Raw genomic sequence first — 72,089 nt, forward strand, 5'->3', positions numbered from 1 at the left:
GTTGCTGCTGTGGTTTTATTCTTTGTTCATTTGTTTGTTCCTCTTTTATGGACTGTATCATATGTCATATATTGTCTTCAGTAATTATCTTTTTCCAGAATGTAAGCTTTCCTCAAAAAGATGAGTGTACTTTCTTTTCCCTCTGACTCTTAGCAAGGCCTGGTGTTTAATAGGTATCATCTTCTGAAATGAACTGTCAGCATAGCCTAAGATGGTGCTAATGAGATGCAATGATGTAGGACTTAGTTAGTTCTACCAGAACTCTGCCTTAACTTTACACCATCCTTCCCTAAGTGGACTGAGTCCTTCCTTCAGAATAGAATCCCATTTTACTGATTCCATTTTAGTAGATTTCAGAATTTTGCAAATCCTAGCTTCAGTTTTCCTGATAACCCTACAAGTTCCTGTTTGAAAAATGCAGGATCCATGAGAATAAATATTTTGTATATTTTATGCACTACTTTACCCACTTTACTTAGGACAATGCCTGATATGCCACAGATTTTCAGAAGAAATTGTGTTGAAATAATTGTTTTTATAATTGTAACATTATAAGTTACTCTTTCATAGTCATACTCATTTACATTTTCTCCATTACATGTTTTATACACCTTATACATTAAGCCCAGTACACCGTTTTTTCTAGAGACAAAGAATAATAATTCACTTAGAATAAAATGTGCTGTACTATTCAAATTTAGAAATAATAGTGTATTAGAGAAGAGACTGGTGGTTGCCACAGGTCAGGGGTAGGTGGATGGGCAAAATGGGTGAAAGGAGTCAAAAGGTACAATCTTCCAGTTATAAGTCCTGGGAATGTCATGCACAGCATGGTGACTATAGGTAACAATACTGTATTGCATATTTGAAAGTTGCTAAGAGTGTAAATCCTAAAAGTTCTCATCACAAGAAACATATTTTTATAACTATGTAGCATGTTGGATGTTAACTAGACTCATTATGATGATCATTTTGCAATACATACAAATATCGAATCATCGTTGTGCACCTGAAACTAATATGATATTATATGTAAATTATACCTCAATTTAAAAAAGAAATGAAGGTGCATTAATTTGTAAGAACCTACATTAAAATAAAACAAGGACATTATTTCCTATGGAGTATGATATATAAAACTTTGTAGATGTTTCAAGCATTTAGGTTTTGATATTTTCATCCTTCTGTCTATATATTTATACAAACTTTTAAAGCACATAATGAAAAGAGACAAAATAGGTATTTCATGTATAATAGTGACCCCCATACAAGCACGAGGGGTTACACTCACTTTGCACTGCACCTTCAAAGAGATATAACCTGTCAAGTTCACACAGCCAGGGTGACACTGAATCAAAGATTTAAGCCTGAACTAAGGTCTGTGTGATTACAAAACCCAGGTCATGTCCCTTCTACCACACACCTCTCATGGTGTCACAACTCTACCCTTTGCCCTGGGATTTTGTACAAGTTCAGACACTAAAGAATATGCTTTAAGGCTGATTTGTCTCTTCTTAGATATTTTGAAAGCTTGAATAAATATACATAAGCTGAAGCGTAGGAGGCATCTCAAAATCTAAATAATTTCATCAGCAAATTACCCACATTTTTTTAAATAGCTACATAAAACATGAAAGCTCTGATTAATCCATTGTTTGCAATTCATTGTTAAAAGGCAGACACTATGTAATTTTCAAGGCTCGGTTTCACAGGAGAGATCATACCCAAAATTTACAATCTCACACTTTGAGCAGTTTTAAAAGAATAGGAAAATAGTTTGGTTGTTAAATTCTGAGAAAGCTCTCTCAATTCCATCTATATAAACATCTGAATTTTTTTTGAATTTTTGAATTTTATTTTTTTATACAGCAGGTTCTTATTAGTCATCCATTTTATACACATCAGTGTATACATGTCAACCCCAATCTCCCAATTCATCACACCACCACCACCACACCCCCGCGGCTTTCCTCCCTTGGTGTCCATATGTTTGTTTTCTAGATCTGTGTCTCAATTTCTGCCCTGCAAACCGGTTCATCTGTACCATTTTTCTAGGTTCCTCATATATGCGTTAATATAAGATATTTGTTTTTCTCTTTCTGACTTACTTCACTCTGTATGACAGTCTCTAGATTCATCCACGTCTCTACAAATGACCCAATTTTGTTCCTTTTTATGGCTGAGTAATATTCCATTGTATAGATGTATCACATCTTCTTTATCCATTCATCTGTCAATGGGCATTTAGGTTGCTTCCATGACCTGGCTATTGTAAATAGTGCTGCAATGAACATTGGGGTGCATGTGTCTTTTTGAATTATGGTTTTCTCAGGATATATGCCCAGTAGTGGGATTGCTGGGTCATATGGTATTTCTATTTTTAGTTTTTTAAGGAACCTCCATACAGTTCTCCATAGTGGCTGTATCAATTTACATTCCCACCAACAGTACAAGAGGGTTCCCTTTTCACACCCGCTCCAGCATTTGTTGTTTGTAGAGTTTCTGATGGTGCCCATTCTGACTGGTGTGAGGTGATACCTCATTGTAGTTTTGATTTGCATTTCTCTAATAATTAGTAAAAACATCTGAATATTTTAAAACAAATATCCCAAGGGGATTCAAATCAAACCTCACTTCCTCCTACTCTCAAATATGTCATCCATCTTTTGTACATTTTTGCCAAAACACAACACACAATTTCTGTTTGACAAGCAACACTTGGGTGCTCATTTTCCTCCACTTCCTTCCTGATTTAACCAGGATGTTAGCAGTCATTAGAGGCTCATTATGGTATTCCATGCTTTGCAATCATTCCCAGGATCCAGGAGGCTGCAGACACAGCCCTGTAATTTACCCAGGGCTCACAGCTCTGGACAAGAGAAACATAGCACAACTAAGACTTGAGAAAATTTATTAACATGCAAAATGTAGCCTCTGGCACCAGGGTGTATCTTTAACTGGATGGATATCATTACCTTCCCTCCAGTGTTGTTATTCAGTGTTGAAAAGAATGGTTCTATAACTAGCTTGGTTGAAGCATCTCAACATACTGAGGCGCATACACAAAAATATTTTAATTTGCTGGGAACTTGTACCAAGTCAGCTCTGTGGAAACTCACTCTCAGCAGGCTACTTTATGGGCATCTCAGAGGGATTCCATAATTTTTCAGCCACTTTTAATCATTAAGGCAGTGTCCTTTTAGTTACAAAAATGTCATCTTCTCCATTCTGAAATTGCAATCCATTTTTTGGAAACAGCCTAATCTCAAGTACCTTTCCTGGGGACCAGACTCCCTTGTGGGACTTACCTACAACTTCTGGCTCCTGTATTTCTTCACCTCAATTTGGCAGCAGGTAGCTTCCAATCACATCCATCCTCTGGAACTCCCCACCTCAGGGCCTTCATGCTCAGACAACTCTGTTGTCTCTTTCTCTTGAAAGAAGGAACTCAAAAGGGCGCTCTTTCTTTCAGCCTTGCTGTGCTACCATGCCCTCCCTCCCCAACATTTTTTTCTCAGTCTCTGGTAGTAGCAGGGCAAGACTACAAGCCTGGAAGCTCAGCAAGCATCCAATCAATGGGGGGAAATGTTTGTTCCTCCTCTCAGATAGAGCTTACAGATGATAACCTCTCAAGGTTCAGAAGAGGAATGAGTTGAAAAGAACACCTCACTTTCCCTTCCAAAAAGTCATCCTTCTTCTCACTCCCTATATTACTTTCCTATTGCTGCTGTAGTTTCCACAAACTTAGGGACTTAAATCAAAATATATTATCTTACATTTCTGGAGGTCAAAAGTCTGATTTTTTAGGGCTAAAATCAAGGTGTCAGCAGGGCTGCGTTTCCTCTAGAGGCCCTAGGAGTGATTCCAATCCTTGACTTTCCAGCTTCTAAAGGTTATCTGTATTCTTTGGCTCATGGTCCGGCATCACTTGAAGCTAAGCTTCTGTGGCTACATCTCCTCTGTCCCTCCTGTCTACCTTGTGTAAGGACCTTGGCGATTACACTGGGCCCACCTGGATAAACCAGGATACTCTTCCCATCTCAAGATTCTTAATCGCATCTACGAAGTCATTTTTGCTGTGCAAGTTAACATATCACGAGTTCTGAGGATTGGGGGCCATAATTCTGCTCATCACATGACCATTTTCTCTCTTATAGCAAAAGTCATTGGACCATTTTGGACTCTAGTGCAGAGCCTCAAGCAACTAGGAATCCTTTACCAATAATCACATGCCTCCAGCTCAGCCCTGGAGAATTGGGTAAGTCACTATGGTGGACAGTCTCCAAGGTGTCATCAGTCATCCTTATCTCTTGTTATTTATGCCTTTGTGTGAAGGCTTCTCCCACAGTAAAAAATTTTTTTTAATTAATTTTTATTGGAGTATAGTTGATTTACAATGTTGTGTTAGTTTCTGCTATATAGCAAAGTGAATCACTTATATGTATACATATATCCACTCTTTCTTAGATTCTATTTCCATATAGGTCATTACAGAGTATTGAGTAGAGTTCCCTGTGCTATACAGTAGATTCCTATTAGTTACCTGTTCTCTATATAGTAGTGTGTGTATGTCAATCCCAATCTCCCAATTTATCTCTCCCCCCCTCTCTTGGTAACCATAAGTTTGTTTTCTACATCTGTGACTCTATTTCTGTTTTGTAAATAGGGTCATTTGTACCATTTTTTTAGATTCCACATATAAGTGATATCATATGATATTTATTTTTCTCTGTCTGACTTATTTCACTCAGTATGATAATCTCTAGGTCCATCCATGTTGCTGCAAATGGCATTATTTCATTCTTTTTTATGGCTGAGTAATATTCCATTGCATGTATGTGCCACATCTTCTTTATCCATTCCACCTGGGAAAATTGGACAGCAACTTGTAAAACATGAAATTAGAACATACACAAAAATAAACTCAAAATGAGTTAAAGACCTAAATGTAAGACCAGATACTACAAAACTCTTAGAGGCTTCTCGCACATTGAATCAAGGTATTCTGTGTGACCACAGAATACAAAAATTTCCACTTCTCCTTTGGTCTCTTAGAATGCTAGGGGAAATCCAGAGGACACTCAGGGAGCCCTGTGGGAGGCCCATGTAGAAGGGAACAGAGGCCTCTCACCAACAGCAATGACTTGCCAGCCAAATGAGTGAAACATCTTTGATGTCGCTCCTTCAGTCCCAGTCAAGCCTTCAGATGACTGCTGCCTCACCTGATATCCGACTGCAAATTCATGAGGAACACTCAGTTAAAACCACGCGAGGGAGCCACTCCTGGATTCCTGACTCACAGAAACTGAGAGATACTAAATGTTTATAGTTTTAAGACACTAGTTTGGGGACAATTTGTTATGCAGCAATAGATAACTAATATAGTCATTCTCTCCACTGTAATCCTGTATCTTCAGAGTTAACTCCTCGGGGCAAGGAAAAAGCTCAGCCAGTACTTAACTTCATACCACTACAGTTGATGATGTCATAACTTTTTTTTTTTTTTTTTGGCTGCATTGGATCTTTGTTGCCGCGCACGGGCTTTCTCTAGTTGCAGTGAGTGAGGGCTACTCTTTGTTGTGGTGCACAGGCTTCTCACTGCGGTGGCTTCTCTTGTTGAGGAGCACAGGCTCTAGGCACGTGGCTTTGGTAGTTGTGGCATGTGGGCTCAGTAGCTGTGGCTCACGGGCTCTACAGCACAGGCTCAGTAGTTGTGGCGCACGGGCTTAGTTGCTCTGCAGCATATGGGATCTTCCCGGACCAGGGCTCGAACCCGTGTCCCTTGCACTGGCAGGCAGATTCTTAACCACTGCACCACCAGGGAAGTCCCCGCCATAACATTTTTTTAAACTTCTTATTTTAGATAAATTTTAGGTTTACGATAAAACTGAGAGGAAGGTACGGAGATTTCCCGTATGCTCCCTGCCCCCACACTTGCACAGCCTCCCTGTTATCCACAACACTCACTAGAATGGTATGTTTGTTACCAAGGATGAAACTTCACTGACGCATTATAATCACTCAAAGTCCACAGGTTACCTAAGGGTTCATGCTTGATGTTGTACATTCAGTGGGTTTAGATAAACATGTTATATAATGACATATCCATCATTATAATATCATACAGAGCATATGGAATGTTTTCACTGTCCTAAAACTCATCTGTATTCTGCCTATTTATCTCTCCCCTCCCTGAGCCCTGTTGGCAACCCCTGACCTTTTTACTATCTCTATAGTTTTGCCTTTTCCAGAATGCCATACAATTGGAACCATATAGTATGTAGCCTTCTCAGACTAGCTTCTTTTGCTTAGTAATATGGATTTCAGTTTCCTCCATAAGCATTTTGATCAACTTTTTATCCTGTCTGCTCAGCCACCTCCATCCTTCTAACCAAATAAAAAAGAGCTACTCTGATACATATTCTTTACTCACTCTTTGCTATACTCAGAGGTGAAGAAGCACTGGCCCTTGGAGCCAGTGAACTTGTCCCCTTGCCAGTATATAAAGGCAACTCTCTCAGATTTCAGAGGCCTGGAGGGCTTATTTGTTGGAGATTTGCAGGTCTTCACAGCCTGCAAGGTCAAGCAGCCTCCTTGGCATCACTTTAAAACCAGGGCAGCTCTCTGAGCTTTCTCTCTCTGAAAGGCTCATTCCTTCCAATGGGAGAAATGTTGTTCCTTCATTCACACTCCTATCCCAGCCACAAATTACCTAAGACTCTTCTGTCAAGATCCTTCACAGGCCCCCCATTGTTTCCAAATAAGTATCTGAAGTATCTAACAGCAAGGAAACACCCTTATATTATTTACATACATATCTACCTCTTCATTAGGTAATAATATTTTAAAAGAATGAGCATCATGCCTTTTTCATTTCGTATCTCCCACAATGCCCAGTAATTAGTAGATACACAGTTGTCTACCTGATTATGTTTGTTAACTGTTTTAAATTTGAAGTGATTAGCCACTTAGGGTATTAAGATCGATCCCTCTCATAATTCGTTGAAATGTTACAACCATTTTTCACTCCCTTTGTCGCCGAGCACAGTGGTAAGGCCCCATAAGAATTACGGGATTGGAAATGGACAAAACAGCCAATGTCCAATTCACAAATCACTGGTTTATTGCTCATCATCAGCACACAGTGCTGGTTAGTTTGAATAGGGAACATAGGAAAAGGGGTGATGAACCACTCCAAGAAAAGTCCGGGATGGAGGCATCTCAGCAGGAGCAGTGGTCTCTGGGCTGGCAAATGGGTCTCCCAACAGGTGTGAGTAGGAAGTTGCCTTCTGCTCCTACAGAGCCTGGGCCCATCATCGGGAAGGGCTCTCAGCAGCACAGAGTCGGTCCTCCAGCGAAGAGCCCTGAAGTAGCTTGGAACATTGGTCTCATCTTAAGGCGACCGCCAGTAGGGTGTACCGGTGGTTATCCCCCAGGAGGTCTTGCCTCCTTTTGTTCCAATGAAGTCTTTTGCAGATGTTGGCAGATTCCTTATTTAAAGGAACACTCTTAGTTTATCACTCTAAGACACCTGCTGTCTATACCCCAGGTTTCAAAACAACTAATATGGGAGTTCACACTGGCTACTCTGACTCCTTTTTGAACTGCTTAACAGAGCTTAAATCCAATGAGTTTCACACAGATGAAACAGTGGGAATCACAACACAAAAGAAATCACATCATAACACATTCCCAGCAATAGTACTGAGGAAGTAGAAGAGACATTAATAACAAATTATCTACAAAGACCATTCATGGTCTGCTCATAAATGGAGATGCAATTTCTTTTCTGTCTGTGTAGTCCAAGCCTGGCCAGCTGTGTACAAAAATAGATAAAAACAGGGACTCTGAAATCAGAGACGCCTAAGTGGAAGTCTCAGATTCAAAATGACTAGCTGCTTCTTCAAATATACCATCCTCCATTTTCTAATCTATAAATGGGAGAAATGACTACATACATTTCAGGGTTACTGTGAGGATAACAGAAAAACAAAACAAAACATGTATAAAGTACCCAGCACTTAGTAGGGATCTAATAATTCATAGTTATTAGTATTCATTCAACAAACATCTAATTGAAAATCTATATGGCTGGAGTTGATATGCAGACGATTAATAAGGAAATGATTCTCTTCTCAGTATTTATATTTGATTCAAAGACATAACAGCTGTATAAAAAATGAGAAGTTAAATTTCTTTCACATGAGAAATTTGATTTCTTTAAACCAAATTTATTTCATAAAAACCATTTGAATGATGAAATAATTGTGGGAAGAGTTAATTCTGTCATTTTTGTTTGTATCCACACAGTGATAAATCAAACACTTGCTCTCTTTTGCACCGTATGTGTTTGCTTAGTTCAAATTTATATCAGCTTCTTACTGAGGAAGCATTGCCCTTGAGGCTTCCAGAAAACAATTTGCGCAGGACCAAAGCTCTGCAAGTTTTAAGACAGCCTCTGAAATAACCCTGGGCTATGTTATTCATTAAATTCATTTTGATCTTGATAGCTTCTGACCTGCACAGGTAGGTAATGACCATGAAGATAGATGTCTAGGGCATGGAGTTACTAAATGCATTCATATTTTAAAAGTAGATAAAAATGAAGTAAAATTTTTCTACCAATTCTTAGTTAACTAAAAAAATTTAGGGCAGAGGAAAATAGTTGATCCCAATTTTTCTAACCCTATACACTTGGGCTAAAAAAGTGAGTACTCTTAGGACTCGGCTCTTCAAAAAATAAAGAGGCCTCTTCAGCCAGAATGATCATTCCAGTAGCAATGATCATCCCTGGCACCTAAGTTGTGGTTTTCAAATATAATTTCTCATTAGAAGAAGGTTTCTTGGAGACCTGGGTATTTTATATGCAGGGCAGGAAATGTACTCAATAAGCCTGGAACATCTTATCATTCCACATAGCAAAAGAAACTACCAAAGAAAACTAGAATCCTATCCAAAGGACTCAGGAACCAAGTTTAAGAGGTCCTCCCTGGCCAAAAATAGGTTACTGTGAGCTCCAACAAGAATAACACAGTAGGCTAAAACCTGTAACATGTTTAAGTCCCAAAATTCACAATGAGATTCTAAGAAAAAATAATAATTGGTGAGTTTCAAAGGGCACCAGGGAATCCACAATTTGTTTTGAAAACTAGAAAATAAAAGGAAAGAATCAAGTATTATTATGCATTTCTTACAGGAACCATACCACTAAATAGCCTATAGTAGGCTCTCTTTATGAAAGTATCGCAGTAAATAAAAGAAAAAGAATTGCAGCTTCGAAAGAACTCATGGATCTAGGCTATGTATACACATATCCATATGCAATGGCTGCTGACTTCTCCAAAAGAGAGACAACCAGATGGTGTGTGTTACCTGGTGAGAGTACATGAAGCCACCTACAGTCTTGCCACAGAGATCAAACATGAGTCTGATCAAGCCTTTGTATCCAGGTGCCAATTTCAGGAATTATCGAGGACACAAAAATAAACGGAGCCTCACCAAAAGTAGAAAATCAGAAAAATCCAGACTGTGTAAAACTCTACATGTCACATGACCTGAATTCTTCAACAGAGAAGTTACCAGCAAATGCAAAGGATAGAAGAGGAGTCTATAGATTAAAAGGCATTTAAGCGATATATCTATGTTTTTCTTAATCATCAAAGCTAAAATATAATGCCTAGGTATACATCTTGGGATAACACAATTACTTTTTAAAACAGAAGTGATTACCTAAAAGTGATGACCTGCTTTTAAGGGTGGGAGCAAGTCGTGATGAGGCTGGGATACGTGGAAGTGTTTTCTGGCATAACTAGAAAAATTCTGCTTCTTGACAGGGTTGCTTGGTTTATAATAATTAATCTACATATTTGATTTGTGTGACTTTCTGAATCTAGGTTTTAAAATATTTTTTTAATATAAAGAGGCCTTTTGAACGGATATGAATGATAAAGAAGAAAGTAGTCTCCCAGGCTTAGTCTTTGTGTCAAATACAAAGCTTCCAGAAGGATTTTGCAGACTACATATTGATGGTTCAAACGAGAGATTTGGACTCAACCCAACACCTTGGCTGAAGATGAAGATGAACTTTTCGAACTATCAAGCTGTAAAGATAATCCCTAAGAGTGGCTTGGTGACCAAACACATTCAATCTGAAAGATGGCCATCTTTCATTCACTCATTTAGTTATGTGTTTATTAACTCAACTCGTAAAAATAAATTTTAGAATGCCTAAGTTGTTCTATCCACTGGAGATATAGGGATAAAAACTCAACGAATTTGAAGAGATGGACAACAAAATCATGAATTACAACACTATAATTAATGCTAAAATATATAAATTCATAAGGGTGTATATAAGCATAGCAAAGTTGTAATTAATCTCAAATGAGGAGTCGGGTCACAGAAGACAGCTTAGAGAAAGCAGTGCTTGAGTTAAACTTTGAGAAATGAGTTCAAGGTAGTCCAGTGGCTGAGGAAGGAAAGGAATTCCAGACAGAAGCAAAACTAACAGGATATGAGAGTCATAGAACTTTTTTTTTTTTTTCTCGCGGTACGCGGGCCTCTCACTGTTGTGGCCTCTCCCGTTGCGGAGCGCAGGCTCCGGACGCGCAGGCTTAGCGGCCATGGCTTACGGGCCCAGCCGCTCCGCGGCATGTGCGATCTTCCCGGACCGGGGCACGAACCCGTGTCCCCTGCATCGGCAGGCAGACTCTCAACCACTGCGCCACCAGGGAAGCCCAAGAGTCATAGAAATTTTGAGGAATGTACATAGATCATTTGTAGGTCATAGGTCATTTGTAGAGGGGGTGATGGAGAAAATAGGGGAGTGGAAAAACTTAAATAAGGTTTTACAGATAGAAATAGGAGAGAGATAATGGAATGCCCAGCTGTGAGTAGGAACTATTTGTTTGGTGGATAGAGGATGGAGGGAGAATGAATGGATTATGAATGAATGGATAAGAATGCCATGCTAAGAAGTTTAAACTTAATCCTGGAGGTTACCTACAACCATGAAAAGATTTTATTTTTTTATTTTTTTATTTTTTTACAGTAGGTCCTTGTTGGTCATCTATTTTAAATATAACAGTGTGTACATGTCAATCCTGAACTCCCAATCTGTCCCTCCCCCCACCATTCACCCCTGGTAAGAATAAGTTCATTCTCTAAGTCTGTGAGTCTGTTTCTGTTTTGTAAATAAGTTCATTTGTATTGGGTTTTTTTAGATTCTGCATATAAGTGATATCATATGATATTTGTCTTTCTCTGTCTGACTTACTTCATTTAGTATGATCATCTCCATGAAAAGATTTAAGCAGAATGATATGAGCAGATTTGCATTTAAGAAAAATCACTTTGACAAATGTGTGCAATACCAAGAACACTGGATAGTTGTGGAGAAGAACAAGAGTCCAAGTGAGAAAAAAAAAAAAATCACAAAACTAAGGCAAGGGCAGTGAGAATGAGAAGGATGGAATGAATCTGAGATCAATGATAGAATCAAGAGAGGTGATAATTTTGATACGGAGAAGTTTGATGAAAAAGGCAGATGTACTGATGTTTTCAGGTTTTAGCCTTGGGGTGATGTCATTAACGTGATCTTGAAATTGTAAAAAGAGAGTGAGAAAAAAATTTTAAATTATATGCAGAACCCAATCAGATGACAATTAAATACCTTAGAAGGCAAAGAAAGAAAAAATCCAATTCACGCAGAGAAGAAAATGAGCTGCAAATCTTGTGAGGGCTTTGCAGATTCACCCGCTGTGAGAACTAGGGACTGTGTAACTGGAATCCAGTGAACAGACTTCAAGTCCACCCCATCTGCCTTTACATCACAGTTCGAAAGCTTGGGCAGACAGGTGGTGGCATAAAAACAAAACATATTTGCAGTGTAAGACCTCACTTTCAGCCCAAACTGCTCATGGCTATGCAACCTCAGTCAGCTGAGAAGCCACCCCTGCAAATCACCTGGGGTGGTAACCTCAAAATTGTATGAGATGACATGATTACATTCTCAACTCCAGGAAGAGTTGCATTAAGTATCAAAATTTTTAAGTAAATAAAATCTCTAATAGTAATATTTTGTGGCAAGGAAAAAGTCTGCACATATTAGATATTTTAGGTTTAAGAGAATTTTTCTTATTGGATTAATTTTATAATTCTAATCTAAAATGTCTAAATGATAGCTGACTTAGACTTGGGGTCTTAAATTGCAATTCTACTAGTTCATAAACAATATTGGAACATTTCGGAGAATGTAAGATTAGGTATAAATTTAATTTACTAACAAATATCGTATATTAACGCATATATGTGGAATCTAGAAAAATGGTATAGATGATTTTACTTGCAAAGCAGAAATAGAGACATAGATGTAGAGAACAAATGTATGGATACCAAGGGGGAAAGCGGGGGTGGGATTAATCTGGAGACTGGGATTGACATATATACACTATTGATATGATGTATAAAACAGATAACTAATGAGAACCTACTGTATAGCACAGGGAACTCTACTCAATGCTCTGTGGTGACCTAAACGGGAAGGAAAGCCAAACAAGAGGGGATATATGTATACATATAGCTGATTTACTTTACAGTAGAAACTAACATTATAAGGCAACTATACTCCAATAAAATCGTTTTTAAAAAAACAAATTAAACAAATAAACAAATAAATTTAGTTTACTAGATTTATAAGAATTGATTAAGCACTTGGAAAGGTTTTATTTTTATTTGTTAGTGACTCAAATGAAGTACTTTTAAAAGAAATCTAATATCGATATTTAAATGTAATATAGAATGTTTAGAGAAAAGATTAAAACAAACATAAGTGATTAAACTTGCCAATTAATAAATATAATAATAATAAATTTGTAGGTTAGACTAAAAATAAAATAATAAAGAAAATGTAGCTCTCATCTTTTCTGGACCCCTAAGCCACCCATAAGGGCATCAAAAAAGTCACATTGACAGGTGATTATTTATTTATTTAAATTTATTTAAAATTTATTTAAAATTAAAGCCTTGGGACTGGATAAGATTATGTAAGTAGAATGTGTATGGTTACATGTTTAGTTACAACACTTAGATACAGCATTTAAAGCAGAGAAAGAAGGTGAGGCCAGCAAGGGAGAGAAGGAAGGGTCAGTAAGGTAAGAGGAAAACTGGAAGGCCGTGATAACAGTGGAAACCAAAGGAAAAATGTTTGAAGGGAAAGATAGCAACCATCTGTGTAAAACCCTGAGGAAAGGCTAAGTAAGATAACAGGGAGGTGATCCCTGGATGTAGGGCATGGAGATCACTTGTACACTCCATGAAAACAGTCTCTGAAAACTGGCTGGTGGGGTTTGGGTAGAAGCCAGATTGGCATTAAGAAGAATGGATGAGGGGGTGACATTACAGACCAAAATCCTCTTTCGATTATTTGCCCCCCTTCTACCAAAAGCTGCATGTAGCTCCATCAATCACTTCTTCAAGGTTCACCCAGCAGCCCTCCAGCTGGACCAGGGAGCCCCGTGGGGATGCAGGTCTTCCTTTTCTTGTGGGTGGCAGGTCCTTCTCACTCTCTGCCACAGTCATGTTGGTTTTTCTTATTTTCCTATAACTGTTAAGAACAATACTCTCTTTAGTTATCCTTAAAATGGTGTCTCTATGGCATAGTTTGATAATTTAGCAGTATGCTCGATTGATGCTATCATGTCTATTTCTAGGTGTAGCTCACGGTTGAAATATAAATGAAGGTCATGGCAGTCTTGCAGTCTGGTATTAGAAGACATCCACATGCTGAGGAGTAAAGAATCCTCTGAAAGCCAGCCAAAAGGAGTGCCTTTTTAAAATGAAAAGTGAGTAAATGACAAATGCCAGACGGAATAAATATCTGATTTTATCACTGAATGCCCTATTATTTGAGATACAGTGTAAAATTATGCAAATGCATTTATTTGAATTACATATGATTATATTCTTACTTACTAATGGCTCTCTTAGCAGCAAATACATTCTTCCTAATAGTACCGGGCTTTCTGCCAGAGCAGAAGCTGATGGATGTTTGATCTAAAATCAGAATATTCTTACTTCCATTTTATTTCTACCAAAATTAAGGCCACAACAGAGCCCTCCTACTGAAGGCCAAACACTGAGTCAGAGAAGATCATTTAGAAAATGGGTTGGGGGCTTCCCTGGTGGCGCAGTGGTTGAGAGTCTGCCTGCCGATGCAGGGGACACGGGTTCGTGCCCCGGTCCGGGAAGATCCCACACACCGCGGAGTGGCTGGGCCCGTGAGCCATGGCCGCTGAGCCTGTGCATCCGGAGCCTGTGCATCCGGAGCCTGTGCTCCGCAACGGGAGAGGCCACAACAGTGAGAGGCCCGCGTACCGCAAAAAAAAAAAAAAAGAAAAAGGGTTGGGCTATCCTTGTTATTCTATGTAGACTCATGAGACACATTTTGTTAAATTAGGGTTCTTTCTTGTACTGTTCTCTATTGTGATCTTTTGGTCTCTATTCTGGCTCCTCTTCAGCCCCATGTACCTACCCTACTTTCACGAAAGAGAGACACGGAGTGGGCATTTCCGGCTGGTAGCACTTAGGGAAGAGTTTTTCACAGGGCTCTGTTTAGGATTAAAGCAAAAGCCCCACCTGATAATAAAGTATAGCTTTGCCCTTGTCTCTGCATATTTATTTCATCCAATGAAAGGTAGCTGTTATGGGGCTGGAATCTGGTATTCTTTTGTTACTTGACCAAGTAATGTCCTTGGGCAACAAGTTATGTTTTCTTGTCCCAATAAGAGCATACATTTTTTTTTTTGAATCCATGAATCACTTTTAAGTTTTTTAAATATCAACCACAGAACTTGATCACACTGGCTATGTCAGTTAATCTTTCATTGAACATTAACTATTGCCGTGCAGAAGGGCCTCAAGAAATACTAGTTGAATGGAACGAAATGTTACCTTTGAGAATTTTTATTTTTTTAAAGCCTCTAAGTGAAGAAGGTAAATCCAACACCTCCTACTATTATCTCCAAACTATAGGATGAATAAGATTTTAATGAGCAATATTTTTGGAATGCAAACCTGGTGGAGTAGACGCTTAGGAAATGTTCAAAGGTTAAGCAAAAAAGACTGGTACCTTACCCCCAAGAGCTTTACATTTCTAAAACACATTGGCAAGCACACGTAAAACAAAAAGGGGATTTCAAAGAAGAAGGACATTTTGTCAAGTTGAAAGACAAAGAAGATCAAACGTTCTCTTTAGACTCAAGCTCAAAGCTGGGTGGAGAGGCCTGGGTGGCATTCCAGATTGAAATTCAGAGGAAAAATATTTTCTTTAAACTTTCCTTTTATCCAACAAAAAGAGTTTCCAGCCAAATAAAGCTTCAGTGACACTACTTCTTTTTTCCCCATGATTGTCTGGCAGCATTAAGTATATTTCTTTTTAAAAATAGAGATACCATTAGCAAAGGAAGATAATTTGATGAGCTCATAGGGTATACTATACACTCATGTGCTTAGACAGTAGTTGGCACCAGAGACTTCAAGGGCAAAACTATGTAGACTATGGGAACCCTACTTTCATTGTTTTTTTCCAACAGTTTTTTTTTTTTTCTTTTGGAAGCTAAGAAAAACGATATCTAGGATTAGATTCAAGTGAATAAAGGATGCTTTATACTAAACCTACAAAATATGAGGAATATACAAGCTTACAGAGATGTTACACAGGTAACATGTAAATCTCAAACTTTAAAATAGTGTGTGTGTGTGTGTGTGTGTGTGTGTGTGTGTGTGTACGTGAGCCCTGCATATTTATAATTGTGGTTCTCCTATACAGTCATTTCCTGGAATTAACCATGGAAAACATTTTTTTGCTTCACAGTTGCATGAGCTATTTAGAGAGTCTACTGCTGTTCGTACTCTGAACTTTATACCTGAGTTTAGCTCATAGATTTTGGACAAAAGCAGCTATGCCCTCGTAACTGGTTCATCCCATGGACTCGTGCGAGTCTGCAGTTACATTCTCAGGGCTGTGCAAGGTCTCAGATATGAAATTCAGTCACAGACCATTTCTTTTCTCTCTGTACATTTTCTTATGTTAACTCCAGTGTGGAATTTTCAACATACATCTAGCCCAGGGAAGTTGTACTGTAATGAAACCTTGCTTCTTCAATGTTTAGAATGAGTTTGTTCTGAAATTTCATTAATGATTTAGTCCTCATTGGCCTACAAAAACTTCATAGGCAGTACTGAATAAAGAACTCCAGAGACCAAATATGACAGCCATGATGACTGCCAGTATCAATAATTTAGCATCTTTGGTTTTCATTGCAGCCTGGTGACACTGCAGCCTTTGCAGTATCCCAAAGGGTATAGTTTCATGAGTCAGTTTTAGATTTCTTCATTAATGTAAACACTACCAGACAATGTGCTGATATTGTGGAATATGTTTTCTACCCTTTACTTTCTCTTTTTGGGGAATTGCATCACCATACATTTCTGCACCTCACTTGTGGTTTACCTAATAATCTTCACAGTAAACTTCACAGTAAACTGACAGCATTTAAATTTTGTTTGGAAATACTAATCATTCTACGTGAAAACATTTGATTCTACAGTTACAGAAACAGTAACAAAGTGTTAACAGGCCGAAGCCTTAATACCTTCATTTAAGGTTTTAGAAATAACACTTTCATTTAAGGTTTTAGAAATAACTAAGTCTGTTTGTTTCCTATGGCTATCGTAACAAATTACCACAAATTTAGTAGCTTAAAACAATGCGAATATATTATCTTGCAGTTCTGTAGGTTAGGTGTCTGACACAGGTCTCACTGGACTAAACTGAAGGTGTTAGGGCAGCTGCATTCCTTTCTGAAGGCTCCAGGGGAGAATCCAGTTCCCCTCCTTTTCCATTTCTAGAGGCTTCCCATTCCTTGGCTTCTGGTCTCCTTCCTCAAAGCCATCAAGGGAGACCTGAGTTTTTTTTTTCCCCGTTATATCACTGTGACCTTTTCTTCTGCCCCCTCCTCAAGTTTAAGAATCTTTGTGATTACATTAGGCCCATCCAAGTAATCCAGAATAATCTCCCTGTTTTAATATCAGCGGGTTAGCAAACTTAACTCCATCTGTTATTTTAATTCCTCTTTGCAATGTAACATAACATATTCACAGTTTCCTGGAGTTAACATGTGGACCTCTTCGGGAAGCCATTATTCTGCCTACTGCACAAAGATAGATTTTTAATGATGGCAAAGATCTATGCAACAGTCAGCCCATGATCCTATCTACTTAAGCCTCAGGTACATAAGTTAACAAACTTTATTCTGTATGATAATATTCATTTCCTGTTAAGCTATAGATGCAACTCTATGCAGTTCTTAAATTAAAAAAAAAAAAGAAAAAGGCACAGTATTGAAATAGTGGGGATAAACTTAGTAATCTTCAGAAGGCTCCAGAATAGGGTGGTAGGGTGGGAAACTAAACTAGATAACACTTAGGGTCCTTTCTAACTTTGTAAATCTGCTACGGATCTGCAGAGCACTGCTCTTCTATTTATCCCTTCCTCTCCATCACCATGGAGACATAGATGCTTAACTTTTCAGGGTATAGAAATTAATGACAAAATGTCCCCCCAGGGATTCATCAAAACTACAGAATTCTCACCAAGTTAGCCTTAGGACTTTTTTTCTGTGAATATAAAAATGTAACTTAAAAAATTTTTTTAAATAAAAATAACAATCACTGGTTGCCGTGACAAGTAAAAACACATACTTATGTTAAACTTTCAATAAATATAATTTTTAAAACTTATATCACCTAAATATAATGTTGGTAGTGAGAATGTTTCTTATTTTACTGATAGAAAACCACTGACAAGATTTTTTTTTAAGACGAGATTACTAATACAACTAAGTTAACAGAGTTAGGAGTAGATATGCACAGTACTGCAAGGAGATATTTTTCATCCCTTTGTTCTTTGATGGATTAAAAATACTAACAGAATCCTTATAAATGTGGATGGAAAAATATGTCGAAGAAGAGTCAGCTCTGCAGAACTAGTTTCTATGTAGTAAAATATATGTTGATTATGACTGCACTTCAGCCATATTGGAGTAGGAGGGACCAGATTTACTCTCCCATCTGGAACAAAAAGGGACAAAATACATGAAATAACCATTTTCGAGACACAGGACATCAGGGAATAGAGGCAAAAATGATCCCTAAGAGATGAGAAACTAACAAGATGAAACTTACAGTTGCGCCAACTTACTTCCTTAAGAGATTTTGCAAGTTGCCACGCAGGGAAGGTGGAGCCCAGCAGATGCCCTGATAGGAGGAGAAAGAGCTGAGAGTCTGGGTGGGCTCGCACCTAAGCCTCTCAATGTAGTTTGGGAAATTTTAGCAAATTGCACTTAGCAAATTCTTTTGCCTTCCTACAAAGATTCTTTATCAGAAACCCTCTGGCCTTTATATATGTTGTGTTTTAACTGATTCATTATTAAGAACGCTTCAGTATGTCTGACTTATCATTGTACTATCTATGTCTGATTCCACAAAATATGATTAAGAGTATATTAAGCTGCATCCTTTGAATTGTTGCCATTAGTCAAATAAGTTGCCGGGGTCATTCTGTAAAGCACAGGGGTGCGTGCAATATGGTCTATTCACTTCCTGAAACGGACTAATACATTCTGCATGAGCAGAAGCTTGTAGGTGACTTATAAAAGTCACCCTCACACACATCAATACGATATTCCAGCAAAGAACTTGCCAACCCATGACCAAAATGCAGACGAGGAAATTATATTTACCCCACGTTAAGTGTCAGCTACTAGATTTTGTATAGGAATATTAAGTTAATAGCTACTTGTCATGGTTGAGGCATGCTGAGCCCAAACAGCCAAATCAGTCGCTCAGTCACCAGATTTATCCTGTGCCCCGGGAAGGGCTTGATCCAGCTGAGGCAGCTCTGCAGCTGAGGCCGACCCGGAAGCAGACTGACTGCTACTTCCTCTGCCGGTTTCAGTGGCTTACCTGGTGGCACGACCCAGACCATCATCCTCCAGGGATCTAGTCGCCATGCCCTTCATGGGCTGGGGTGTTTGGCCATGTGTATGTACCATCACAAATGGGCCAAGGAACACCCAGAAAATTCAAGTGAATCCCCTGGTTTTCACCCAGATTCCTCTCTGTCGCCATCATATAGAAGCAGCCATACCTCCTCCAGATGAAGAGACTTATCTACACCAAGATGGTGATTTATCTTCTTGCCTGTTGGTCCCTGGACATAAAAAGCCAAGTTGGCAGGCATAGTTTATAGTTCAATGGAGTGTTTATATTGGGTACCCTGAAGAAAGGTGTCCCCCTTGAGGACATAGCATTGTAATCAGCAGACCCCAGAGTCAGTCGCAGAGATGGGAAGCAAGATGTTCCCCAGTGAATCTGGGAGAGAGGACAACTCCTGCTTCCGTGTTTAGTTCCCATGGTGTTTACCTAGGGCTGTCGTAACAAATTACCACACACTTGGTGGCGTAAAACAACAGAAATGTACTCTCTCACAGTTCAGGAGGCCAGGAGCCTGAAATCGAGTGCTGGCAGAGTACGTTTCTTCTGGAGCCTCTCAGGGAGGATCTGTCCCAGGTTTCTCTCCTAGCTTCTGGTGGTTGCCAGCAATCCTCGGCATTCCTTAGCGTGCAGCTGTATCACCCCAATCTCTGCCTCAGTCTTCACGTGGCCTTCTTCCTTGTGTGTCTGTGTGTGTCCTCTGTCTTATAAGGACACCGGTCTTCAATTTAGGGCCTACCCTAAACCCAGCATGACCTCATCTTAAATTAACTCATTCCATCTACCAATGTCCTATTTCCGTAAAAGATCATATTCTGAGGTTCTGGGTAGACATGAATTTGGGGGGCACAGTATTAATCATAGACTGAATTCTGTCCTCTCAAAATTCACATGTTGAAATCCTAAGCCCCAATACCTTAGAATGTGACTGTATTTGGAGATAGGGCCTTAGAAGTAACTAAGGTTAAATGAGGTCACGTGGATAGGCCTCAATCCAGTATGACTGGTGTCCTTATAAGAGGAAGAGACATTAGGTGTATGTGTACACAGAGAAAATGCCATGTGAGGCCACAGTGAAAAAGTTGCCATCTGCAAACCAAAGAGAAAGGCCTTAGGAAAAACCAAACCTGCCAATACCTTGACCTTGGACTTCTAGACTCCAAAACTGCGAGAAAATAATTTTCTGTTGTTTAAGCTACTCAGTCTGTAGTATTTTGTTATGGTAGCCCAAGAAGACAAACACACTGTTTAACTACCACCCCACCTCACACACACACATGGATTCTCTATTGGGAACACAATGGAATAGAAGTATCTTCGATTGAATGCGTATCGGTGACTTGAAGGATAAGGTCAAATCCTGGCAGAGTACTGCCTCTGAGCTGCTGCTTGAGCCTTCAGCAACCACTGCAACATATCCTCGGGCAGGAAGTTTCTGGGTGGCATAGAGTGTGATACCAGTGGATCTCATGGTCACAGGCCTATTCCTGCACCTTCTTAGCTTTAAAGATGGTCCCCTGAGCTAACACAATGTTATGTGGTTTCTCCTGCCAGTGAATCAAAGCCTTCAGGTGCTGATGCTGGATGAGGCCCTACAAAAACGAAAGGCAAACCTATTCCACTGAGAACGGACCACCGGCCTTTCTAGGCTGACTGCTCCGACTTGCCTCACAAAGCAGTGATGCCCTACCAGAGGCCCAGCATTCTTTTCTGCCGCTGATAGGTTTGACATTTTGCAGTGGTGGTAACTATGGTAGCTTTGATAGATAAGTTGGAGTCCATGCTGGCCCAGGTGTCTAAGTCTCTAAATGCACAGGGCATGGCCTTTCTCTAGAGCCTTAGGTGGCTGCATTGTGGTTCTCTTACTGCAGCTTGCCACACACTCCACAAAACACCTTTCTCCACCACTGTGATCTCCAGTACAATAGCACCTATCCTATGGCTCAGAAAGCAGGGCTGCTTCCCCTGCAACCCAGACCCACTGCAGAGCTCCTTCCTGCTGTGGGTCCCATGCAGAACAGGCAGCCTTAGCATCATCTGGTATATGGCCCAGAACATTATCCTAAGGTATGAAATACGCTGCCTCCAGAACCCAGGAGGCTCACCGGGCATCGTGCTGCCTTCCTCATGGCAGGTGTATGTAGCAGTTTTTTACTGTGGAGGTGACGCACCAGCCTGTCCCTGACCACTGGACCCTAAAAATTTTATGGGTGTGGCATATTGTTCATAAGGTTTATCCCCTACTCCCTGTAACACGTCTTACTAAGGCCTCATTGTTCTAGATGCATGTTCTTATTATCTATTTTATACATATTACTATATATGTGTCAATCCCAATCTCCCAATTCATCTCACCACCACCACCCCCCGCTCCCCACTCGTCCACCCCTCGTTTTCCCCCCTTGGTGTGCGTACGTTTGTTCTCTACATCGGGGTCTCTATTTCTGCCTTGTGTTCTAGCTACTTCTTCCTCATCCATCCTCAGCATACTATCATTGATGGAGCAGGTGCATATTCTTTAGGATAAAGTGGCAGGGTTAATAAAGCCCTGGGACGAAACTATTGAAGTATAGTGTCCATTCCATGTGAATGCAAACTGTTCCTGATCCCCTTTTTCGAGGAAGAGAAATCATTTGCAAAATCCAAGACCACATTCCTTGGACTTGGGCTCCATATATCTGCTCCAACAGAGGCCACATCCGGCACGGCATTTGCAATCAAGGTGACTACTTGGCTGAACTTGAAGTTGCCTATAGGCATCTTCCAGGATCCATGCAGTTTCAGCAGGGGAAAGACTGGTGAATTAATATAGATGGGATGGGACTTTCACCTCTGCATTTTTGAGATCCCTAAGGATGCCACTAATTTCTGCCACCATTCCAGGCTATACCATTGCTTTTTGCTCACTATCTTGGCTGCGGTAAGGAGGAGGCAGGAGGGTAGTTAAGTTTCAGAGGCTTCCACTTAGCCTTCCAAACACCCAGTGAAACCACTGTAACCTCGCATTTGGTCAAGACCCCTGTTATTATCCAACGCCTCCCTCACTTTAAGAAGGGAGCAAAAAGGACACTTTGCGTCTCTGGATAGCAGTTATCAATTCAGACTCTGTCCAACAGGCCTTGAAATATCTTATTTTCCTCCTTTCCCCAGAGTAGAATTATGAGTGGATGTCTCCAGGTTTTGGGGAAGCACTGGGGGACTAACTACCTTGTCCAGATGCCTTGGTGCTACAGGGACCTTCCTCCTGGGGACCTCTTTCATCGGTGGGCTATGGGTCTGAAAAGTGACTCAGGCCCAGAAACTGAGCAAGGGATGATAATTTTTTATCGGAACAACCACCCTTCAGAATCACCCAACCACCCATATCGGAACAATATGCCACACCCATAAAATAACAATAACCCATGTTATCTATCCTTGATGTTGTCCAGTGGTACAAAAACTAAGTAGTACTCTCGTTGTTACCCATTTATTTTGCCCCTAAGCTTGCTGTGTTCTATTAACCTTCTCCGTAACTCTCTGCAGGTCAGGTCCCCTTGACTAACCACTCCCACCTTGGTAGTCATTACCGTAGTTGTGACCCCACTGACTCTTGGCAAATAGGTGCTGCCACTGGCCACCTCTTATTTCAGGGTCTTATCACCCACTGCCATCAGCAAGCCAAGTTTTACAATAGTTTGTTTCTATTGTCAGAAGTAGCCTACAGAGTCATCACTGAACTGCTGGGGGACCCTCGTGTTCCTCTCATCAGCACGTGTCTTTAGGGCCTTGTTAAACGGTACGTCTGTTGGGCCTTCCTGTGGAACGTAATCATCCAAAGAGAAATCTATCCATTCTGGCATATCCACTTCCCTCAACCTTTTCATTCTTTCCTCCACCATTTGCCGCTCAACTTTGTTTAGAATTGGCCATTGCTTTTTCCATGTTTCTACAAGCCATCCTGGTAGTGAGTTCACATCTCCTGGCACCCTAGCCGGGATGTTAAATCCTATTAAGAGAGTGCTTATCCTGCAACCCAAGGACCCAATGTGGGTGCTACTGTCAAACTCTCCCCTAATTTTGTCCTGTCCCTCCTCATCAACAACCTCAGATTCCAGCCTCAATCATTCTCCTGCTCGTCCCAATACATCTAGGCCAATTCTTGCAGCTCCTTTGGGGTACAGTCTGTCTCCTGTCTCATCAGGCCCAGGCCCTCTCTGGCCGAGTTTTACTTAACCCTAATTAACAGTTTCTCAACCCTAATTCTAGGTCTAGTGGCATGGAGATAGGTCAAGTCCTCAAGGGGGCACAGGTTGCCTGGGGAAAGAGACCTCTGCATCATCATCTAGCTTGGGAGTAGGTGAGGCGCCTTTGCCCTTAAGAGAGAGAAGTGGGCTGCGACTGGGGGCTCAGAAAGTTCAGGAGTCTAGGGAGTGAAAATCTTCAGCGGCATCCATTGAAATGTCTCCATCTCACTCGTCAGGGTCCTGGATATTCCCAGACAGTCCCTTGACCTTTGCATAATAGACCTGCCGTGATGGGCAACTGTCTTTGAAGTTTATCCATTCAGACTACTAACTCCTGGCTTGGTCCTCAGTTTTCTCAGTTCTCCTGCTGCAAGAGATGAAACTTTTTCCAATGCATCTGGAGGCCCTCTGGCTTTCACACCTCGGTTGCCTGTTATTGCCCTCGGCTGTTCATTATGTTTCTATGGAATAAAAATGACTCAGCAATAGCCATCCTACCTGTTATCCATATGGCTACAATTTTCTCCGTACTTTTCAAATGCCAGCCTGATGACACATTCCTTTCTACCACACCATCCCAATTCACTGTCAGTGTAAACTGTAACCACTGGAACTTGTGCCAGCAACTGTCTGTTCTCCACCTACCATGAATGATGGGGTTCAGGTGCATCACTTTGTGTCTATCACACACTATTAATCTCTGCTACCTATCTTGCATATTAGACAAAAAAATGAAAGTTTATACAGGAATATTGGAATGCTTTCCAAAATAGATTTAAAATACTAAGAATAAGAAATCAAATAAAACATCAAAAGCATATAAGTGAGATACTAGATTTACTCAAAGAGAAATGAAATTTCCTAGGTAAAACGTGTGATAATACTGATTCTGAAAAATGGCTATATAGTCACCTTTGTCTATACATTTAAGCATAAATAATAGGTATTGTTCAGGACACACGCTGTGAAGAAAGAAATGAATGAGTCAATTGCTAAAACACACATATAACTACTTAAGATAACATGAATATTTAATGAAAATTTAGCATATAACATCTGACTTTTATCCTGCAGACAAACGAGAAAAATTACAATAATTCATTTTACCCAATACATTTTACAAAATCAGACAGAACGATTTTCTAAGCAGTGTTAATAAAAACAGCAATTTAATTTCAAACAAATATATTACCATCCTATTCCTTTATCCTATATATGTGTTTAATTGGCAAACCTACTAGATTACTGAAATCAGTAAAATCCAATCCATGATGCTTCAACTGCTTGGATCGACTTGAAATTCATTTTTGAAATTCATTTTTCTTATGCTGGAAGCCTGATTATCAGTTCCTATTAAAATGCTATGCCCTACTCCTTGCCCCAGTAAGTGTGACTAGTCTTTCACATAAGGCTAAGTGACAGTACGTACACCTGTATAGCCACACACGATTCATCAAGCACACACATTCCAGCTCCTCAGACAAGGTCACCGATGGGCAAGCAGCTTTCCTAGCTCTCCTGTTCCTCATAGTGAGCATAGCCACTGGCATAGGTCCTTCCTAAATTCAAATTACTAAACAAATCTGATGACTCAGCATCTGAATCCTTTCCACCTTCATCTTCTTCCTCTTCATCATCCTCTGCTTCGTACTCCTCTTCTTCCTCATCATGGTAGCTGGTATCACCATACTTAGCAGATGCAAGGTTCTTCCAATAGGCGTCATACCCAGAAGCTCCATCTCCCTCTTCACCTCCAGTCTGCCTGCCAAATTTCAGGGAGCGTGCTACGAAAGACAGATATGTATGTGGCCCCTGATTAGCTCCAATTCTCTACATCCTCATTTTCCTCTACAATATATGAAGTTACATGAACCTGATTGGCTGCTTCTTACTCTCAAATGAAAAAGTCAGTCACATTTTCCTTATTTCCTCACTTAACATTTAACTGGAAAGAAAGGAGACCTTAGAAACAACCATCAGTTCAATCCTACTTAGAGTCTACATACACATCATATATAAGAAATGATAAAGATGACAGTGTCATTTCATTAATTCTAGACAAAGTAGGAAAATGAATTAAGAATAATAGCATTCTCCGTACATAAGTTAAATAAGGCACGTTAAAAACTAAAATGCTCTTTGTTTGATCAATTAAAAGTGCATTTTCAAATCACAGAACAGGTGATTTCATGTCATTACACTCTTCTCAAGAGAGCTACTTTATAATTCAGATGTCCTAGAAGACAAAGGCTATCATTTCTTCTGCCTTAGTAGCAAAACAAAGGTAAGTGTAAAAAATGTCTCACCTCACTGTATAACTCTATCTTTGATTAAACAAAGTATTGTCAGAGTCATTTAGAATTATGGTTCCATTATGTTTGGTAAAGAGTCAAATTCTCTTTAACAAAATTGTGAGCTTCATTACTGTAAGCATGTTTGTAGTAATTGCATTCCTTCATAGAAAAGTTATATGAAAACTGTAAAACAATTTCCTACAGTAGTGATGTCTAACATAATAAGCACCACTGCTCAAATATCACACACATAAGAATAGCTTCAAAATGAATTCCAACTTGCAAGTACTAAAGATTACCACCACTTGAATATTGAGGATTTATTCCTACTCAATTATTTAAAATGAAGCCTCAGCAAAAACAGAAAAATCATTCTTTTTGGTCTTAAATTTCAGTATTCACTATGTCATTAACTGAAGCAAATGCCAAATATCAGAGTGAATGACGGTATATTTCTTAAGTTAAATTGGGAAATTTTACCCACAAATTTTCCAAGGCTATAAAATTCCATTTGCATAAGAGAACACATTCATCTTTTCAAATATGAAGAAAAGGCGAAAACAGAAAGAGAAAGAGAAAAAGAAGAGATAAACCTCATCTAAGCAAGAAAGCAAAATCACCCCAGTGGTATTTTAACAAGAGCCTTACTTGACATGCTAAGATCCTTAGTTTCCTGAGTTTCATGTCCACATTTAGGGCAGGGAGGCTGCTTTCCTTTTTCTTGCTTAAACACCTTGCTCCTTGTATGATCATCACAGAAACAAGCCTATATAGGAGAAATAAAAATGAGTAAGTTAAATAAGTAATTCAAAAAATATATGAAGACATCACTTAGTATTTCAAGGAAATGTAAAGTTAAAGATATACTTTTGCTAGGGCAGAGATTAAGAGTTTTGTTGGGGCTGGTCATGCTCCTGATTTCAATTCCTTAAAGGAAAAGGTCTCTGCCAGGACTCTTCTGAACTATGGCCTAAACACAAGACAGAAAATATATGCAGGGTATGATATGTAGACACGTTTCTTCGTAAATATGAGTATTCACAAAGCCTCTGATGACATAATGGTGACCAGCTTATCTACCTGCACAGAGCACACAGTCTAACTGGAGACACAGACAAGTGGAGAGGCAGCTACACACACTACGCATTGCAAGGGAAGTGAAGAGGAGAAGCGCCAAACCAGACCCAGGATTCAGGAAAGGCTGCCTGGGAGATGTGAAGTCTTAACCGAGATCGGCAGGAGAATGGGGGTGCAGCAGGGTAAGCAAAGACGGAAGAGTGATCTAAGGCAGAGGAAACAGCACAGACAGAACTGGAGAAGAGTTGGGGGAGAATTAAGAGATAGGGTTAGGAGTATTAGTAGGAACCAGAGAAATGACTCCGAGAGGCAGTGAATCAGCTGCATCTGTTTAGTGATCTTTGACAAATGGAAATGCTGGAGACAAGGTCTAAGGAAACACAACATTATGGAAATCTTCACTGTACTCAAACTCTACCAAGCAAGTACATTTTGACATAAGGTGAAATATGCTCCCATCATTTTGGTCAGAATGTTCTCTATAAACATAAGGTATAAAAACACTGAGCTAAGATTCAGGAGACACACGCACTAGTGTCAACTCTAAGATAAGCCAACTAGATGACCTATGAAATGCCTCTAAGCTGTCTCAACTTCATTCACAATCTCTAAAATAGAAGAAGTAAATTACATAACGTTTAAGGACCCTTGTAGATTTATTATAGCTATAAATAATCCAAGAGCTGATGGATGAGTATGGGGATTAAAAACAAAAACGAAAACATATAGAAGTATACCTTACAACGGAGACAGGAATGCTGACCAAGCCGATTGCATGAAACACCTGTGAGGGAAAGTACATAATATCCATTTTCAAACTTGGAATGAAAACACTCTTTTCCACAGATTTATACTTGATGTACTATCTTAGATCAATTATCAACGTTTTTTTCTCTGTCTCATAACCTAGAGGATACAAAAAATGAGATGGAATCCCCAGCCAGATGCAAGCAACCCAGCAATTGCACAGACACAGCATTCTTTTATCCTCCAATCTCCTTCTATTGCTCCAAAACTAGGAGATGGCAAGCTTCATTAATATTTAGGAAATTGAAATGGTAATACATTTTTTCAGTGACATTGGCTGGTCTCTTCACTTAAGGATATAACACTTCAGGACTTCCCTGGTGGTGCAGTGGTTAAGAATCCGCCTGCCAATGCAGGGAACACAGGTTCAAGCGCTGGTCCGGGAAGATCTCACATGCCATGGAGCAACTAAGCCCGTGCGCCACAACTACTGAGCCCGTGAGCCACAACTACTGAAGCCCGTGCGCCTAGAGCCCATGCTCCACAACAAGAGAAGCCACTGCAATGAGAAGCCCGCACACCGCAACAAAGAGTAGCCCCCGCTCGCCACAACTAGAGAAAGCCCATGTGCAGCAACGAAGACCCAACAACAGCCAAAAAAAAAGGATGTAACTTCAATTTTTAAAAGAATAACTGTCTCCATTAATATATATTCTCTCCTCGTGTTGTAGGCTATTGCCATTTTTTGCAAACTTCTGATATGAGAATAGAATACTTCAGGTGGAAAAGCGTGACTACGAAGAGAAAATAATACTCAAGTGGGCAGGAAAACAGATGGAAAAATCCTAAAATATTTTATCTCTATTTTAGTCAGTAAGCCGCCTTAATTTTGGTCATTATCTACAATTAATGCAAATGTTAATGCAAATAATGCTCCTAAACGTAAGAGCAAATATTTTAGAAAAGCCAATTTGTCTGGCACATATTTCATGCCAAAAAATGAAAAGACAAAAATAATTGAGAGGTATAGAAACAAGAAAACAAACTAAGCCTTACCCTGATACAGTCTAAATATAAACTGTTAACTTTCAATTTACTTAGAGGTTTTGAAAAACTAAAGAAAACAAAAGGAAATCTATCTTTATAATTTAAATATTGCAGATGTTTCTAAGTTGGGGATTCTTTTAAGTTTGCCTGGGTCATGGGGAGCTTTTTCAATCTGAACAGGAAAGTATTTTTTTAAAAATTCAATGATGATTTCTCAATTATGTGTATTATTATTGCTTCTGTCCAACCATCCTGCTTCCTTCCACAGTGACACTGCTATTTCAGATGGATTTATATTACTTGTCCTACATGCTAATAATAAAAGTAAAAATCAACTGGGTACTTATTATATATATATATATATATATATAAGGAATATATTAGTATACCAAATTACTCCAATAATAACTATATTATTTCAGTCTGTGGAGGAAAAAACCTGAAATCTCAATCATTTCTACTTGAAGGTATGCCTAGAGAGTAATTAGGTTCATTCTTCATTCAGTCAAAAGAGGATATATATCACCAAAATGCTACAAATCCCTTTCAAGTACAGAACCAGAACACAGACTGAAAGTACAAAGTGCCCAACCCAATTTCCCTGTGCACCAGGCATTTCTGATACAGAATCTTCTCCCATCCCCACCACCTGAATCTTTGACATGCCACCATGACACAATCCCAAGAAACTCGTTGTTGTCTATCACACCCTCACCCGTACCGCCGGAAACCCAAACCACCAGGATGGGATGTGGCCTTGCCAGTCTTCTTTCCCTAATTACACCTCAAAAACACACAGGCACTCCACTTCACTGCCCTGTTATTTTTCTCCCCAAGAGATAAAATCTTGAACTTATATAAAAAATGCATTTCTCCCAGATTCTAAAAACTATTGTGACATTCCTAGTTTGAGACTGGGGAATGGTTTTCTTTTTAAATCTATTTCTATGTCTTCACAGTATTTTGAAAGAAAGCAGGTTAGAATACATCAAAGCCTGCTGACAGTAAGCCATTTAAATTAGAAGTCCCCGGGCCACTTTCATTATTTTAAAAAATAAGGGCAGAGTACACACATGTGTTTTGTTTTTGTTTTTTCCCCTCAAAACATACTTCCCACTGGTTATACAGGTAAAGAAGTATTTTATAGAATTTCCGTGTCTTCCAATTCATAGTTGTACGCTCAAATCCAAAAATGATGAGATATGACCAATTAAGGGAATAGAAACAAACTATCTTTGGGACTTATATGTATGATTAGGACAGTGTTTCAGAGAAAATATTTCAAGTAGTGAATGGCAACTGGTGAAGGAAAAATGGCAAAGAAAAAATAAAGCAATAAAAAAAAGGAAAGAAAGACGATAAATTACAGTAAACCAAGGAAACCTGTGAATCTGCAATGAGAATGACTTTAACATGAGGTATCAAAGGCATGGTAATAAATTTATCTTAAAATCCTTCCAATTATTCAGTGTCTTTATTTTTCCTTTGTCTTTTACTGAATCACTAAAACTTCTTGATGGAAATATAGCCTTATCACTTACAGTTGCCTGTCTTTGGGGTTTAAATGCTACGGAATACACAAGGTTCCCAAGTCCCAAATAAAATAATTCAATTTTTATATTATACATTCTGCAGAAGCCTAGGAACAGCTCAAAAAGGCTAACTACTCTGAGATGTTCCTTTAATCTTTTGAGATTTTCTTTATAAATATCACAAGAATTACATATGGGTGTGTATGTATGTCTTAGACTGATGACTTATCAACTTTAAATTTATCGATAAGTATAGGGATTGGCATTTCATAGCAGAACAAGAACCAAATTGAAGAAAGTGAATTTGGAATTTGAGTCTTTCCTACAGTGGTATCTACTATTCAATAAGGGCTTTCTAAGTGACAGGTGCCATACTTATGCTTTATATGGGTTCTCACTTCAATTAACTCCTTGAAAAAATTAGCATCTTTCTTTAATACATAACAAAATTCAGGTTTAGAAAGATTTGGTAAGTTGCCCAAAAACATATGGCCAATAAGTAGAATTCGAGTAATGTCTGAATCTAAAACTTGAGCTTCTGAGAATCAACAGAATAGAAATAAAATAAAATGCAATCTATCTCTAAAGATGATACCATGAAACACTGGTTCTCAAACTAGGATATACATGAGAGCTATGTGTGCAGGTTAAATACAGATGCCTGGCACCTGCCACCCACTTAAAGATAGAATCTCCAGGGATGAGGCCTTGACACCTGTACTTTTAAAAAACCTCCACAGGTGTTTCTGATGCACATTCCTGTCTAAGAGTCACTGGAACCAACTAGCAGGAACAAACTAGGGGTGTACCACTTATCTGGGGACACCTGAAAACAGGGTGGGGGAGGGTATGTTAGTTGTTATAATAACTTGGAAGTGAAAATGACTTTTAGCATTCAGGATCAGGGATGCTGCAAGGCCTGCAATGCCTGATCAATCCCACAAAATGAAGAACTGACCCAACCAAAATGTCACTGGCACACTGTTGGACAAAAATGGACTATACGCGTTCTAAGTTTTTTCTACAAACAGAAAATAGATATTGAATTAAATTACAGTCCATAAGAGGCCGCATGAAAAACTAGATTCCTTTTTCATTAAGTTTAACACTTATACTATTAAGAATCTTGGGTATAAAGAACATCCAATATATAAAAACTTACATTTAAATGTTTCCGCTTCTAAAACCTGGCAGCTGGCTTGATGTTCAAACTGATCATCTTCACAAAGAAAGTTATGGCAAAAAGAACAACTGAAAATTCTGCCTCCTATTGGATTAAAGAACAAAACCCACAAATGTAAATATGATAAAGTTTAATTTTAAAAACTTATCTGTAAAACTGCTCAGAAAAGATGGCAAGTTATTTCAGATTTACACTAAAATATCACAGCAGTTTTTGTTCCGGCAAAGGCTACAAAGAAAACTGACAAATTGAACCATAAAAGAGTGAACTCCCACTGTACCCTGGCTACCCTTATATACTCACAATGCTCAGAGACACTTCCTCCCCTTTTACTCCCCTCCCTACCTGCCTAGGTAAAAATCCTAGTATTGCCTGATGCTGCTGGTATAAATCCCTTTTCCAACTAAACTGACAACCAAAACAGTGCCAGTACTTATGATTGATAGTATCCTAAAAAAAAAATCATAAAAAAAGAGCATCCAGAACGTTTCAAAGTCAGCCTTCACTTCCAGCAAAGCTCGTCATTTGTATGTAACCACTCACCATGGTCCCAGACACCCCGTTCACATTCCACACACTCAGCATCGGTAAGCGGGCAGGCACAGGCGTGTGTACTGAGACACTTCCTACCATGACAAACCCAAGCTTCACAGAAGTCACATATTGCACCCTGCAACCAAAGAACATGAAAAATTAACCTTTGACACAACTGGCTGCAGCCATAGTTTAAGCAGTGGCAACCACCAAATTTATATACATTTAGCCACTTATCAACCTTAAGTGATAACGAGTGGCTTCATTAAAGAAAATGTACTGTTTAAGCCAAAATTAAAGAGTGTTTCCTGAAAATCAAACTACTTCACCAATAGCTATTTACAATATACAAATCTATAAATCAAAAGAAAAAGAAGCAGAAGGGAAACTATACACTTAACGCTAATATTAATCATTAAAATAAGTCAAAGAGCTGACAGTGTTGCCCCCAAACTGAATTTTACAATAAATCAAATGAAGTCTAGAGCCCATAATTTAAGCATTCCTGTCTATAGCAATTCTGGTAACTAAATGAAGTTTTTTCAAATACTAACATTCCTGACTTAAGAAAGTTCCTTCTTATCTGTGTAATTTATAAAATAAATATATAGCTTTTCTAGAATAACAGAGAGAAAATATTAAACTTCTGCCAGCATCTTTTTAAGGCAACTTATGCATTAAATCATTATTATATCTCTTTGTTAAATAAAACTAAAATATTTGGAACTAAATGACAGGTAAGGTAAAACTGTAAGACTACACACACCTTTAATAACACAATGACATCTACAGAACACTAAAAGCTAGAAAGAATCTTAAGGAAATGGAATTGGATGGCTTTTCATTTACAGGTGAGGAGGGACAGGGGCCTGAGACTAAGTCCAAGTTCTAGAGCTACATTAGAGCTGAGCTGTGATTCAAATCCAGGTCTTCTAACCCTCAAAATTCACTGTTCTACTATTCAAGGCACTGTAACAAAAGTGGAAAAGAGCAAATAGGAAGAATGTTTGGGGACTTGTAAAAATAGATAACCAGTGCAGATAGCAAGTCCTCGAATCTATCTCTTGGATTACTCAGGGTTCTAGCAAGAGGAGAATGACACATTAAACTGGGAATTCCAGGGGAGTTTAAAGAGATAATTCACAAAGAACAGGGAAGGGCTTCGAAAACGTCAGGGATGATGCAGATACTACCCCTAGGGCTGAAGGGCCAAGGGCAGGGAAGGGAGGGAGGTTCTACAACCACAAGAGAGAGCCAGCTGTATGCAGAGGACTACCTGGTCATATGGAGAGGAACTGGTGGCCAATCCACGTCGAAATCAGGACAAGCTGGTAGGGAGTAAGCTGGGAGAATAAACACCCGGATCATAATTTCCTCCTATCATCAGGTCTCCTGCCAAAGTCCTTTTTGGGCGGCTGAACCCAAAAAGAAGCCCTAAGTAAGACACTGATCCAGCCCACCACACAAGTCAGGCTCCCAGGGCAAATCAGGGGGAAGAGTCGGGGAGAGGGAATCTTAATCAGCAAATAGAGGATGGCCAGAAAAATCACTTTTCTAGAATTTAGAGCTAATGATGCATGATTCTACTTTAATGTATTCTTTATATAAGAGATCATTCATACTCATACAACTCAGTGAATTAAAAAAGTAATAATTTGATAAATCTAGACATAAGCAAACTACCAAGGAAGATTACAACAGCTTCTGAATAAAGATAACACTGACAATCCTATACTTAAAGAATTTTCACAAGATGATTATGAATAATTCCAACTCTTCTATAAGATAGCCACTCATGAAAAATATAAAGGTCTGCCTCATAATGGAAAATTATGTGTTCTTGGAAAATTATGAATATTCTACTATAAATATTACTTTCCTCGTGGACTGACATTTGGACCTAAGAATAAATTCACACAATAGAATATAGTAAAACTGGTCAAAAGGATAACATTTTTTTTGAAAAAAAGAGCAAAATGCCTCACACAATGCAACTGCTTCTATTATTTAAAATAATGAATTTTCTTTGAAACGTCTACATGTAACAAAGAGATAACGACATGTGATGAACTACATGTAACTACATGTAGTAAAGAGCATAATTCTGTGTTAACTACATACTCTTTTGTGAAATGTAAAGCTTTAAAAAAACAATTAATCCTAGGTTCTTTTGGAACTACGTTGCTTATTCAACCAAAAGACTGAATCTTAGTTTAGCAGCACTTTCAGTATAGTAAATAATATTTTGTGATGTCTAATTAAGATATATTAGAAAGGTATCACTAACAAATGAATGTTGTTTAGGTCAACATTAGATGAGTTTCCCTTCCTTATACATTTCCCAATAAGAAAGAAGAAAGCAGTCAAAAACAAGTGGGTAATAAGTGAAAATCACACTAAAACAAGCCACAGATAATCCAGATAACTCTAGACTGATTACATTTGGTCAGAATGCCTTCTCCTTATCCTCGGAAACCTACTGGTCTAAAAGATAACTACAAGAAGCTTACCACCATGGCAAGGCCAGTACTGTAGACACCAGCATGTTTTATGACACAGTCAGAAGACTTCATCATGCACTTTGTTTTCCCTAGCAAAGAAACAAATTTTCACTATTAGTCTTGCAAAGTACTACATGCAAATATTCACTAATTCCTCTTTTTATCTGGCCCAAGCTCCTATGGAAATAATTTGAAAATAAAGAGAGACCAGCACTATCTACTGCTTATATAACTGAAAAAAGAAAATGGATATAACTGAGACCTCATTACCTGAGTCAGATCTTTTGAGATTAGGAACTTATATGATAATTCATGTTTGTACTAAAATCAAAATTTGAAGGTTATGCTTTGTAATCTAATAATCACTAAAGCAGTTAAAAATCTTGTGAATTTTCAGGTGAGTTCAGGGAGATTTTTAAATGATATGCTTTAAAAGTGAATTTTACACTTTGTAATTCACAATAAACGCAGTCTGATTTGAAGTTACTGCTTCTTTCTTTCCCTAGAACATATCAAACCAAAGCAAATCAAATAATAATTATGCAAATTATCTGGTTCATTTTTTTTTTATGTTTGACCATAGTTAAAAATTTACAAACTTAGCCCCTGGGTAAACATTCTTCTAAAAGAATTGCCAAGTAGTGCCCAAATGAGCACAAAAATGAGGAATATAATGATGAAGCTACAAATCACAATACAGCCACAAGAGCTCTTATCTAGCAGCGAATTACCAACCCGAAACACTGTCAGGACATTCACTTATCACATGCTGCGAGAGGATTAATGGTGACATATTAATCACGCATCTCAGACTCCACAAAGCAGGACATGAAATAAACAGAAGATGCTCAATTTTCCACTTCCTTGATTACCTAAGAAACAAAGCTAGACAACAGGAAATGGGAAGAGAAACAGGAAATGAGGGGCAGCAGCCCCCTGTCCAATACTAAAGACAAGAATCAGTGAGTGGGAAGTGTATCCGTGCACAGCACCACAAACACTGAAAACAGGGGAAGGGCCTAGCGACAGCTTATCTCAACCTTCTCCACAGTCTATCTTCTCACTCTACATCCATTTGTCTTTTATAAATAAGGATATAAAAACTGGCAAATGACTGGTCTATCTAGGCCAGTGTTCTCTTTTCCATTAATTACATACCTCAAAGCCGTCTCTGAAAGCTAGACCTACACTAGAAACATTCAGGGGTGTGGCCCTAAGCCTTCCTAACTTTCTGCAATGTTATCATGCATAAACACAGTTAAATGAGCATATCTCAAACTGTGTTTCACCTGAAACTATTATCCTATAAGCAAAGGGGATACTTGTTCAAATAAAAGTTTGCGGGACAAACCTGGAGTAAAGACAATTAATCAGGTTTCTCTACTGGAGGTCTTCAGAACCTTTAACACATACATAGGTAAAAGAACTCTCCCAGGTGGGAATGAGGGAATGAAACACGCAGCATGTCTCAAATGTATGCTCTGCTTTAAGAAATACCTACTAATATCTCAAGTATTCTGTGGAAGACTATTTGGGAAACATGGATCTTGTTGTTCTATGAACTACTATTTAGTTTTACTCTGAATAATCATTTACTCTGAATAAAAGTTTCCACTTATACTTGGGAACTAGGTAAGTGGCTTAGGAACTCTATTCCACTCACTTGGGAATACATGTGAGGAAATTCAAGAATCATACGCTAAGAACCAAACAGAAAAACAACTGATCACAAAAACTGGCACCAGGTAAATGTGGAATAAAATTATTTTCAACAGCCTAACACACTGCAGGCAGTATCAGCAGAAATCAAAATTTAGGAAAGTAAACAAAGGATATCGACAAGACTAAGACAGTATAAATAAAAATGCAGCATCACCAAATGTTATTAGTCTGAAATCTAATCTTTCCACATTTAAAACAACACGTGGTACCTTTATCTAAACTGTATCTTAATTATTTTCCAGCATTACATCAAAGAGACAACACCAAGCCTTGACAGTTTTTTGATAGGCCAAATAACATTTTATGTAGTCTTATTAATAGTAAGGTATAACATTACTGTAAATGATAATGATGAACCCACAGGTTCAAACTGATTAAATGCCAAACAAATGTTTGATAAAAGAAAAGCATGTGTTTTGATCATATACTTACCACACTGTGCACAAATTGGTAACTTCTGTACAGAATTACAAAAATAGCAAAATGCTCTATTCTTCTGCCGTCTTGTCATGTAAAAGAAAATTTTAAAATTTAGTCAATATCAGATAAAAGGTCAGTCTATATTATTATATATAGATAGAAAAAGAAATAAATAAAAATTTACCTCTGACACTTGTCACATTCCTGTAAAATATAAAAACATAACATTAATTTGTCTACTGGCTGAAAACTGCAAAGTTACTTGAATTATAAAGAATACCGTTTTTCATGTTAAAATTTAAGTGACATTTGCCCAAACCCTCCAATTCTACCCGTGAGTACAAGCATCTATACATACTTTTAACAACAAAGGTATGTTTTGGGGCATACCACACTAGAGAAAGAAGTGGCTTTTTCACAAAACAGGCTACATACTGTAGTGGTCTGCTTTTTGGATTTTTTTTTTAAGCAATCAGAAAAATAATACAGAATGAACACAAGAAACAGTAGAGAACACAGTATGTTGAAGCTCACCAGAAAATCCAGAATTCTAAACATGGTATTAAAAAGCTCTCCACAATCTGGTCTCTAACCACTTTTCAAACCTCACTGGCCTATTCTCTTTAGATTCAAGTCTCTATTTGTCAGCCATTCTCAAAATATGTCTTGTATTCTTCTTTTCCATGCCTTACTTATTCTAATACTTTTCCCTGAGAAGTCCATCCTCACTTCTTCACCTACTGGAAGTCCTGGTGATGATCCCACCTCCTCTGTGAACTGTACCCCAACCCCACACTCACCTTTATCACCTCAGTCCTAATGAACCTGAATCCCAATTGTACCTTTTCTGCAGCACTTACCAAAGTCTAGCCCTCACTGTATATATTTATGTATGAGTCATTTCTTTGTCCTCCTTCTCTTCTCTAGAAATCACCCTGGCACAGACGAGGGAGTCCCCACTGTCCTATCTGTGCTGTGTCATCTCGCTCCCCCTCACCCTCCCACCAACCCAGTACAAACGCTGGTTAATCCTGGGTTGGGCACCCACCCAAGCCCAACCCATCGGAGTTCTTTCCCTCTCTGAGGGCAACAATATGTGATGTGAGACATGGGAGCTATGGACCCAGTGGCTATGAACCCCCCAAAATGGAATAAAACAATCTGAGAAAATGGAACTAAATAAAAGCAAAAGACAGAACTACAAGTTGTTTCAGGTTCCAGCTGTCCCTGCATCCCAGCTACATCCATGCCCTTCCCAACTACACAAGTTAGCCCATTACTCATTCAATAAACTATTTCTCCCTGAAGTTACTTAGGTTGGATTTCTGCCATTGATAAACATTAAGTAATACAGAAAACAACTGAGCTATAAGCTTGAGGAAACCAGGACTGTGTCATTCAGCTACGTATTCCCCTCAGTGCCTAAAATAGTACCTGGCACAGAGTAGGCACACAATACACATATGAGGAATTAAGTCACATTAAGCATTTCATATGTGTTCAATGAAATCAAAAAAGAAAAAAAAAAGAGGACTGGGAACAGAAAAAGTAGAGAGGAAACAGGAAGATACGGGACAACTCAGAGAAATACAGTCAAAGGAAGGGAAGAGGTAAGGATGACTTAGGATGAAAAGGCTCCAATTAATAGGACAAACTGAGGAAGGCATACTAGGTTAGAGAAGCTGGAGAATGTCACACAGTTCCTAGTATGTATTCCTGTTCAATACATATCTATTTGTCACCAATGGTAGCCAAGGTAATATGACAGCTTTCAGAAATAGCAAAATCAAACAAAATTCACCACTACTCAGTGTTAATGAAAACAACAGACATGCCTTTAACATAGATTTATATAGTTTTTCAACTGATAACCAAAAAAACTTACCATTGAAGCATTGCACGGGTGTTTAGCTAAATCGATAGTGCTTCTTGATGCTCTTAGTTGTTTTTCACGTTCCCGGCGATTCTCTGCCTTCTTCCTCGCACCAGTCTTTTTTTTAGGCATCTCCCCTTCTTTCTACACAAGCAAACAGAGAAGATATAATTGCCTTGTTGCATTTGCTATTTTAAAGAAACTAAGGAATAGCAGAATGAAATCTTCTAATTCTCATTAAACTTTAAACTCAGCCCTGCTCTTTTGATGGTTAAGCACATTTTAAGCCTTTATGCATCATTTAGCACACATCATCCCAAATAGATGGCTTTTAAAATAAGGCACTTATTTGTATTACCAAACAGTTCTAAAAAATGTAAACATCAAAAAGATTTATCCTAACAGCCAAAATGGTTTTCTTTCCCACAGAGCAAAAAAAGTTTCTCTGATATTCAATATTCTTTAAAAGTTACTCTGTAGCAAGTGAAAAAAATTATTAGGAATATATAAATAACATCATTTAAAAGTATATTATTTACCCAGTTTATATCACTTTTTTAAGCCCTATATTCAGATGACCTGATGCTGCCAAGTCTTCCAGTATGTCTAATTTCTCCCATGTAATACCTGAATAAAACATCTAATAGTCAAGTCAAATGACAACACTAACTACAAAGCCAAACTACCCTCTCCGAAAAGATATTAAAGGCATCTGAATAGCTTTGACTCCCTGAAAGCTGCCTTTCCCGCTACTTTTACCTGCAGTGAGCATGTAATTTTAACAGGGTTCAAATTTAACAGTATGTGTTTACCACACATATCAAAATAAGGACTTTAAAACTGGCTTTTATCAGGTAGTTGAAAGAACTACCTCATTTAGAAAAACAAGGTCTTCACTAAATAACACATTTTTATTTGGCTTTTCATCCCATCTGAAGACACAAGTTCCCTGAGGGTTCCAGCCCTATCTTTCTTGACAATGTTTGTTTCCCAGCCCTGCCTGAAATAAATTAAGCCTTAACAAATGAATAGATACACGAATGAATGAGTCCATGTGCTTGCTTTGAAATAGAATCTCAAATTTCTTAATATTCTTCAAAATACATGTATTTTTTAAAAAAGTCTTTTCTAAGAGTGGTTCTCAAAAATCAACTGTGGAATTCCCTAAAAGCACAGATTTAGACTTCTAGGCTCTATCCAAGATCTACAAATTCCAAACCTCCAAGCACGGTTTTAAGTTTCACTGGTGACTGACACACAACCTTCCTGAAGACAAAAACATTCAAAGAAACCAAAGTCGTGTCCATGATACAGGGAGAGAGTTCCATGAAAGCACACCTTGACACTCACATTTCTCATTACAATACAGCAAAATCATACACCAGCTTGTACCTGGAACAATACTAAGGTCACTCATAAAGTTGTCCTAATTTCCGGGTTTCAGCTCTGATGTTGGAATGCCCAATCAAAAAACCGCGCGGTGGTTAGTTGCGACTTAAAAATATGAACAAACCAGACAAGGAGGTTTAGTGGGTGGTTACCTGAAGTAACGTCCAGGTCCACTAGGTCACCCTTCCGGTATTTACAATGACAAAACTTACAGGGTGAAAAGTTGTGTACTGCCCTCGCCAAAGGAGCTAAAAAAATAATCACAGGGTGATCACCGGTTGAATTTTCTGCGTCCCCCGGGGAGAACCCGCTGGGAAAGTTGAGCCTCATTTTTTTCTCCTCTAGTTTGTTTTGTAAACTTAAAGAGTGAATTCTATTTCTCAGCGTTATACGGGTTTAAGCCCTTCTCCAGGAACGCTCCCACTTCTTCAGGACGTGGCCCGTGTCACGAAATGAGAAAACAGGCCCGGGGCCACTGCGGCTTTGGAGGCAAAGCCTGCAGCCGGAGGACCCAGCGGGGTGCAAGGGGAGCCCAGGGGAGAGTCGGCGGAGGTGCCACGCGACTCTGGGAACCAACGGCCGTCCCCGCCCGCGGGGCACCCTCCCTCGCGCGCGCTCCGGGCCGACCTCGCTCACCCTCGCGGGGAGGCCGGGCTCACTCCAGGGGCCGAGGGGCAGGGAATGGCGTGAGGTCCGCCCGCGGCGGCTGCAGATCCAATTCGAGGACCACGATTCCGGGGGAAAAAAATGCTACTAAGCCCCGAGGAAGGCGGACAGAGCTGCTTCCAGGCACTAGGAGCCGGACCGGATGTCCTCTGACGTCAGCACGTCGACGGGGAAGGCCCGCCCACTTCTGTTCGCTCCGCCCCGTCCCTCCCCCTTCCGCGGGGGGCGGGTCTCCCAATCCTGGGCGGAGGACATGACTGAGAAGAGGAAAAATGGGGGAACAGAAGGAGGGAAAGGGTGGAAATTTTATTACCTCAATTTTGTGTTTTCAGAAAAGGAGAAATCTAAGCGAAGAGAAAAATCTAAAACGAAAAAGGAAATGAACTTACCACCTGGTAGTGGATCAGTTGACTCAAACAGAAAATTCTTGCCTAATTCTTCTGGAAACTTTCTGCTACCCGCATATTTGGTGCCCTCACATCCCACTTTTCGTGTTTGTTCCACAGGTTGTCCCTTTAGTTGTCCAGTGAAGTTCTGTGCTACCCTCCTTTGTCTATTTCCACTGGCCTTCTGGAATTCCATTCTTTTGTGAACAAATTCTTCCACATTCTGAGCCTCTAGTGTGTTTGCTGCCTGTCCTTAGCTGAAAGGTAACATCACCCCCACCCCCTTGCAGAGTCCGTTTGCTTTAAACTGGAAAGTGAAGGTTGCGCATTTTCCCACACTTCCTTCATGTCTTGGTTAGGGGGGTGGGGTGTGTCCCCTTGCTTCCCAGTGCCTCACTCACATAATTCATCCTCGTTTTTATGTAGCAGTGCCACTTTTTATCCTTCCTTGTTGCTATGTTTTACCCTCTCCTCACGGATGGAAGACTCTGGAACCTGACTTCCAACTTGTGCCATCACCCAGAATCACATTAATATCTAAATGGAAGATCCATCCTCTTGAGTTCTGGATTTCTTCATCTCCAGTAGCCATCACCTCTGCTCCAAGACAGGCACCCACTCTCATGACTGTACCCGAGGCCTTGTCATCAGGTGGAACTACTCCACCACTAAAATCCAAAATTCAAACATCTAACCAACCAACTTCCTAATTACCAACTCTCTCAGCTGTCCCTAACGAAGACTTCGAATCTAATGATCCTTCTCTTTTCTCCCTATCAATTATCCCCCTGCTTTCTTCCCTTCGTTTCTTCCCCAGGTAATAAAACACAATTCATCACTTCAGTCACAATTTTCCATGTTTTTGTCCTGAGCAAACCAACTGGAACATTCCCAATTCTGTTAATTCAACAGCTTGCCTTTTCTTTCCTACTCTGGACATCTGAGTGTTATTAAGGAGAAAAAAAGTTACACAATCATGATTCTACTCTAAATCCAAAGTCACTGACCTCCACAAGTCTTTCAAAATTGCCCTGCAAGCCTCCTATATTTTCCTAATCAAGCCCATCATTCTCATTTTCCATGAGGGCTTTATCACATCTTCTCCCCTTTCGTCAAACTTCTATCACTTCCTCCACCAATTTTAGCAGATATTATTGCCTCCTTTCTCACAGAGAAAATAGAGTGGTATCAGTAACAGCTAAACAATATCATTGTGTGCTCCTGGCATTCTAATTACATGTGTAGTGTTAACTTGTAATTTTACACATGATGAAACTTGGTCAGGGAGACTGTGCAACTTATTTCAATATCACCCAGATGGTTTCGCTTGCAATGTCGTCTATTGTAGAAGTCTTAAAATTTTTGGTCTCAAGACCCCTTAAAACCTCTTAAAAACTGAGAACCCTAGCAAGCTTTTGTTTATGTGGGTTATATTCAATTGATATTTACCATATAAAAAATCAAAACAGATAAATTTTAATGTTTATTTATTACAAATTATCTTGATAAATCTATCACATGTTAACATAAATAGCATATTTCTATGAAAAATAACTATATTTTCCCAAACAAAAAACATAGAAGAGTGGTAATGATTTACAGTTTTATAAATCTCTTTAATGTAAAGCTTAATAGAAGGCAGGTGAATTCCTGTATCTGCCATTCCATTGAGAAATGTTTTTTGTTTTTGTTTTTTTTTGCGGTATGTGGGCCTCTCACCGTTGTGGCCTCTCCTGTTGTGGAGCACAGGCTCTGGACACACAGGCTCAGCGGCCATGGCTCACAGGCCCAGCCGCTCCGCAGCATGTGGGATCTTCCCGGACCGGGGCACGAACCCGTGTCCCCTGCATCGGCAGGCGGACTCTCAACTACTGCGCCACCAGGGAAGCCCTTGAGAAATGTTTTGATGTTTCCATTTTCCCTACAAATAGTTAGCCAAGGAAATGGCACAGAACCCTCTGGGGAAGCACTGGGGGGATTATTACAATGTACATCTTTTATGATATTTCAGGGCCTTCTTCCTATGGATCTGGCCTTTTCCCTATTGATGGTTTCCAGATCCAAAAACTGGCTCAGACTTTAAAACTGGGCAAAGAACTGTGACTCATTATTAGAGTATTGCTCTCTGGCTCCTAGTCATACACTCCCTTGATTTCTTTTGTTTGTACAAACTGAGCCATATCCTTCATTGCTACCCATCCCATTTTGTTCCCAGAGTCACCATATTCTGTTATCCATCTCCCTAATTTTCTGAGGATCAGACCCCTCTCCCTCACTACCACTCTGTTCTTGTCACTCATTACAGTATGGGCCAGGTTGCCTTGTAACTTAAGGCAAGTTATTAACCCAGTGACAGGAGGGAAGCTGTGGGCAGATCCTGAGGGGAGCACAGGTTATACTACAAAGAGGAAGCCTTTGCATGGTTTTCAAGCCAGGGGAGCACAGGCCATTAATGGGGAAAATTGGACCATGTTCAGACTCAGAGGGTTCAGGGGAATCCAGGGATTCAAGATTTTCAGGTATCGCAACCCAGCCCATTGCATCAGGGTTTCTTTCCAATCCAGCACTGTGACCGTGGCATGGCCGACCTAGCTGGATTGTGTGCTTGTTGATCTTCTTTGGAGCTCTGCCTCACTTACGATTAAGTGCTGGGCCTGTTCCTCAGCTCTTTCTGCCCTCCCACTGCAGGAGATAAAAGCTTCTTTATCTGCTACCGAAGAGGCCTGAATTTTACTCTTAAATTTTTAATAACCTTTCATCATTCTCAGCCCTTTGCTTTTTCCAAAGAATCAACTTTGCTTAACAAAACTAGTTCCCCTGACCTTAAGATTGCTATTTCCCTCGTATTTCTTTCTTTTTTCCCCTCATATTTCTTAAATGCCTGATACACTGCACCCACTAGTGTGTTACCTTCCATTAGAATACATTCCAGTTCACTACTGATAAAAGGTGAACTATTGCACTGTTACCTTGTGCCAAGGTCCATCTGTCCCTCATCTATCACCAATAAGGAAGTCTGTATCGACAGTGGCCAATGATTCAAGTCAAAAACCCCATATTAGCTCCTGTTTCCTTGGCTCAACCCTGACATCAACCATCTTGGGTTGGCTTCTCTGGAAGCGTACCCTGAGTCAAAGATGAGTATAGGGAGTTTGTTAGGAAATGCTTTGGGAATACCATCTGAGGAAGGGATGGTAGTAGCCATATTGGACAGAGGGAAGAGTTGGCCTGCAATATAGTCTCACTGAAGGCCTTGACTTTGAACCTGGCATGTCCCTTCGGAGTTGAGGCAAGTGGGCCCAGCCTTTATATACCTGTGACATCAGTCACTGGATGTGGGCTGACAAGGGAAGCGGCTGTGACCTGGGACCAGATTACTCCTTAAGAGGACTGACAGCTGCATTTTGTCAGCTTGCTGCAGTCCCAGCAGCTCAGGGAACAAGTCCTTCACTTCTGAAGAGGAATCTGGGTAGTACCTCCCAGTATTCACTGCGAAGAGTGATGGCCAAATCGAGAAATATTCAAAGACAAAGAATCTTTATCATTCATAGACCCTCACTGAAAGAATTCCAGAGAGTGTGCTTCCCGAAGATGAAAACGGAATTCAGAAGGAAGGTGGGGGGGGGGGGGGCGGGAATGCAAAAAACAGTAGTGTATAATCAATTCATTGGACATATAGGGCAAATCTTAAAACATTATCCGTACAAAACGACAAAACTATAATAAACAAATTGGATACAAAAACTAGGCAGAACTGAAATATTCTCTAAATTCAATGCAATTCAAATCAAATCCTGAGAGGGGCTTAAAGTGGAATTTTACTAGTTAGTCCTAAAATTCATATGGATAAGTAAACCAGGAATATCCCAGACCATTTTAAACACCAGCAGAAGAGAATACCTTTATTTATTATAAAGTTCCAGTAATTAAAACCGATGTCAACAAATAGACAAATGTGACGGAATAAAAAGCCTAAAGACTCACATACATTTTGCATCTTGGTAAATGGAATAGTCTGCGTTAACATCAGTGAGAAGAGAGGTATCGTTCAGTAAATGATGTGGAGAGTATTGGTGATCCATGTGGAGGAAAATAAAATTAGGTCCCTCTCTATTTAACAGCATACATAAAAATAAATTCCAGATGGATTAAAGATCTAAATGTACAAAGCAAAACTATAAAACTATTGTAAGAAAATATATGAGAATGTCTTTTTGATCTCACGGTACAAGTGATTTCTTAAATAAGTCACAAAAAGCAAAAAATTACAGAAAATAAATAATGCATGTTACTGATTAATAAATTTAAATAAATTTAATTTAATAAATGTAATTAAATAATGTATGTAACTGAATCAAAACTTTAAACTTCAGCATGAATAAAGACACCACAAACAAAGTGAAAAGGCAAACTAAAAATTAGGGGATTGAATTTGACATGTATATAACTGACAAAAAATTCATATAGAGACTCAGTTATCAACTGATCAGAATGATCAAAAGAATCACCATTCAGTGAGAAAACCACAAACAACCGAAAAGAATTACAGGCAAAAGATATAAACAGAAAATTTTATAGAAGAGGAAATCTAAATAGCATTAAAATATCCCAATCAATATTACAATGGAGTACTATTTTGCACCCAGCAGATTGGCCAAAATTTAAAAGTCTGGCAATTCAAAAAATTGAGAAAGGGTGGAGAAGCATATTTTAAGCAATTCTGGTAGGAGCATAAATTGTTAAACCTGCAGCACGGTTTTGTTTTTTGTTTTTAGAAATGACAGCTGTACTTTTTGTTAAAGACCCAATTTTATTTTTTATTTATTTATTTTTGGCCGTGTGGCCTGTGGGCTCTTAGTTCCCCAGCCAAGGATCAAACCTGTGCTTCCTGCATTGGAAGCGTGGAATCTTAACCACTGGACCACAGGGAAGTCCCCTGTAGCACTGTTTTTAATAGCAAAAGTTTTTAAACAACCTATCTTAGTTAGAGAAAGGTATAAATTATAGGCAATCTATATAGCAATTAAAATTCATGAACTTAATCTATAAGCATCAACGTGGGTTACCCCAAAACATTATGCTAAAGAAAAAATCAAATTGAAATACTATTTATGTAAAATTTGTAATGCAAAAGACCAATTGTATACATAATTTATGGATACATATATATGTAGTAAAAGTACCAAAACATCCATAGAAATGATAGTAACTTCAGTTTTTTTATTATCTCCAGTGAGGGAAAGGAAACATATCGATGATGTGAGAGGTATTAACTATACTTTTGGCTGTCAGAAGCTAAGCCAGGATGAAGTGAGAGAGTGCCATGGACATATATACACTACCCAATGTAAAATAGGTAGCTAGTGGGAAGCAGCCGCATAGCACCGGGAGATCAGCTCAGTGCTTTGTGATCACCTAGAGGGGTGGGGTAGGGAGAGTGGGAGGGAGTCACAAGAGGGAGGGGATATGGGGATATATATATATGTATAGCTAATTCAGTTTGTTATACAGCAGAAACTAACACACCACTGTAAAGCAATTATACTCCAATAAAGATGTTAAAAAAAAAAAAACTCCTCAGCTCAATTTATGTTTAATTATACCTGCAAAGTCCCTTATGCCAGGTCACATAACATATTCATAGGTTCCCAGGATTACAGCATGGTCACCTCTGTGGGGGCAGGGGGAGGGGGAAGATTTTGTTTATCACACCCTCTAAACATGTGAGTGTTACTTCTTATATCTTCTTCATCTGACACCCTCACTTGAATCCTTATGATCTGCCTTGACTGTGGGAATCTTCTTTAACCTGGTATTCTGGTTTTCAGACATTCCTTTAAGTAAGAATAAGAGAGGGAGAGATGGAAAGACACTGCCAATGCTTGATTTTTGGAGAGCAATGATAACTCAAGGTGACGAGAGAGAGACCAAGTGTTCCAGGAGTGACCATGCATGGACCTGGAAACACAGTGCGTCATCTTATAAAGGTATCGCCTTAATGATTTCATTTTTAAAAATCAAGATGCAAGACCCACTTCTTCCCTTCTCCACAATTGCACATAATTATTATTTTTAATTGAGCAACTTCCCTTCCAACACACACACACACACACACACACACACACACACACACACACACACGCAACCAAAATTGGGAAACATAGTAACTTCTTAGAATCAATTTTGCTCAAAGCCTGATCTGAGGTGGTTGGGGAATTTGGAATTGTTCCTTGGGACCTACAAATTAAGAGGCTACTCTGTGGGATTTGAAGACATCATCAATTCTCTTATCAACAAAATATGTGTCTTTTACAGTGAAATGAGATATGTTCCCAGCTATTTGGCTCCCAAGAAGAAATGTTTCTCCTTATAATGGATACTCCTTCACACACAAATCCTGAAATCTATTCATGTTTTGAACTGGAACAAAAATATTCATTAGAAGAATGATATCATTTTGTCCTGTCTCTATAAACCCATCATCTATCTCAATAACAGAAACTATTTTTCCTCTCTAATTTTGTCCTCCCAGACCCAATTCTCATTCTTTTTGTTTCCTTTATTGCCTATGAAGCATAGCGCAGAAAGGAAAAAATGAAATATGAAGAGATAAATAATAGCTTAAAAGAATCTTCTATTTTATCATCTCAGGTCCTTTGGTTTCTGAGCATTCTAGAAAACAATGGGATATGAAGAACATTTTACAAGCATCGTATGTGAATAGCCTGTATACATTTACCAGCCGCTTAGGGTGTGACAGGAGATACAGAAATTCAAAATGATTTCTTAATATTTAAGGTTTATACTCTAAAATAAATGCAGTGAATTTCAATGCCACTTATTGGTTTAAAAAAATGCATCAAATCTAGCCTCCTGTTAACATTCTAGTCTTATATCAAATGACCTTAAAAAGCATGTCAATATTTATTTGATGTAGGATAATTTTAAGAATGTTTATCCTAACTGGGTTAACTATGTTCAGAAAAGGCCTCAAGGCATTCATTTATAGGAATGTATCAGATGGCCTTGTCAAAATTCTACACTTAAAAATACCCCTGGGTTTCGCTTATATGAAAAAAGTCCTTTAAAATGAATAAATAGTCTAAGCTTGTCGTCACGCTGAGATTAGAACATTCATATCTCTCACCCTAAAAACATTGATTAATATTCTACCAAAGACTGAGGACCAACTCAGCAAATGTAAAATGTGCAAAAGAGCATAACCATAATCTTTATATTTATATTATAACTTATAGGTTATTGAGAATTTTACCCTAATTATCTTATTTGGAGAAGATGTGTATCAGGGTTGTCCCTGTGAGTCCCCAGAGCTCTTGCCAATTCTGCCACTGACATTAACCTCAGTTTTTCTCCTTTAAAAATCTCTCTCCACCCTCAGGGGAATATCAATTTAAATGGCACATGTTCATAGAACAGGGAGAAGGAGATGAGATGAAGAATATATGTACTTATTGTGTCTACTAGATATTCAGTACTAGAGATGCAAAGATGACTAGATAAGGAATTTTGTCTTTGTCTGAAAACACTGGGAAGTCAATGAAAGCACTTTAAACCAGGTGAGTGGATCATCGTAATTACTTTTTGCAATGATCTTTCTGGGTGCAGCAGGAAGTATGCCTCCCTTTCAATCCTCACATCCAGTAGATCGTAAGTTATCAGTAATAGCTCCCACGTGTCTCCTCGCTTTTCCATTCTCATCACCCCTGCATAAGGTCACTTCTTTCATCTATTCTCACATGGAAAATACTGGAGAACCTGATTCTAACCACAACTGCCTGCATCCCTCCTCTAGCTGCAGAAAGACTGATGCTTCCAAACTGCAGCCTGCTCATATCGCTTCTCGATTTGAAATGGACCTCAGATCTCATAAAGTCCAAATTCCTTCACAAACCAGGATGCTTCATGGCCTGAAGCCACTGGTCTTGGTCCACAGTGAACTGCTTCCAGTTCCTGAACATTTTACACAGCATCACCTTGGCCTGGAGATCTTTTCTCCCCACTCTCCTCTGCCCTCCTGCTGAGCCTTACTCATCCTTCCAAAATTCTTAAGAGAAATGTTACCCCTCTGAGGAGATCTAGAGAAAATCTATATTTTTCTTCACTGTGCTCAGGAGAGCATACTTCTGTTACTCTCATAATTAGAGGCTGAGGAGGCCTGAGCTGACTCGCGGTGGTGCTGGTGCCACTGGTGGTTTCAGTGGTGGTGGTGGATTGACCCAAAGCCACACCTTTCCTTTGCAATGACCCTTTTCTCTCTCCACCTCAGAACCCAAGCAGCCCTCTTGGAAAAATCAAAAACAAAACGCAACAAAATCTCCCTTGAAGGTGCTCCCAAGCTGATTTGCAAAGATACAAAAACAAGTCCCTGAAAGTTTCAGGAGGGGTGAAAACAACCTTTTCAGACCTGGTGCCTTTAGGTCTCTAGTAAAATAAATAGAAGTGATCCTTGCCTATACAAAGACTGTAGTGGGATGAAATGGTGACTAGGACATAATTAGTTCTCAGTCAATCACACAGAATGATCAGAGGCCACACTTTTCATTATAATCACATATTTTTGTACTATGACCCTTTATATATATATATGTATATTTATATTTATATATATCTACTGTAGATATGTATATTTACTGCTGAAGATAGATCCAACTGCGTCGTCATATAATCAAAACGTATATTATGAAACAAAACTGGAAATAAATCTTTTGGCAGTTCCAAAGCAACCATGAATTTTATTTTTAAATGCATGCCAAACAGCATACTTTTGTTTTAAGGATTTATTGCCACTGCTTTCTCCACATCCAGCGTTCCATTTTATGGACTAGTCTGCAGTTGAAGAGTAAAATATTATTGTTTGTTAATTTGGCAGTGGTCTGATCCCTAAAGACTCCTGAAATTATTTCACTGTCACTATATACTTAATAACTTCCAGTCTTCTTCTCTTAAGACAAATGCTAATGATAAAACATTTGACTACAGACATTAAAATTTAACATGTTGTTATGAAGTAATGAGAATAATTTTCTTGTGCAATTCACAGACTGGCTTTGAAAGCATTTTTATAAAAGATTTCAGAAATCTTTTAAATATTTGCAGAATGCTTTAAAGAAGAGTGGAACCTCCTTCAACAAAACTAATTTGAAAAATAATTATTCTACATTAGTGTGATATTTTTAAACAAAAGCCTTACTTTAAACTTATACCTAATAAACACAGATAAAAGTATCTTTAAGAATATATTTAGTAACAAAATACTAGGATTCTGACTAAACTCTGGTTGTGTTTAAGACAAAAATGATTGACATTTTAGTGGACTCAGGGCTATTATTTTTATCTGCCCAGGAAGTTTTCCCACCTCTCTTCTTTTTTTTTTTTTTGTGGTACGCGGGCCTCTCACTGTTGTGGCCTCTCCCGCTGCGGAGCACAGGCTCCGGACACGCAGGCTCGGCGGCCATGGCTCACGGGCCCAGCCGCTCCGCGGCATGTGGGATTTTCGCGGACCGGGGCACGAACCCGTGTCCCCTGCATCGACAGGAGGACGCTTAACCACTGCGCCACCACGGAAGCCTGGTACCCGACCTTTTAAATGCCTACTTTTTTTCAACTTATTTCAGGAGCAGTGGTAAACCAGAACTGGAAACAAAGACAGTCCTATAAAACCAAGTGCAAAGATTTGCTCTCTCACTATGCATAGATATTTTTTGATAGTGCCTTGTATCTTTGTATGGGTTATTCTTACTCTTTACTTTCACAAATTTTTGCCCTAGAGCCTTATCAGAAATTAATGTTTTTAAAATTCACTTTCTCCCTTCATCCTTTTATACTTCAAATGGTTGACATAGATTTATGAATTTAGCACTTTGAGTGTCAAGATCTATGTGTACATCTATGTAACTAAATAATCTATATTCTTGCTTGCCCACTATGAATATTGAGGGCTTACACAAAAAATTGAGTTTATTTTTATCTCCTTATTTTATAATTTTGTGCAAGAGACTGGAAAGTAAAAAACCTGCTTTTTTGCATTTTTTAAAAATTTATATACAGTAAAATTCATTCTTTGTGGAGTACAGTTCTATGGTTTTTGACAAAAACGTAGTTATATTTACCACCACAATCAAATTAAAATATTAATGATTAAATTGCCAAAAAGGAGGAATGGAAACACTCAAAATCAAGAAAATATGCATCTAACAAGTATAAAGTTAAATTTATTATTGAATGATTCAAAACAACACTGATATATATTCAAAGTAAATTTTTGACAAAAAAATAAATTAAGATATTCAAAATTGGGTTGCAATTGTGAATTCACTGATATTTTAAGATGAATAATTTTCAGTAAAATAAAAATTTTATCATGGCATTTGTATAGCAAACAAAAGCTACAACTCAAATAAAAGGAAATGACACCAAAGGGTAAAAGAAAAATCATTTTTAAAACACTTTAGTTTGGGGACAAAACTTAATCCAGCTCTTGATATCAGCCACTGATGGGAACAAGATTCGTTCATGCTAATGTTTTGAAAACTGGATATTAATGAAGTAAATCTCATCTTGTGACATACTGAAGATGATACTTCATCATCCTCTAACTGATCAGGAGTTTGGGGGTCAGCTGGCCACCTCTCTGGTCCTCCTCCCAATAAAGCAGATTCTGGGAGAAGGGGAGTGCAGAGAATCAATCACTTGGGCTGATGCAGGGAAAAGAAGGGTCAGTGTGTGAAAATAAAGGAGATGCCAAAATGCATATCTTGGCAAAGAGTCAAGGCCAACTACAGCTGCAATTCGTCACCAGTTGCTCAATCCAAAGCCATGCACAGTGGGACGGTATTTAGGAGAACTGTTAGTTTTAGGAGTTGGAACCCCAAATGCCAATTCTTCCTAACTTTGTACTTCTACTAAAAGCCTTTCTAAATGGAAGAGGAAGGTTCTCAGAATCCAAGGTAAACCTGAAGCGCGAAACTTGTGAGGGGCAGAACCCAGGGCAACCCTGGGTTGGCTGGAACTAATGGCTTCTAAAACAGATCAATCAGATCCAACAGTTCTTGGTACTTGTATCACTCTTCTCAAGAATCAAAGTCCTGGGCTTCCCTGGTGGCGCAGTGGTTGAGAGTCCGCCTGCCGATGCAGGGGACACGGGTTCGTGCCCCGGTCCGGGAAGATCCTACATGCCATGGAGCGGCTGGGCCCATGAGCCATGGCCGCTGAGGCTGCGCGTCCGGAGCCTGTGCTCCGCAACGGGAGAGGCCACAACAGTGAGAGGCCCGCGTACCGCAAAAAAAAAAAAAAAAAAAGAATCAAAGTCCTAAGAGGGGGAGTCTAACTGGTCTAATGTGGACCTTGTGCCCTCCCTGCTTTGCTAAGGAAGACTCGATCAACAATTTCATCAAGCGTCCTCAAATGGAGAAGATATAATCCCTTTAAAGGGGGCCAGGGTTTTGGTAGCAGAAGAAAGGGTAAAGACACTGCAAGGTAAAAACCCCTGCCAGAGCCATCAGGCCTCTTTATTTTGAATATATCAAATTAATTTCTATTTTGAGCCCCATCCCATCAGACAGGTGGGAAACTGTATGTCATTTCTTAGAGATTCTCCATGCACAGGCATTTTGTTGCTGTTCCAGAGTTTTCTGCATCACCAAAGCCTACGGCAGGGGCACATGGATTCTACTCTACTGTCTACATAGATCACTTGGAGAATTCCATAACCTTTGTCCACGTGTCTGCCTTCTGCCAGCTCTTTGTCACTTCCAACCCAAGCTTTGCCTGTGGAAATCTTTAATGAGGTACCTGTAATTCCAGCTTCCCAGCATACTGTGCAGCCAGTCCTCCTGGAATCACATCACATGCTGGCATTTTTGTCAGGGAGCAATGTTCAGCTCTCTTTTACTGGTAAAACCTTCAGATTGCAAACCCTGTCACAATCCAATAGAACCTTTCAAAAAACTGCAGGAAATCTTTCTCCCCTTGTGTTTCTTCTAAACCATTTCACCCGCACACATTCACTTCACCTTTCTAGCAACTTTACAAAACCTCTAATTATCTTGCAGGCTTAGATTTTGAGCAAAGAAAGTCAAGACACTTTGCAGGTTACTAGCACTTTCCATTCTAACCACACCCCCAACCCTGCCGCCAGCACCCCCACCCCCACCCGCAACGCAGCCACTGAAGCAAGCAGAACTGAGAGTCTAGGGTCAGCTTGTATGGGGCAGCGGAGGGAGGAAGAGAGAGAGATTGTCATGGGGCATTGTTAAAGAAAAGATGCAGGGAGCAAGCCAGAAAAATTATTATCTGAAAAGATAATGATCTAATCACACCAAGAACAAGGATTAGCACTCCTGGCAGATAGAAAATGACCTGGAACCAGTCCAGGGATGGAGCTCGGAGGCCTTGCAAAGCCTTTTAAGTAATCCCAGCTCAGGCTCAGAAGGGCAAGTTAGGTTCACTTAAACGGGCAGGCACTACATCCGGATCCCCAGGAGAGAATTAAGGCTTTTTCCTGGTATCCTGTGAAGGAAGCTCTTCTCTTTTCATTTTTATGAGTGGTTTATGTATGTGCGAAGATGTGTGTGTGTGCATGTGTCTGGAAAAAGATGTGTAGGGGGAAGGGGTGGAAAAGTGATTATTAGTCCTATATTTTACATTTCTTCTTTGAGTATGTGGGCTTATCTTACATAATAGTAGCTAATATTGTTAGGGGAACCGTTAACCTACACTGCCCGCCCTGGTCAGGTACAGTAGTAACCACTTGCATGAGTTATCTTACAACAGGAGCTCCTGGTAAGGAAGGCGGAACTGACAAGCTACCACCAATGGAAGAATTCGGGAAAGATCAAAAGGAGAGAGTAGACTTCAGCCCATATGTCCTACCAACCTCCCAGAATCCTTCTTGCTGGAATCCATCTTGGCTGAGTGATGCGCGCACCACCAGGAAGGACCCTGAGTCAGAATGATTGGCCAGAGACAACCCGGAAACGAATCCTATCACCATAAAACCCAAGGCTGCGAGCCACATGGCAGAGCAATTCTCCTGGGTTCCTTTACCCTGCTGCTCTCTGCCCGGGCGCCCCTTCCCAATAAAGTCTCTTGCTTTGTCAGCACCTGAGTCTCCTCAGACAATTCATTTCTGAGTGTTAGACAAGAGCCCACTTGTGGGCCCTGGAAGGGGTCCCCCTTCCTGTAACAATATTATTGTGTCCATCCCATGTACCAGAGACCATACTACATGCTTTCCATGTTTTAATTAACTCATTTAATCGTCACCACCACCCTGTGAGGTAGGTGTTATTATTATTGAAACCAAGCAGAGCCCTGTGGAGCTCCTGGGCACAGAGACCTCTTTTTCTTGTCCCCCGTTTCTTGTAGGCAAGGCGCCAGCCTCCATGACCTTCCCTGAGTTCCAAAGGGCAGATTCGAACAGTTGCTAATCAAGGGAGGAGCAGCCCTGAAACCACCTGAGGCCAGATTACAGGGACCAGAGAAGCTCATCAAGATTAGGAGACGGACCACCTGAGACCCTGCACACACCCTCATCTTGTCAGCAACCCCGCCCTCGGGAAGTATTGTTATAAAACTCCTCATCAGATTCTCCTGGGTTGGGACACATAGTTTTTCGTCACAGGAGTCCACTGTGTCCCCCTTTGTCCGGCAAAGTAAAAAAGCTATCCTCTTCTACTTCACCCCAAACTCTGTCTCCAGGCTTCCCAGGTGGTGCAGTGGTTACGAATCCGCCTGCCAATGCAGGGAACACAGGTTCGAGCCCTGGTCTGGGAAGATCCCACATGCCGTGGATCCCACTAAGCCCGTGCGACACAACTACTGAGCCTGTGCTCTAGAGCCTGTGAGCCACAACTACTGAAGCCCGCATGCCTAGAGCCCGTGCTCCGCGACAAGAGAAGCCACTGCAATGAGAAGCCTACGCACCGCAACAAAGAGTAGCCCCCGCTCACTGCAACTAAAGACCACGCACAGAAAGGAAGACCCAAACGCAGCCAAAAATTAATTAATTTTTTTAAAAAAAAGAAAGAAAGAAACTCTGTCTCTGCGATTCGATTAAGCGCCATTGTACAGAGAAGCTGAGCTTTAGGCATCATTACCTGCATTTCTTAGAGCAGGGAACTGAGACTCAAAGTCAAGTAAGAAAGTTGGGATTTGAACCCAGGCTGTCTGGCTCCAGAGTCCACGCCTATGGCCACCTTTCATGTGAATCGTTTTTCTCTAAGCCTGCCCGTTTGCACGCCAGCTCTTTGGTTAATTCTACCCGTATTGCATACCTTCTACATGTGGGGTCTACATGGTGGTGTTTTTACATTGTTTGAGCCCAAATAAGATGAATAAAACTTTGTCCCTACCCTGGAGGGGCTTACACTGATAAAACTGTAATAGGCAGTGTGACGGGAGTCAGTTTTGTCAAAGAGACCTAAAAAAGGTCTGTGGTTCTCTATTTATAATTACTCTAAAATTTGATATTATTATTGTAAAACACCTGACATTTATTAGATAAGAATTTTATGTGGTCCAACCTAAACTATCAAAATAACATTAGCTACTAGGATTCAGTTACATGTTGAAACACTGTACATTCATTAAAATGTAATGGCTGAATAACTATATAATAAAGTGATACTATATAAAATACTATATAAATCAAGTTTCTAATCCTTTTTCATGAGCTATTGTTACCCCAAAACTGCGTTCACCCTCTTGGTGGGTGTCAAGCCAATCGACACAACCAAGCCAAAGACTGGGAGAAAGTTGACTATTTGCAGCGAGTAGGGAGAACACCTGGGATCTTTCCCAAAGCAGCGTCTCCCTGAACAGCAAAATTGAGGAAGTTTTAAGCTCAGGGTCATGCATATTCATGAGGCGGCTTGAGCAGAGGAGAATTCAGCATAGAATCCGGGCAAAGGCGCTGTTGTTTCTTGACTGCTTCTCCCTTGTTTCTGCATCCCCTCCCTTCCCTTAAGATCATTAATTACTGAGACTTGTTCAAGGGCAAGCCTTGCGCCCAGGCTTAGATCACTAAATGGCTTAGGCCATTCCTTGTTCTCTTTCTCCAGGGACCCTCTAACTTATCAGCTTACACTATAGTATGCTAAAAAAATTAATCATCCCTAGAATACTTTCAGCTATCTTTCAATATCTTGAATGTATACAATACTATATCTCCAATTTCATTCATAGGAATTATTGTGATATATAAGGACTCCCCTGTCCCCCTGAGAGAAAGGCATTGGGGCCGGCTAAGGGTACCTGTCAGATTTTTCTGTTAGCCTTCTGTTGGCGTTTGCCACATTGGAAGTGTGTCATTTAGAGTGTACAATATGTGTGTTTCAAATGGCGTGTCCTGTGAACAATCAAGTTTTGTAAAACCAGGTGCTTATGGGAATTGGCATGGCAATGCTTCATTGCTCTTTACGGTCTACACAGAGGTAGCCATTCTTCCTCAGTGGCCATCCTAATTTATCTAAGAACAAATTCAGAATAAATTATCTTTCTGATCATGTAAAGAGGAAGTGAAACAGCAGTGGGAAATTGGATGGCCAGCTTGTGTTTATCTACAACTAGGCACTTCACCTCACTGCCCCCTCACAGCAGAGTAATTCCTTGGGATGGAGCTGCCCAAGCATCTCTGCCTCTCTCCGCAAGATTTGCACCAGACAGGCTCATCTCTCATTTCTGGCTCCTACATCCTACTCTGTGGTACCACGTTTGGTGACTTCAGTAGTGAATGCCCAGCCAGGCTGACCACTGCCCTTGAAGCTGCCCTATAGCAGGTAGAGGCAGCAGAGAGTCAGGGGTGATGTGTTTGTCACAAAACAATCTCTGGGGAAAAAATATGGCTTAAAGTCTAAGCTTGTGAAGACGGAGATACTGTTTTCCTCATCATCATGTCCCCAGTGTCCAGAACAGTGCCTGGTACATAGTAGGTGTGAAGCTGAATCTGTACCCTGACACTGAATTAATTCTCAGAGACAGAGTTTTAGGTGAAGAAGAAAAGAATAGCTTTATTGCTTTGCCAGGCAAATGGGGCCACAGTGGCCTAATGCCCTCAAAACTGTGTGTCCTAACCTGGAGGGAGTAGTGAGAAGTTTTATAGTAATGGTTCAAAGAGGGCGTAAAATGCTGGTGGACATTCTTCTGATTGGTTGGTGGGGAGGTAAGTGGGAGATTGGTGGCATCATCAACCTTCTGGTTCCAACTGGTCTCAGGTCTACGTGCTTGTGGGCAGCATACCATTAATTTCTCCCACCTGGTGCAGGTTTCAGTATCTGCAAAACTGCTCAAAGATATTGTTATGTGTATCCCTGCGGGGGAACCAGGACCCTGCCCCAAGGCTGCACTATTGTTTCTTTTAACTGTTCCTCCCTTGTCTATGCATCCCCTCCCTTCCCTAATTAGCATCTATTTATTTGAACTGGCCCTTTGGAACTCAGGGAAGGTCATGGAGGCTGAATGAAGCCTATTTCCTATAATCAAGAAATGGAGGACACAGGAAGGTTTTTGTCCTCAGGAGCCCCACAGCGTCCTGCTCGGTATCAGGTACCCCACAAATAATCATTAAAGGCAAGAAGGAAGGAACAGAATTTGACTCACCATGTAAAAACCCAGGAGATGTTGGGAAATCAGAAGCAAAGAACCGGAGATGATGCAGAGTGGGTTAAGCCCATAAGAGAGCACTGAGGGACTGAATTAGAGCAAACACCATGAGGCAGGGAAGAAGACAAACCAAGTGCACCAAAAAACAGAGTGCCAACCACTCATTTATTCATTCAACAAACATGTATTGAATGCTTACTACGTGCCAGGCAATATTCTAATTGCTAAGATACAGTAGCAAATAAAACTGACAAATATTCCTGCCCTCATAGATTACATTACATGGGGGACAGACAATAAATAAGATACATGAATAAAATATACAGTTCATTAGGGAATTTCCTGGCAGTCCAGTGGTTAGGACTCTGCGCTTTCACTGCCAAGGGCCCGGGTTTCATCCCTGGTCGGGGAACAAAGATCCCACAAGCCATGCAGCATGGCCAAAGTAAATAAGTATATATATAGATAGATAGATAAATTATATACAGTTTGTTAGATGATGGTGTTAAGAAGAACACTAAAAGCAGGGGAGAGTGACATAAAGTGTAGGAGGAACTGTAGTTTTAGATAAGGTGACCACGGCAGGTGTTACAGAGAGGTTTGTGAGTAAAAAACCAGAAGAAAGTGAGACGTGATCCCTGCAGCTCCCTGGCAGTAGAACCTTCAGCCAGGGAATGGCAGGTGCAAAGGCCCTGAGGTAGAAACTTGCCTGGCGTGTTTGAGCAATGGGAGGGGACAAATGTGGCTCTTTCAGAGGGAGTAAAGAGGAAGGAAGTAAGGGGTGAGGTCAGAGAGAGAAAAGGACACCATAGCATTAGGTTGGAAAGGTCATGGGGAATTACGCATGGCAGAGTGTTGTGGATGAGAGGACGACGTGGCCTCTGTCCTGAGTGAGATGGGAAGGAAGCCACTGCTGGTCTTTTCTCACCCTCTCACCTTAGAACCATCCCACATGTTCCCTCAGCCTGGAACGCTCTTCCCCTGTGCTGTGCCTGACCAATGTCTGTTCATCCTCAGGCCTCTGTCACTTTCTCAGAGAGGCCTTTCCTGATGCCACTGTCTAACCTGCACTTCCCGCCACTGTCAACCGGTCATTCTCTCTACTAGCTGCTTTCCTTCAAAGCATGAACCACAAACTAGCAGTATACACATATTTATATAATATCTGTTTCCCTCACCAGGCTATACTCTCCATGAAACAGAGATTGTTCTGTTTTATTCACTACTGAACACTCTGCCTACTTAAGTAATTAGCCTTAAAATTATTAATGTATACCGCCAAAAAAAAATATTAATGTATTTTCCTCTCTTGTGTTTCTGCACACAGGACTTTGTCTCTAGCCTGCCTGAGGCGCCCAGCCGCCTGCTGGAAGTGGGGAGAAGACATTAAGTTTATTATGTTAGGAACGGTGAGAGAATTAAAGAATTTATTTTCATTTTCTCATATTCAAAATAGGGGTTTTGCAGTCAGGCAATTGGCTTGAAGGAATTTCGTGTTTTCTAAATCCTTTAGCAAACAAAGCATTTCAGGATTCAGATCACTGATGTCCCAGGAGAGGAAGCAGTTATTATGTCACGGAAATCTTGACTGCAAATGGAAGAAACAGCCCAGCTTATGCTCCGTCTTGTTCGCAGGGATCTGTTGGGGACGAGGGGCAGGCAGGGGCAGGATAGTCTACAGAACCAGGGAGGAGCAAAAGCAGGAAAGATGCTGAGACCTGACCAAGCTGAGTAAGAAAACAAACGGGGCTGGGACATACCAGCCTCAGGCTGCAGCAGCAAACACCCGGAGGCCCCCAGACCTGGGACTGTCAGCCCTGGGTGGATGCAAGGCCAGGAAGCATCCCCTGCTAAGACATTCTTTAAGTGCTTTATAAACAACATAAAGCATTGTCTATATGGATGGATGGACGGATGGATGAAAAAACACATAGATCTAGATAGCTAAAGCTATTGTGTATCAATGCATTACATTAAGCATTACGTATGTGTATTATAAGTTTTGTATTTATTGCTACTACATTTATTATTTGTAAAGCACCCTACGGATCCAAGCACACCATCTCCCCTCCCTTCTCAAGGTATATCACCCCACCAAATACACAGATGCCCTCTTGGACAGGAGCTATGTGGAAATACAAGGAAACGTGCATTTTTATTTTTAGTTTGTTTTAGATATGAGTACTATCTAAAAGGGCTGTTTAGGGCTTCCCTGGTGGCGCAGTGGTTGAGAGTCCGCCTGCCGATGCAGGGGACGCGCGTTCGTGCCCCGGTCCGGGAAGATCCCACATGCCGCGGAGCGGCTGGGCCCGTGAGCCATGGCCGCTGAGCCTGCGCGTCCGGAGCCTGTGCTCTGCGACGGGAGAGGCCACAACAGTAAGAGGCCCGCGTACCGCAAAAATAAATAAATAAATAAAAGGGCTGTTTAAATGATTGCCTCACACAAAGTTTAGCCTTCTGAGGAAAAGCAGACCGACTAAATAAGCTACATTTTCTTTCCACATCTGAGTGAAAAAATCTGCAAGTTGGCTCCGTGACGGCACCCATTTGGGATGTTTAAGCCCCTGTGGGAATCACATATTTACACCGCTCACAGGTAACAAGTACCCAGAGGAGAATTTGAGAGTTGAAGCTGCTTGATGCCAGCACAATGAAGAAAAATTTTGTAGGCAGGCAACTACAGACAATTAGCAGATTAAAGAAAGGAAGGGGAAGGGAAGTAAGGCCCTTTCTCTTTGAAAGGACTGAACCTCATTTAGGAGAAGGAAGCCTTATTTAAGCAACCGGGGCCCAGGATGTTTTTCAAAAATTATGCTTCAGAGAAAGAGAGCAGACTCCATACCTATATTTAAGCCAATAAGTGTTTCCAGAGCTGATAGTTATGAAGCAAAGGTTGGCTTGAGAAGTGCACAAAGAGAGAGAGTGGAGACATTCTAGTCTCAGGGAGGTTAACTCAGCTGTCATTTGTTTCCCTTCTGGGTCACAGAATCAAGGCCAAAGAGACCATGGAGGTAAATTTGGGTTTGGAGACAGCATCCCATATAGCCTGCTATCTTTGAACTGGGGATACATTGCTTCTCCAGCTAAGCAAGATCCCCTGAGACTCATCTTTGTTCAAGGGAAGCTCTACCTGCCCACATGGCCAGGATCCCTGAAGGACCTGTATTGGGAAAGCATGGGTTTCCTTGGGTCTAAGATCTGTCCCTAGACATAGGACGTGACCAGTCTCGGATTCACCCAGCCACCCTCGGAGGCTCTGGGGGCTGGGGAAAATCAGAGAGTAGATTCAAGGCGAAGATTTGGCTCTTGCATTTTGGGAAAAGGGAGAAGTGACCCCTAAATAAGAGTAAATATCCACTGAAAAATGGGGAAGTTTTATTACAGGGGGATTGTAAGTAGGTAGACTATTTTTTTAAATACCTTCCAGCGTAGAGTTATTTACTGGTCAACTCATTCCCCCATCCTCCTAAGGGTATGGTATTAGGGATCCCAAAAGCCCTCCTTCCTGGCCCAAGGGTAAGCAGGGAGTTCCTGGGAGAATAGAAAAGACAAATAAAAATTAACTTCTTTCAGCATTAAAGGGATTGTAGCAAAATAAGGGGCTTGAGGAAGGCGAGGCAGGGGATGAGATGTGTGTGTGTGTTCTTCTGTCTTCAGTCTTTATTCTTGGTTTGGGAAAATGTGATAGATAAACCTACGGGAACACAGAAGGTAGAGAGCTTGGTTCTTTGTCACATGTAGGATTCTAGAAGGAGAGTGCCTTGCATCTTTGCAGCAGTATTGGTGGGGGGGTCAATCTGGCAGAGGGAAGGCTGAATTTTAGCTGTCTTGGGTAAGATGAGACCCAGAAGTTTGCACATGCCCTTTGGATATGAAGGGAGATGTGAACAAAAGCTGAGTTATAACCAGAGGTTCTGCCATTCAATCTACAAGAGCAACGGGTTGAGATGGAACATCAAAACCAGTGTCAAGTTGAAGGGGCTCAGGAAGGGAGCCGAGTACGGCCACGTCAGCCAGGGGGTACCTGCGGCCCAGACCATGTGAAGAGAGACAACCATGAGCTACAGCAGCTGAAGATGAGCAGCAGAATGACCAGGGATGGGACCAGTTCCAGCTTAGTGGTCACCACCCAGATAGCAGCCCAGACCAACGACTTCACAGCTGAGACCAGTGAGGGACCAAAGGTCACTGAACACATTTAAGGACGCATCTCCCTTCCCCCATCATGAACATGCAGAAGGACAATACGTAGTTAGGAGATCTACCATCATGATCACCTAGGCTTCTGAAGTGTTTTCCACACTACAACTGGTAATACATGGCCCTTGCAAGGTAAGAGCACATACTTTCTGACTTTTCCTCACAAGAACACAAATGGCCACAGCTTTTAGGGGTGATATGCCAAAGCAATTAAAAGTGGAAAATGTTTTTTTTTTAGTTTGGTTTTGTTTTTTTCCTACTTGACCTGTTGATAGCTGTTGGACACTTTACTCCTTTAATCAATTTTTCTTTTCAACATGATCAGCACAGGAGACCCACATCTAAGTGCTTAAGAAGCTCCAGTGTAGATTGACATGCTGATCCCTCTGAATCCTGGGGAAATCAATATAGGAAAGACCTTGAGGTGCCAGGTATCTTTTCTTAAGGCTATGATCGGAAAGAGGTTTTCCACAAACTACCTCCCCATTCTCACTCTTTTCACTTTCAACTTCTTCTCACCACTGATTATAAAAATGCTGGGTCTGTCTCTAAATAGAGCCTCCATTGCTATGGTATGAGTAACTTACCACTTATGCCCAATCACCATGCAGCACAAAAACAATTATACGCATCTTTAAATATATGCTTGATTAACTTTCCTATATATTTTAATTAACTAATTTATTTTTGGCTGTGTTGGGTCTTCGTTGCTGCACGCAGGCTTCCTCTAGTTGGGGCCAGCAGGGGCTACTCTTCATTGCGGTGCATGGGTTTCTCATTGTGGTGGCTTCTCTTGTTGAGGAGCACGGGCTCTAGGCACACGGCCTTCAGTAATTGTGGCTCACGGGCTCAGTAGTTGTGGCTCGCAGATTCTAGAGCATAGGCTCAGTAGTTGTGGCTCATGGGCTTAGTTGCTCTGCGGCATGTGGGATCTTCCCGGACCAGGGCTCGAACCCGCGTTCCCTGCATTGCCAGACGGATTCTTAACCACTGCACCACCAGGGAAGTCCTAACTTTGCTATATATTTTAACACTGAACTCTCTTTGGATGAGCACCATCTTCATGTTTGTAGATCATGACACATGGACATTTGATGACAGCAAAAAAAAAAAAAAAAAAAATTAGAAAGAACATTTGTATGCAAAAGAGAAAGCATCATTGAGTCAGTAAGAGCTTCTGTGCATGAGCAATTGCCAGGGTCCAATCAAAGAAACAAACAAAAAGCAAACACACACACACACACACACACACACACACACACACACACACACAAACACACACACACACAAACACACACACACAAACACACACACACAAACACACACACAAACACACACACAAACACACACACACACAAACACACACACACAAACACACACACACACACAAACACACACACACACACAAACACACACACAAACACACACACACACAAACACACACACACAAACACACACACACACAAACACACACACACACACACACACAGGGTATTTTCAAAGAGGCCAAATCAAGACTATCAAATAAATGAATTTCAAAACAATTGTTCAGCTTGCAGAATTCATTTATTATTAATTATATACAGATGAAAAAATTTAAATAGTTCAATAGGGCAATCAATTTCAGCACCTAATCACAATTATAGGAAGATTATGCAGGAAGATTATGCAGATGCTATTTTCTTTCTTTCATGTGAAAGTTTAATACATTAGGTGACTTTATAGCGTTCCATGCTGAACTACCGACAATTACCAGAAACATTTGCCCATTTTTCTTTGCATTCTTGGTGAAATGAAATGTGAATCCACTTGCCCTTCAAGGGCACTAGTGACTTAAAATACCACAGGTAGAAATTCAGTGACAGGTCATGTGCTAAGAGTTGATGAATAAACCCAAAATGCTGCGATTGAGTGGTGAGTTACTAGTATACGATAATCTCTCTAGCATGAAGAGATTTTGATTAAACTGTGTACTTTAGAAAGGCTGGGTGGGTGACGGGCATTTCTATCTCATATTACCTTTTCAAAAAATAATAAATATAGACAAGTTCACCATAGCTTTCTCTTGAATGTCCCAAATCATGAAGTTACTGATCTTACTTTATTTATATAAATAACAAATTATTGCAACCTGCTATAAACTTCTACATTTACTACTCTAGAAATTATAGTACCATAGCAAAAGGAAAATAACACCCTATTTGGGAAGGGGGAACATTTGAAAATAATAAGAAAAGTATAATATTTTAAAAATAGTATATGCTGTGCTGATACATTTAATCTACCATATAAATGGGTGATTTGCTGATTCTGTGCTGAATGTTTTTTAAGGAAAGTTCAGATGGCAGGTATGACACCAAGCAGAGGAGGCACATACTAAGGTATGAGAGCAGGTCACCACCAAGAATGCAGCTTTAGTCCTGTAATAAAGCAAATTATAAAGGGTTGGACAGAGTCCCCGTTTAGGACCCGTCGTGGGTTCTCCGGTACCTATTCAAAACCCATTTTCAATTCCCTTCTCCACTGTCTGTTACTTACCCTAAGGGTTGGACAACCGATTAATCAATTTTTTTTCTAGCTGCAACAGTCATGTAACCCAATTCTGGTCAGTGAAATGTAAGGGGAGGTAATGGAAGCTCCCTCCTAGCTAAGAGAGTGGGAGTGAGCTCTTATCCCCTGCCACTTGCCCCTAAACCTGTGGGTTAGAAAAGAGGCTGCTGGAAGCCACAGAAGTCCTCTGACAGCCATGTGGGTAGGACCATGACAGTCACAGAGACCCCCAGCCCCAAAGTCCTGACTTTGTGAGCCACTGAGAGAACGTGGGCAACAACCGACATCCAGATTTCTTGTAACGTGAGAAGACCTCGAAACATCACCTGGTATTTAGAGCCCACTGCGTTTTAAATAGATACCCAATTATTTGAGATACCTGTGAATAAGAGGAAAAAGACAAATTGGATGGTCACCAGAGGTGACAGCACGGCCAAGTCAAAGTTTTTGGCTTTGTTGACTCAGCTGTGTTTTGTTTCCCAGGAGAGAGTATCAGTGCGTGCATCTGAATTGGGGAACCCCGACTTTCTGATCAGTTGAGCAAACTGGGTAGTGGATTTCATTGTATCTTGTCATAGTAACAGGAGATCTTCTGGCTTAAGAGTAAGTGGTACTGGGCTTCCCTGGTGGTGCAGTGGTTGAGCGTCCGCCTGCCGCTGCAGGGGACACGGGTTCGTGCCCCGGTCCGCGAAGATCCCACATGCCGCGGAGCGGCTGGGCCCGTGAGCCATGGCCGCTGAGCCTGCGCGACCGGAGCCTGTGCTCCGCAGCGGGAGAGGCCACAGCAGTGAGAGGACCGCGTACCTCAAAAAAAAAAAAAAGAGTAAGTGGTACTAATGAATCTGCGTCCTCTTTCTCCCAGGGCTTCATGCGGCATAAGGGTGGAACAGTAGCTAGAGGGCTCTGGCCTGACAGCGATCGCGCATTTAGAGGTTACAAGGACAGAGTTACCGCCTGTAGCCATCCACAAGCAAAAGGAAACAAATCTCCCCAAATCCCATTCAACTGTATCATGGGAGTGGCAGAAGGTGACAATGTCCTTTACCGAAATACCAGTGGGTTTCAGCAGTTGTGAAAGGACACGGCCCTAGCAGTGAAAAGCCCGTAAACAAGGGAATATCTTGAGAAAAGCAATTTAACCTTGAAAAGAATATGGAATGTTTATACAATCAAATGACCTTTTTCTTTGCAAAACATCTCATTATCGAGCTCCTTTAAATGTTAAATCCCCTTGGCAATGAAGGAAGAACTACAAAATGCTTAATCTAAACTGATGAGAAATAACGCCGATCAAAGTTTAATTAGAAATGATGACAAGGAAACTCACAAATTCCAATATGAGAAAAGGAGGCGATATTTACTGAGTTATTCTCTGAGGAAATATGGATCGGCTGTCTACCACCTGGTGCCACTCTTTCCCAATATGGTACCTGCCCTGCTACAGGATTTGGTCCCATATGGGAGAGAAACTTTTAACACGTAAGAGATCTTAATATGTAATTATACATTATATTCCTATACATATACATGGATTTCTACACATATGTTTCTCTGAAGAAAAGGAGCAGGAATTTTACTAAGAGAGGAAAATTTTTTTTAATGCTAATTTAGAGATCAAATAAGGTTTCCCGGAGAGAGTGGCACTGAGTTTAGACCTGAAAAATTCCTAGGTGTTAGTCTAGGTAGGAATATTCAACTGTGCAGGAATACTTTAGACTGCAGAAATACATGATTGAACCCGAAAAAATTTAAACTTGACATTAAGAGGCAGTTGGAGAGCCTAAACTCACATCCGTGTGAATCTCATCTGCCCTGGTTTTTGTCAGTACAAGTTCACAGCTCTGTCTGTCCCACCATTCTTTTGCCATCTGTACCCTCCCCCAGCCCGCTCAACCCCAAGAACTCATCTCCTTCAAGCTAAAGACAGTAAGTGAATGATAAATGGGCCTCTCCGCTGGTAATTCTGAGTGGTTGGGAAGTGGCCCTGCTCTTTTGCCCTAACATTCCTCCAGAGCTTGTCCTTTCTGACACGTTGCTCACACAGAAGAAAATTAAGAAAATGTAAGAGAAAATTAACTTCCTTGAATCTGAAGCACAAAGATTGCTCTTTTACTTCTTATGAGGAAATTATCATTTTTAACCTTGATACAGCTTTGGACCTCAAATTAGATAGAAAGCCTCCAATCAATATGCTAGCATTGTTAATTCAGCTCTGGAGAAAATAGAATGTGCAGGAGTGCTCTTATGTGCACTCTCTCTCTCTCTTTCACACATGCACATACACACACGCACATACACACACGCACACGCACACGCACACGCACACACACACACACACACACACAGGTTGCAACAGACATTGAGAAATTATCCTTAGTTTCAGCCCTAATTCTCCTCAAAAAAAAGAAATCTCATCTCAGACACCTCCATAAAGAGAATTTCTACAACCTTTTTTTTCCATTCTACAAATACTCTAGAATTTTTAATAAAACCTAAAGATTTTTAGCTTACTTCCTTCTAATCAAATGACCAGATTTGTCAGTTCTATAGATATTTGAGGACAAAATATTGCAGTTTAATTTGAAAGTGTAAAGTTGTCATTTCCCCCTAAAACTTTAGCTGTCATATTTACTTTATGTTTATGCCCCACCATAACAGTATGAGAGTCTTTATGATAAATAGAACACAAACGTAAATAAAACCAAGCAAAAAACCCTTTGCTCTGAAGGAGTTATCAGCAAACACCTCGGATCTCCCCAAGGTGTCAATTCAATTTGCTGAGAGGTTAAGGTGATAAAGCACGAAGGCTCTTAATTTATTCTGTTCCATTAATTTTCTTCCATTATGTCAGAGAAAACAGAACAAGAACTGAGTGTGAGAAATAATAGATCCAGGAAAGAGAATGTCAGGGCATGCGTCTAGATTGTAGAAATTCTCTTAAAGAAAAATTGGCTTCCTAGGAGAGTTTGACATTCCAGGACAATGCAATGTCCTATGCCAGAGCTTCTGCCCTGATATTAACGTACATTTGAAGCGGTATCATGGACGGGGCGGGGGCGGGGGGTGGAAATCAAGGTGACATGCCCACAGCAATGTACCTGCTCTGTAAATCTGCCATGCTGCCAGACCCTACCATCCTCAGTAGAAATATGGACCAGGTTTAGGATGTATCAGAATGGAGCAGCAAAGATCTAAGCCTGGATTTTCCCGTCTCTAAGGTGGGCTCATTGGAGGGAATTAGAAACACATTTTAAAGAGAACATTGTCATCTTCCTTTTTATAGGATTGTGTACTACCTAAGTCCAGGATACTTCCTCTTTTGTGATATTCCTAGTTTCGGATGTAACTATAGATTGTCACAAAAGATAGTATAGAATTAAACTTTTGAATATGTTGAATTTTTTACTAATCCTTGACTTCACATAAAACCAACCGACATGAGCGTGTTCAGTAGAGATGCTCAAAAAACTAAGAAGCTCCGAGCTAGTGACATAAAATCTTAAGAATACAAGGCACTAAGTGAGCTATTTTGCTGGTTATCAGAATAAAAGATGAGGAGAGAGTTATAAAGTAGATTCCTTGAATATACTGAAAATATTACCATAGTCTTGTGTGGTGAAGGTTCTTTTTCATCAGATTTTTACTTGCTTTGTGCTTTACTGTTCAGTTGAACGTTTAAATTGTAGCTTGTTTGTGGGTAAAAGTAAACAAAGCAGTACTGCCCATGACTGGATGAGAAAGTTAGTCTAATTCTGAGGCGCAGTATTTTGAAGTTCATTTTTGCAATGGACCAAGCCACGTACTTGAATTTAGCTCTTCTCAGTAACATTTTGCTTCAAAGTAAAATGAATATTCTGGTTTTCATAAATCCAGATTTTGACCCCAGTATAATTAACACCCAAGTGAGTATGGTTATCTTGGGTCTAGAAGAAGGAGGCTCCAACCCTGGAAGTTCACCTGGCTGACTTAGCATCATGGGCACATAGCTCACCGGCTGGTGGATGTACAGCTAGGTCACATCTCATCCAGGGGATAGGTTTTAAGGTCAACCGGTGAGTCCGTAATATCTTTAATACCCTTTTAACCACTCACAGAGCATAGCAGTCATTGCATGGGGTTGAAGGTGACTTGGGAGATTCAGTTACTGGCCCCAATTTTTCACCTCTATCCTCCCTCATCCACACTGTTGCCACAGTCTCAGTGTGGCGAGAGTGTATTTCTCTGCCCCTTGACTTTTGTGATTTGCTTTGGCAAGTTTGGCAGTTCCAACTCTAGGTCTGAAGAGTTCTCATGAGTTTCCATTTGCTCTCTCACACCTCTGCCATCACTATGAGAAGCACATGCTGGCCCAGCTAGCTCATGGTTCCAGGACAAAATAAGAAATACGTTGAACAGAGCTGACCAGCAAACCCATGAGAGAAGAATAAAAACCTATTGTTTGCCACTGAGATCTTGTGGTTCTTTGTTAGAGGAGATTTTTGTGGCAACAGCTAATTAAAACACTGATCTTATAAATAGGTATAAAATAGTGTATACAGTATTATACACTATATATGAAGAGTATATGATGAAAATATAATTTAAGTGTTTTAACTCACTCTTATCAGGACTAGATGATCAAAAGAAAAGAGGCACCTGGGTAGGGTAGGCACAATGCCCACCAGCGACAAGCTTTTCAGGGGATATAGAGATCTGTCTGAGACCTGAAGAAAATGATTGGCTACAAAGTATTGGGGGAAACTTAACACCATTTAATTAAATATCTACACAATAAAACGTGATGCCAACTAGTCAACTGCACTTCAGCTCAGGTTTTTTATAATTACGTGTCAGTTGTATTTAATAGGGGATGTGGATACATTTTTATAAGTTTGATTTAAGGTGGAGTAGAGCCTCAAAAGTCACCATCTACCCCTGTGCTCACAGAAGGTCTTAAAGCAGCCCTGAGAGGTACGTGGAAACCGATTAATTGAGGGAAGAGAAGCTCTCCCATACCCTGCTCACTCATGGGCAAGCAGTGAGCTTTTCTACTCCCTCCACCCCCCCCCCACCCTTTTCTTTCTCCGAATACATTTTATGGAATTCACCAATAGGAAGATTCCACTATAAGTGTCAATCTTCACGTAGATCACCATAGAGAAGGAAATCTCTCCCAACAGACATCTTTGTTAGTGGAAAGGGCACTAGAAAACATGAGAAGATCTATGGTTGAGTCCTGCTTCTACTACTTAGTGGGAACACCCCTCTCCCAGGACCACCCCAGATGGGCTGGAGGGAAGGCAGAGCCTTCTTCTTATAAGCCTCCCTCTCACAAACTAGTCCTTACAGGCTCACGTTGGAAGCTCTTTCTCCTTGCTTCCTACATAGACTGTGTGTGTACTTATCATAACGTTTACACAACTGTATTAAAATTACATTTTTGCTCTATCGTTTCCGCCAGAAGACTCTTGCTTTCTTGAAGAAGGATTATGTCTTATTCTTGGTATTCTCAGCTTCTAACACAGTGGTTGCTACATAATATGCATTAGTAAGTGTTATGGACAAAAAATGCACCTTGATGCTTCATATCTTGGACACAAACTTATCCAGCTGGGTGGAGAGAGTCAGAGCGGAGACACTGCTATCCCTCCGACAGTCCCAAATAGCAATCAGGTTTTAGCAAGAATGAATATTCGATTATTCTCTGGAACACTCTGAAGCCAGCTGACACATGATGTGATTTGCCATTTGCTTACTGTGGCCGTTTCCAAAATGAGATTATTTACTGACTGTTCTAGTATGACTGTATGGAACCCGACCCAAGACTCCCACTGTAATGGAGATATAATTTTGGAAATCAAAATAAAAGTTATGATGTTATCTTAGGAAAAAAATGAGTCATTTTTGATTGCTTTAATCATAGACTCTCCTTGGCAAAGACAGAAAAGAATCTTTACAGGTTTCACTTTCCTAAGCAAAGAATAGGAGCTATATAACACAGTAATAGAAATAACAAGTTTGAATTAAGAGAGTTCCTTTTTTTTTTCATCTGTTGTGTAAAAATGGATTCTGACAGCTCTGATAATCTAGAGGCAACCTTCAGCCATTCAAGCATTATATGGTGGTTTATGTCACAATAAAAAATCATCTACAGGTGCCCCCAAGACATGGGGTAAATGTCAGCTATAGGATAAAGTTCCTCAAAATAACTGAGAAATCACAGGCTACTTGGTCCTAAGTATGGTCATCAGTATACTGCATAACACCTGACTTAAAACTGCTGCAGATATTTATAATAATGGAATACATAATTTAACATGATGAAGCCTAAAAAGGCTCATTAACTCTCAATTTGATTCAGTAACTCCACTTCTTTTCATTTGCAGACTCAAGATTCCAAAGCTCTGTAACATTAGCTTAATTATATGAGCTGTGAACCGTCCCTAAATCTAGACTCATGTTTAGTTTAGTGCAAAATAAGTATTCATGTTGGGATTCTTATTTCTAAAATGCTTTTCTGAACAAATTCATTCATCTCTTTTATTTTTGTTCTTGGGATTTCTAGACTACAGCACAAATTAGAAATTGTAGAATCATAGAATTTGAGGGGTTGAGGACATTTGAGGTAACAGAGATTAGAAAAATGTGTTAAATGACTCATGACTATCATAAGCTAAATGGTTCTTGTGAAGGTACCTGAACAATAATTACCTTTATAAATGTCAAAAAGAAACGAAGGGCAAATAATGCAACAAAATGAAGGTTAGACCTGAAAGGTGAAAATGGATAGAATAAGCAACAATTAAAGACTTGAATTTAATAACTTAAATAAAGTAGATCCAAACCTGAATAGATCACTCGAAGGAAGAGGAGAATATTGGAATATAGAAGGAAATTTACTTCAAAATGTGTCCATGCTCGCTCTAGCCCTGTTATGAATCCCAGGCGAGACATCCTCCTTAAAATTAAGCACTAACCTTTTTTTTTTTTTTTTTTTTTTGCGGTACGCCGGCCTCTCCCGTTGCGGCGCACAGGCTCCGGACGTGCAGGCTCAGTAGCCATGGCTCACGGACCCAGCCGCTCCGCGGCATGTGGGATCTTTGCGGACCGGGGCACGAACCCGTGTCCCCTGCATCGGCAGGCGGACTCCCAACCACTGCACCACCAGGGAAGCCCAAGAGCTCACCTTTTTATTGTGATTCTTGGACCTTTTCCTGCTGCTCAACATGTGTTTTGTTTCTCCTTCCTAAATGAATTACTCTGAATCTTTACCAAATTATAACCAGCTAAAAATTACCTAAGAAACATTCATTGAGGAATTAATTTTATTCTATGTTTTCCCATGGGGAGATACATTTTTAGATTATTTGTAAAGCTTTACCATTATTCTTTTTATTCTTCTTTGCAAAGATGTTTTATACAATTGTATGACACTTGGGATAAGATTTGTTAGGATACCAACCAGCATTTTTCCTGTAATGCAGATTTCTAATTCCTCCAGTCGTTTCCTTCCATACCTATTCTTGTAGCAGTTGATTTTCCTTAGCCAAATAAGCCATGACAGGTTTCAGACTTTTTCTTTCTTTTTCTTATCTTACGGTGTGTTCTGACTAGCGGGTGTAGAACAGCCGTTTTTCAAATTTTAGAAACCATCAGGGTAATCTGGAGGGTTAATGAAAACAGAGATTGCTGGACCAGCTCCATAGGTCTGGGGTGAGCCTGACAACATGCATTTGTAACAAGGTACCAGGTGATGCTGACACTGCTGATCTGGAACCCAGCTTCCAGGATCATAGCTGTAGAATATTAGGAAACAAGGGAAATAAGTAATCAAGGATTGTTGCAAAGTTCTCACAATTGTTGCAAATTATAACAGATGAAAGTAGCTTGGGAGTTAAAAACCAACAACTGGTATTTGACTATGTCTGAAATGTCAAGTAAACGAATCAGAAATAAGAAAGATAGAGTTGGAATAGTTTTCAAAGGCTGAAGACACAAAAACTTTAAGAGGTCTTAGAATTTCTGAAGCTGCCATCAAAGCTACCCCCAATCAGGGTGTCTGCCACCTTGACATCCCCAAATATAGGCTA

General features: G+C 40.1%; 1 protein-coding gene across 4 annotated transcripts; it reads right to left on the reverse strand.

The window, feature by feature from the left end:
* Positions 1-24,332: 24,332 nt before the first annotated feature.
* On the reverse strand, positions 24,333-40,401 carry ZNF330 (zinc finger protein 330). 4 transcript variants are annotated; one of them, XM_082837892.1, is made up of 11 exons: positions 40,235-40,401; positions 39,560-39,601; positions 38,222-38,353; positions 36,521-36,540; positions 36,349-36,419; positions 34,204-34,283; positions 31,703-31,829; positions 31,139-31,243; positions 27,388-27,434; positions 26,222-26,339; positions 24,333-25,063 (listed from the first exon to the last, which is right to left on the reverse strand). In XM_082837892.1, exons 2-11 carry the CDS (start codon positions 39,566-39,568, stop codon positions 24,789-24,791), a joined length of 984 nt encoding a protein of 327 aa, XP_082694018.1. In that variant the 5' UTR covers positions 39,569-39,601; positions 40,235-40,401; the 3' UTR covers positions 24,333-24,788. The 4 variants fall into 4 exon arrangements, with proteins under 4 accessions (XP_082694018.1, XP_082694020.1, XP_082694019.1 ...); XM_082837894.1 differs by lacking the exon at positions 39,560-39,601 and adding an exon at positions 39,751-39,846; XM_082837893.1 differs by lacking the exon at positions 39,560-39,601.
* Between the last annotated feature and the right edge of the window lie 31,688 nt (positions 40,402-72,089).

Source organism: Leucopleurus acutus (assembly GCF_964270905.1).
Source record: "Leucopleurus acutus genome assembly, chromosome: 4".
Classification (NCBI taxonomy): Eukaryota; Metazoa; Chordata; class Mammalia; order Artiodactyla; family Delphinidae; genus Leucopleurus; species Leucopleurus acutus.

Coding starts and splice junctions, on each gene's coding strand:
- ZNF330 (XM_082837892.1), bottom strand. Junction 36,541..38,221: donor ACCCGTGCAATGCTTCAATG/GTAAGTTTTTTT, acceptor TATATTTTACAG/GAATGTGACAAGTGTCAGAG. Junction 31,830..34,203: donor GTACTGGCCTTGCCATGGTG/GTAAGCTTCTTG, acceptor CTTTGGTTGCAG/GGTGCAATATGTGACTTCTG.